At 46.5% G+C, this 65,005-nt stretch overlaps 1 protein-coding gene and 1 pseudogene across 1 annotated transcript; both read left to right on the top strand.

Annotated features, from left to right (window-relative positions):
* Positions 1 to 821: 821 nt before the first annotated feature.
* On the top strand, positions 822 to 18,821 carry NCF4 (neutrophil cytosolic factor 4). The gene is made up of 10 exons (XM_068970811.1): positions 822 to 980; positions 7,133 to 7,217; positions 7,613 to 7,766; positions 9,954 to 10,024; positions 12,963 to 13,090; positions 14,148 to 14,205; positions 14,888 to 14,986; positions 16,863 to 16,993; positions 17,260 to 17,325; positions 18,501 to 18,821. The coding sequence occupies exons 1-10, from the start codon at positions 949 to 951 to the stop codon at positions 18,694 to 18,696; spliced, it is 1,020 nt and encodes a 339-aa protein (XP_068826912.1). The 5' UTR covers positions 822 to 948; the 3' UTR covers positions 18,697 to 18,821.
* Positions 18,822 to 28,833: 10,012 nt separating this feature from the next.
* On the top strand, positions 28,834 to 29,494 carry LOC138078723 (peptidyl-prolyl cis-trans isomerase A pseudogene; annotated as a pseudogene).
* The last annotated feature ends 35,511 nt before the right edge of the window (positions 29,495 to 65,005 follow it).

Consider the following 65,005-nt stretch of genomic DNA (forward strand, 5'->3'; position numbering starts at 1 on the left):
TAGAAATGGACTAGAGGCCAGTGTGAGAAGGAAACAGCCTGGGAGAGGGGGCTGGGGAAGCCAGTAGGTTATTCAGAACTTTGGAGGCAGACAGGACTAGAAGTGTGGACTTTCTCCTAGTGCAGGTGAAGCCGTTAAAGTTTAAGCAGGGAAGAGTGTGCTCAGATTTGGAATGTGACGCTCACTCTGGTTGGCAGCCCTGTAGGGAGAAATGGCTGTGCCAGGCTCAAGTAGGCTTGGGGATCTAGGCACGAGAGAAGTGCAGACCAGAATTCCAGGAAAGGGAGAATAGAGAAGGATAAACCAACCCTCACATTCTAATATGACACAAGTGCCTGTGAGCGCTAACTTTGTTGGGGGTACCAGGAAGGCTTCCTGGAAGAAGTGGCATCTGAGAGAGGACTTTGGGAAGGAAGGTGAGGTGGAGGCCCGCACTCCCAGCCTAGGGAATAGGTTGGGTAAAGTCTCAACAGTGAGGGGGTGCAGGCTGGGTGTGATGAGTCAGTGGATGTGAAGTAACTCCCCAAGGATATAAGTCCCCTGTGGTGGCTGAGTCAACACTGAGGCCCAGTCTCTGATGGAGAGCAGGTCTCTGATACCCAGCCAAGATCTGGCACCAAGAACTGACATCGAGGAAGTCCCCAATGCCCCCCCACCTCAGTCAATGTATCCCACACACCCAGCGTCAGAGAGTGTGTACTTCCCCAGTTGTGGTACATCTGCAAAGTGGGGAAGAGGAAGTATGGGCCACAGGCCAGCCCCAGAGGGCCTGGAGGAGGAGCCTCTTCTAGAGCCGAAAGAGGCTTGGCTGGGGGCCTCCCCAGAGGCAGCTCCTGGGGACTCCTGGGACCACAGCCGAGACAAGGCTAGCTGGAGGGAAGTGAGAGGTGACCTCGGCCTGGGCCCGGTCGTGAGACCCTCCGCCACCCCTGCCCTGGACGGACAGCCATGGCCAGGGCGCAGCAGCTTCGGGCTGAGAGGTGAGTGCAGGGGCGCTGTCCACCCGGGGATCCTCACTGTTCCCGGCAAGCCTTGCAGGGCAGAGGCCCACCCTCCTGCAGCCGCTGATCAATGTCAAAAGTTGAGAGGCTGGAGTTGAGTCAGACCCCAAATACTCAGAAATAGACTCTGAGAACTTCTTAAAGGAAACTCCTAGCAGTGGCTCACTTCCCTCAGGCACGGATGAAGACACTGAGGCTCAGAGAGGGGGAGTGACTTTCCCAGGGTCATGCAGAAGTGGGTGGTGGAATCTGGACGGGAACTCGGTTCTGGGGCCCAGGCTGGGCCTCGCTACTCCACACTATTCAGTAACGGGTTTTCATCTTCTGTTCAGATGGAGGCACAGAATCTGGCTGTTTTCCAGGGCTTGGCTCAAATGTCAACTCCTTCAAGAAACCTTCCTTAACAGCCCCCTCCAAACACTTGCCCTGTTTCCTTCTTCTGTGTAGTCCTTACTTCTCTGGCACAATAGTCTATACGCACTCATCTGTTTTCTTTGTCACTGGCTGTGCAGTTAGAAGGCAGTCCCATAGGGTATTTATCTCTTTCGATCATTGCTATATCCCAGGTCCGTCTAGTCAAAGCTATGGTTTTTTCAGTAGTCATGCACAGATGTAAGAGCTGGACCGTAAAAAGTGCTGAGTTCCGAAGAATTGATGCTTTTTCATTGTGGTGCTCAGAAGACTCTTGGGAGTCCCTTGGACAGCAAGGAGATCAAAACAGTCAATCCTAGAGGAAATCAACCCTGAATATTCACTGGAAGGACTGATGCTGAAGCTGAATCCACTACTTTGGCCATCTAATGCGAAGAGCCGACTGATTGGAAAAGCCCCTGATGCAGGGAAAGATTAAGGGCAGGAGAAGAAAGGAGTGGCAGAGGATGAGATGGTTCGATAGCATCACCGACTCAATGGAATGAACTTGAGCAAACTCTGGGAGATAGTGGAGGACAGGGTAGTCTGGTGTGCTGCAGTCCATGGGGTCACAAAAAGTCGACATGACTTAGCAAGTGAACAGCAAATATCCCAGGATTTGAACAATGCCAGTACTAAGTGCTTAGTAAATGCTGCTGAGTGAGTGAGTGAATGAATGAATAACAGATGGATGGATGGATCTTTGAGCTGGAAAATGTCTTTAGATCATTCTGGACCAATCCTGTCATTGTATGGATGAGAAAACTGAGCCCCAAGGAGAATAAAATATTTACTCAGGGTCACAGGGAGTGAGTGGCAAGGCTGGGGCTCCGAGCATAGCCTTGCCAGGGCCTCGCCTCGTTTCTCAGGAGTCAGTCTCCGAGTTTCCTCGGTAGGTCAGCCTGTGCTCTGAGCTGTGAGGGGACCTGAGGACATAGGGCTTGGTTCCTGCCTTTCTGGATCAGAGCCGCAGATGACATCAGAAAGAGTGTGGTAAAAGCACGGAAGTGGCTCAGAGGGTCACCGGGGATGGGTCAGGCTGGTCTGGCCAAAGTGGGCAGCAGAGGGCCCCTGGTGGACTCTGCAGCTAGAAGTGGGGGCTGGGATGGAATTCATGAATGTCAAATGTCAGAAGGAAGGTATGTGCATGCACACACACACCCCTCTGTTTTGCAGGAGGGGTATCAAATGCAAATGCTTGGAGGGTGATTCAGGAACGCCCTTCCAGGGATTTTCCTAGCAGTTCAGTGCTTAAGACTCTGTACTTCCACTGCAGGGTGTATGGGTTTGATCTCTGCTCAGAGATCTAAGATCCCACAGCCAAAAAAAGAAAAAGGATGGTTTTCAAGAGCCACAGAGGGTGGTGCTGGGGGCTGGGGTGAGGTTCAGGGAGGCAGGAGCCAAGCCCTATGTCCTCAGGTCCCCCCACAGATTCCAGCTCCTCCAGCCCCCAAGTCCTCAGTGGAGACTGGGCCTGGCATGTAAACCTGAACCTTCAGGAAATACCTGCTGTTTGAGGCTGGTGGCACCTCCTGTTTCTCAGGGCACGTAGGTCAGAGAGATGATGCCCAGAGCAGACCCCTCCCTCCTAGTCCTGGCCCCCTGGAAGCTGTGCTTGCCCCTTTATGGAGGAAGGGCGCCCTTCCCCCCTCTTTCAAGGGGCTACGGAGCCACTCCTGGGGTCTCTCAGTCTCCCTCCACCTGGATGCCTATTTAAACGTGAGGTCTGGATACCTGAGGCCGAAGTGGAGGATGTAATGTGAGGGCAGCAGATTTCCGGTAGCAGGACTTTCAAAGGCCTGAGGCACCTGAAGGCGGAAAGGACTGCTGAGGAGGCATTGAGTGTTCTTTCCACAAGCATGTTTTGAGAGCCTACTGTATGTAGGAGGCAGGAACCCTGAACTAGCTGCTTCCCCAGGGTCTTTCCACCAGTCACCCAGCCCCTCCTGTCCAGGCCTCCCAAATGGACTTTTCATGAACAATATCAATCTATGGCCCCTGAGTGGACTTCAGTTCAGAGGGGTTCTGGCTGAGGTCTCCAGGGGGCAACTCTTCTAGGGGGACTTGCTGCCCATTTTTTTTGCACCCCTGCTTTTGCCCGGTGCAACAACTTCTTGGTTCAGCTCCCTGGCCCCGCCCCGCAGGCAGCCAGGCTGTTCCCACGTGGCCCACAGTGGTTGCTTTTGTTGTTGTCTAGTTGCTAAGTCATGTCCGACTCTTTGCAACCCCAAGGACTGTAGTCCGTCAGGCTCCTCTGACCACGGGATGTCAAGCAAGCATGCTGGAGTAGGTTGCCATTTCCTCCTCCAGGGGATCTTCCCAACCCAGGGATCTAACCCACATCTCCCTTGTCTCCTTCAGGTCTTCTATGCTGCAGGTGAATTCTTTACCACTGAGCCACAGTGTCAGCCCACAGTGGGCTTGCTGTAAAACAGACACAGGGAGCGGGCTTGCACCTCCCTGAGCACCTACTATGTGCCAGTGCTATCCTGGGCACTGGGGATATAGCCGTGAGCAGGGTCCCTGCTCCTGTGGGGCTTCTCCAGCTACACTTGTTACAGATGTGACCTCCAAACCCTCCTGGGATATAAATACCTCCTTGGGCCCTGTCTCAGAGTGGTGGAGGTGTCAGAGTTCAGAGAGGAGTCGTCCCAAGTCTGCTGACCTTGGCAATGTCAGAGCAAGAATTCAGGTCTTCATCTTTCACCTGTACCCTCCCTTCTGTGACACACAGGTCTCCCAACATAACGCTTCCTCACCCCACCACCCCAAGGCAGGGCACAAGCGCCCTTCATGAGCAGGCTCTGCTGGTCTCTCTGGCCTCATCCTTTGTAACTTGCCCCTTCTTGCATAGTTGAGGCCTCTGCACCCACTCTTTCTCTTGCCTGTTGTCCTGGGTTGACTCCTCTTTACCTGGTGCCACTTCTTCTGGGAAGCCCTCCCTGATCATCCTCAGTCTGAGCACACCTTGCCCTCCTTGCAGGTACAGCATCCTTGCTTCTCCCTCTGATAACTTCATGCCCGTCTTAGAGTGTCGGCTTGGCGAGCTTTCTTGCCTGCTGCACTACTGATTCTTCGATGGACTATAGTAATGGCTGGGCTCCTGCTGTAGCTTGAAACATTGTGGACTTTTCCTTCACAGCTTCTATGATTACTGAAATCATGTAATTATTTATCCAACTCCTCCAATCAACCATGAAACCCAGGAAGGCAGAGGCCACATCCTAGAGTTCTTAGGACAATGTCTGAGTTACAGTAGCTGCTAACAATATTATTACTGTTGTTATTATTTTAGATGGGAGACTGATGCTGTGAGAGGCTGGGATTTATCTCAGTTTAACACAGCCAGCTGTTGGGAGCTTCAAACCAGGGCCAGTGTAGCAGTGACTGGGAACAAAATTCTGGAGCCAAATCCCAGTTTTTTCGCTTTGGGGGACAAGTTCTTTAACCTCTGTGCCTCAGTCTGGAAAAAGGTGACACTGTCTTAGAAGGGCCCCCGGTGCTCCTTGCGCTTAGGACATCGTCAGCTGTAGTTACCATTACCTGTTTCCCTGCAAAGGGCTGTTGCTGCCCCTCCAGTTCCTTCCTGCTCCACCAGCCTCCTGCTGAAGGTGAAATAGTCAGGAAATTCACTGTCTCAGGGGAGAAAGTGGCTGAGGAAGCTTCTCCCAAGGGTGTTTGTTACCACAAGACCCTGTGTGGAAAGTGAGTGGGGAGGCTGCTAGCCTGGGAGTGGTGGGGATTTCCTGTGCCTGCCCACCGCCAGCCTGAGTCACCTCCTGTGCCAGCCTCCGGAGTCCTGAGTTAGATCCCTGCAGTCCAGGTCACGTGGGGGGCCCAGCAGGGGCTGGGACTGGTCCCTGCTGGCTCTGAGGTTCAGGCAGCCCTGCCCCCCACTCCCACCCTGTTCCCCAACCGCCGCAACAGGAACACGATTGCTGATGGCTTCTTGTTTCCTCATCTGTCTCCAAGCGGCTGGACTGGGTGACCCCTAGTTGCTCCTCCTCCCTTGCCTTGGCGTTCCGTTTTCTCTTTCTCCAGCTGTCCCTCCCAGTCCCCTCCTCTGCTCACGGATTGTTCATCCCTGGGGGTTTTAACCATTAGTCACAGGGCAGAAGGTTCTTACCACTCCCACTCCAGCTGGGACCCCTTTCAACTACACTCCCTGCAGGACTCCAGAGCCACACACCAACTCTTGTAGGACCATGACCTGGGTGCCCCAGGGGCCTCTCAGATTAGCACGTCCTACAATGTGTCCATCAACCCTGCTCCCCTTCCACCCATCCTGGTCACAATATGGGTAATATGTGGGTGTCACTCTTGACACTGCCCTTTCTTTCACCTCTATATCCAAACAGTCCCCAAACCCTGCTGGTCGTAACTCTGGAATGACTCACAAATTAGCAGCGTGTCTGTTGGAAATGCTGAAGGCTGTAGAGAACAGAGGAACTGATAGTGGCTGAAACAAACAGAGGTTTATGCTTTCACATAATGCATAATGAGAAGTTCAGAGGTAGGCCACAACTGGTTCTGCCACTCAGTGACTTCGGGACCAGAGTCCCAGAGATTCCTGTGATCATTCTTACGTTTTTGCCTCATGAATGCAATGTGGCTGCTGCAAGTCCAGATGTCACATCTGCTTTCCAGGCAGGCAGCTGGGGAAAGAGGAGGAGACCCTACTAGCTTTGTCCGTCTCTCTGGGTCTTGAAGCAAACCCTCTCCCAGAGGCTCCTACAGATTTCCTCTTAGGTCTCTTTGGTCAGAACAGGTCACATGGCTGCTCCTCGCTGCAAGTGGGTCTGGGAAACAGCAATGGGATTATTCTGTTTGGCTCAGGCCAACTGTGACCTATCACCTTGGGGCTAGGCTTTATCACCGAGAAAAGAACTGGAGCTTGATTAGTTAGGAAGAAGCAGAGGGCATAAAAACGGTACAGCGTCTGTTATCAGGTCTCCCTCATGTCTGTCTTCTCTTCTCATCCCCACTGTCTGGCTCAGGCCCACCTCATCTCTCAGCTGGACCACGTCAGGGCCTCCCAGTGGTGCTCCGTTCCCCCGTCTCTGCCCTCCTTTTTCTCTCCACGCAGCTGCCCAAGTTGGCCTCCTAAAGCCAGAACCCTGTTGTGTTTTCGCTCTCTTCTGAAGCTGTCCATGGTCCCTGTTGCTTACAAAATTCCTTAGCTCTGCGCTGGAGACCCTCCTCAACCTGCCTCATCTGCCTATTCAGACTCTGATCACACTCACACCAGACTCCAACCACAATAGACTTGGTCCTCAGAGCTTTAGCACCTGCATTCACTCTGCCAGGAAGGAGGGCAGACATTCCCCTGCTCTGGTCCTACCCGGTAGACTTCTATTCATCCTTCTAGACCTGGCTCAAATATCACCTCCTCTGTTAGGATTTTCCCAACCTGGGTATAATGAGCCATCCTCTCTGGGAAGTAGGTAACTCAGGGCCTAGAACAGGGTGTGATAGGCAGGGGTGCTTGATGCTCTGTTCCTGAATGAATAATGCAGCCCCAAAGCGATTTGCTAGATTCTAGTGTGGTTGTTGACATGTGGCTCTGACTCCATATGCCTGGTCTGTGTCATAGCCTGGCATGTGAAGGGTGTTGAACAGAGAATGCTGGGTACATGGGTTCGCTTGGCCTACCAGCACCTACCAGCCCCTCAATACATCAGGATGATAACCAGCATTTCTTCTCCTCCCACCTCCCTCAGCGACTTTGACCAGCTTCCTGACGACATTGCCATCTCAGCCAACATCGCTGACATTGAGGAGAAGAGAGGCTTCACCAGCCACTTTGTAAGAGAGACCCCTGCACCCTCACCCTCTGACCGCTGAGCCTCCAATGCTTTCCTCTCCTAAGTTCTATCCTGGTGGTTCTCACCAGGGCAATTCTACCCTCCAGAGGATGCTTTGCAGTAAATATCTGGAGACAGATTTAATGACCACAACCTGGGGTGGGGCATCTACTGCATGGCACCCAGGGATTCTGGTTCATGTCATGCGGTGCCCACGACAAGGAAATATCTCACCCCCAAAGTGATACAGAGGTCAAGAAATTATTTTCTAACCCTAGGGCCTCTGGACCTCCACCGTCCTCTACCTCTGGCCTGTGAGGCTGCCCCTCCCCCCTCCCCCTGTCTGCAAAGCCCCAATCCCTGGCTTGCTGCTCAGCCCGTGGTTTTTGTCCTTAGGTTTTTGTCATCGAGGTGAAGACGAAAGGGGGGGCCAAGTACCTCATCTACCGCCGCTACCGCCAGTTCTACGCCTTGCAGAGCAAGCTGGAGGAGCGCTTCGGGCGGGAGAGCAAGACCAGCCCCTCCACCTGTATCCTCCCCACACTCCCAGGTAGGCAGCGACTGGCTGCCCCGGCCGGAGCCCGCCAGCTCGCCTCTCCTCCCAGCTCTGAGGGTGCTGTTCGGTGGTTCTGTTTTAGCATAAACTGTTCTATTTTAGTGAAAACTGTTTATTTAATCCATGGCCTCCTCCTGCCAGTCACAGGCTGCCACCTCTAGCTCTTCGGCCTCGGAACCCTTGACCTCTGAGCTCTGGACATCCTGTGCTCTCTATCACCTGCACAGCTGCCCTGCTTTAGCCATCCACCACCAGGTTTGAGTGCATCAGCCCCGGCCTCCCCTCCTGGAGACAGGGATCCCTGTGTTCCCCACGTTAAACACAGACTCATCTTCCAGCCCCTCCAGGGGAACTGCCCTGTAACTCCTCAGTGCCCCGCGGGCACTCCTCCTCTCTTGCCCTTCTGGGACACCGTGGGGGCGCACCCACTGCTGCTTTTGGACGGGCCTCTCACCCTCTGCCTCCTGGCCTTCCATACCTACTCAGTCCTAACACACACCTTGGAAAGGTGCAAACTTCTCGGCTTCTCAAGGCCAGCCTTCATGAGCCCAGCAGGAGAGAACCCTGCCGGAGTGGGGTGTAGGGTTCACGGGGTGGTCTTGGCTGTGCCTGCCCACCCCCACAGGCTGCAAAATACTCCCTGACCTTCCCTTCTTTAAGCTTCAAACCCCGCCTCCAGCTGGGGTTCCTCTCTGCCTCAGCCAGTGCCTGAGGTTCCCAGCAGCCAGCCCCAGGGAGAAAACTCACCCGTCCATCACCCTACCCCTTCCCCATCTCTGGGCGGCAGGGAGGAGGGTCCCTCCTGCTCTCAGCTGACCTCTCCTCCCTGACAGCTTGTCCTCGCGACCCCTGTAGATTCACCTTCTCCTTCATCTACTGACTGTCTGCCAAGCTTCACCACGGGTGGGCTTGGTTCTCTTTCATCTTTAAGCAAAAACGTATCCTAAGTGAGCATTCTGGCCAGAAGCCTCTGTGAGTCCCAAGGGCCTTCAAAGATCTCTCCTTCCTTCCACAATAAATCTTGGCTTGCTGTCTCACCTTCTCATCCTCCATCCTCTGCTCAACCCACCAGCTTGGTTTCAGCTCTTCCTGCTCGGTGAGTTCCTCTGGGGACAGTGGCCCATGACCCATTAACTCTGATCCATGGGTACAACTCAGGCCTCACCTTCCTCATCCCACTTCTTCCTCTGGGATGCTCTCTCCAAACCTCTGTGGTGCCAGCCTCTCCCAATTCCCTTCCTGTCTCCCGTGGCTCCTCCATCTGCTTACAGAGTCGCCTCCTCTGGTGCTCCTGGGAAGCTGGGCACTCATCATCCTCACTTCTGTCTTCTCACTACCCTCCCTTCCTCTTCTCTGCTGCTGCGCACAGGCAATTTGACCTGCATGCCTATGACTTTAGTTGCCCTTTACTTGCCCTCAGATGCTGCCCTCCTGCCACTCCCAGACACCAGTGTGCCTCCTGGGCAGTGGCCAGCAGGAGCCAGACCTATCTCACATTTGCCTTCTGGGCGGCTCTCTGAGTGAGTGATTCAGAGCCCCCTGAAGTTCCCAGAGAGGGCATTTGTCTTTGATCAGCATCATCAGTTTCCCTTTCCCCACAAACACTTTGTCTTGATTTCGAGGAAGGATTCACCCATCCACTCCTCGAATATTTACTGGTTTGGCCCTTATTCTTGGCTCTTTAACCTGGGTGGCATATTGGAAGTACCTTGAGGTTAAAAGATTCTTGATGCCCATGTTCCACCCCCAGGGATTTTGATTTAAATTCTTCTGGGGTGAGTCCTCTGCAATGAGATTTTACACTTGGGTGACATGAATGCACAGCCAGACTTGAGGACCACTGTTCCAGGTGATGAGACTGTAGCTGTGAGCAATGCAAAGATCCTCTTCTCTTGGAGCTAAGAATTGTGTGTGTGTGTGTGTGTGTGTGTGTGTGTGTGTGCGCGCATGTGCAGGAAGAGGCAATAGATAAACAGTTAAAACAAGAGAAGTATCAGCTGATGATAGTACACCAGAGAATGCACATTGGATGGTGGCCCCAGAGCGCCGTGGGCCGATGAGCGGGAGGAGCACTGAGCTAGCGGGAAGGGTTCCTGCCTCTGGCGGGCAGCTCCGGGCCCGGAGACAACGCTTTTGGGCCAGATTCTCAGGACAGCTCTACAGCTCTTTGTGTTTCCTCAGCCAAAGTCTACGTGGGTGTGAAACAGGAGATAGCCGAGATGCGAATACCTGCCCTCAACGCCTACATGAAGGTAAGGCAGGGCTAGGCCACGTGGCTCCTGGGGGAGGGGACAGGGTGCTGAGCCCAGGGAGGGGCCCAGGTGCCATCCCTGAGAGTGGCTTTGGGAACTGGGGCTGGTTCTCCTGCTCTGATGGCCCTTATCTTCAATTCTGAAAGGCCAGGCCTGGAGAGAGAAACAGGACATGTTCTCAGGGTTCCGGGGGATGGGGCAGGACCAGTGGAGAAGATTCAGGAAGCCACACCTTTAACTGACTAATGGCTGTGCTGAGCCTCCTGGTACAGAGGAGAAGAATAAGATCCAATGCCTGCCCCGAGGTCCCCACTGTCTCATGGGAATACAGACAGATGAAGAACGGCCTGTATAACAGGGGCATGGCAAACCAGGGCCCCAGCTTTCTCACATAGCACTTATATATGAACAGGACACAGGCTGGATTTTAGTGGCATCCGTGGGCCTTGGACAGATGCCCTTATGTATTCCCCAACCTGTAAACTGTCTGCGTCCTCAGGAGATGGGCGCACAGAGGAAGGAGCATCTTACAGACAGACCCAAGGCTAGTTAGGAAAGCCTTACACAAATTAAAGCTGTGCAAGAAATGGATAGCGTTCCTAGGGTACTGAGCACCCCATCACTAGAGGTATACAAGACATGGCTTGATGGCAACCTTAGGAAACTGGAGAAGGCAGCCCTCTTCAGAGCCGAGAGGCATCCTCAGAGACAGTGAGGTCACCCCTTCCTCTCCTACTCTTACGGGGAAAGAGCGCTGACCTAGGAGTCTCTTTGGTCTTTGCTCTGTCATTCCCTGGGTGATTTAGGGTTAATTGCTCATCCTGTGTAGGTCTCAGTTTTCTTGCCTATGAAATGAGGTGGTGCTCCCAACTTTCTGGTTTCACGGGAGGGGACTGATGTTGAGAAAAGGACAGAAAAGTGCTTTGTAAACTGTGAACCTGCCTCCAGAATGTGAGACAGCATGACTCCTAATGGAGTGAGGGGGCAGAAGTGCGGAGGGGGAAGCGGAAGGGAGCAAGTGGCTGGTTTGCCCTCCCCAGCGGCTGCAGGAATCCTGGGCTCTGGGTGAAGAACAGGTAGGGTAGGAAGGCACCTGGGCTCCAGCACTGGTGGCATCTCCCCTCCAGGGGGCGCTGTGACATCTGCTCCTTCAGGGTGGCTGGCTCCTCCAGTCTCCAGCAGGGCTGGAAGGAGCCAGAGCCAGGGCGGGTGTGGAGCTGGAGCTCTTCACTCTTCACCTGGTCTTGGCAAACAGCAGCCTGGAGAATCTCATCTCTAACTGTCTGTGTCTGAGTGGGTCCCTTGAAGCCAAAAGGTCAGTCAGTGCTATGGTAACCCCACCCTGGGCTTGGAACATTCAGAGATTGGGGAGGGGGGGAGCTCATTACCACTCTCTCTGACCCAGGCTGCTCATCCATTGTTGGACAGCTATTAGAAAAGCCTGGCTTCCTGTGACTTCTACTCACTGGTCTCACCTCTGTCCTCATTAAGAATAGGGTTCATGTGATAATGACAATTGCCTGGATCCAGGTGGAGTACAACTAGGAGGCTCTTGATATATCCATGAATTTGCTGGATAAATGGCTTATTTAATTCTCTCAATAACCTGTGAGTTCAGTACTCTTATTCCTATTTTAAAGTGGGGAAATGGAGGCACAGAGACGTACAGTCACTCCCTTGGTGTCACAGAGCATTTAGTAAGTAGGATGGGGTTTGAACACACATTTCTGTGACTCCAGGATTTTGCTCTTATCCACTGTACTGTGTTGGAATAAAAGTAATAGAAACAATGATAACATTCAGCTTGGATGGGGCCTTTGCTAGATGCCTGTTCTAAGTGTTTTGCACGAATTCACTTTTTTAGTCCTTCCACAGTCCTACAAGGGAGGTACCCTAACCCCCATTGTATTAATGAACACACAGAGGCATCCTTGACCAAGGTCTCCTCAGGAGACCTTGAGTGGCAGATTCTGTCCCAGGCACAGCCTGGCTCTATCTGTGCCCTTGCGCTCATCTCTGGGCTGCCCTCTCCCATCCTCCCCATAGAGCAACTGTGCCTTTTCTAGGCTCTGAGTTTGCAGTCCCTCTGGGATGGAGTTCCCGGCCTCCCTCCACCCTGCCATCCCCAGAGGGTTTTCTGGGGGGGGCTCTGGGTGCCTCTGGAGCTGTAGCACCCAAAGCCAACTGCAGTGCTCCTGGGGACCTGCACAGTGGACAGCTTGGAAGGATGACCCTGCCAGGTTCTGGGTGCTCTGCATCTTCACAGCTTGAGGGTCATTGCATCGTGGGTGTTGCAATCAGCATCAGATAATCAGTCTCAACCCTACCACTTCCTAGCTCTGCCCACTGACCTGGGCACTTTCCCGCTCTGATCCTATAATACGACATACAGTATCAGGAAGCATCATTTAGGTGGCAGTATCACCAAGTGTTGTTAATGTGGTTTATCTGGGAGGTACTTCCCCCACCATTGTCTCATTCTGACCTAAGGGATGAGCTCTGGTGACAGATGGCTCTGGGTGGCCAGCTCTGTCGCTCACTAGGCTGTGCGACCCTGGGCAGGTCCCTTCACCTCTCTGACCCTCACTCCCAGGTTATTGTGAGAGGGAGCGAGGTCACATGGTGTGGCGCTCAGGGCAGCGCCTGAACAGTCAGCACCGCATCATGTCATCTGTTGTGTCTGGAGGCCTGTGGGTCTTTTCCAAACGAGCTCTTCTCAAGTTAGGTGGTCCCTCCTGACCTTGAACCTGGGGGTAGATCTTGTGACATGTTTCATTCACCCTGTTGAAATTTCAAAATATATCTTGTTTCTTTATCACGCAGAGAATGCATTAATGGCCAGGGAATAGTATGTTTGGGGGGAGTGGGGATGGAGCTACGGGGCTGGGATGCCAAGACTGCTGACCCCCGATCTGTCCTGCCTTCTCCGCAAACGCAGCACCTCCTCAGCCTGCCCATCTGGGTGCTGATGGACGAGGACGTTCGCATCTTCTTCTACCAGTCGTCCTACGACGCCGAGCAGGTGCCTCAGGCGCTCCGGCGGCTCCGCCCGCGCACCCGGAGAGTGTAAGTGGTGGGCCCCGTGCTCCAAACGGCCCTGGGCCACCTGCTGCTGACCGGGTGGGCTGTCCTGGAGGCCCCTGCCGCGAAGGCACTTTATCCCCTGAAAGAAGGAAAGGCATAGAAACTGGTTCTCTTGTCTGAGCCCTCCAGGGTGGTTTGGGTTGTTAGATAAGCTTGGAAAATCAAGCTTAGGCCTGGACGGACAGAAAGTGGGTGCGTTTTGATGTGTGACACGTCGGGCCAGAGGACAGGGGCTGTGACGGGAAGAGCTTGTTGCCATGGTAACCACTGGCGATGGCCCGAGGGCTTTGGGTGCTTGGGGTGGGGAGAGTGGGGAAGGGAGGAGGAATGGTCCTGTCTGCAAACATTCTTCCCATCATCGCCTGGGACGCCTTGTCCCTGGTTAGTTTTAGTTCCATGGGGCCGGCGGTGGCTCCTGGTGTATCACACTGGCCACCAGGGGACGCTGCTGCTCACTCCCCTATTCTAAAGGGCCCACAGCTCCTTCTGGCCCCTTCTAAGCAGGGGGGGTGTGTGTGGGGGGGTGGGGGGGGGAATCACTGAAAATTCAAGCTGATGAAATAGAGCTGCTGCTGCTAAGAATCCCAGGACAAGGCTCCTGAGCCCCACCTGCCCATCCAGCTCCTCCCTCTGTTCCGGCCAGTGTCTCCGAGTGTCCTCTCCAAGTCGTGCCTGGCCATTTCCCACAGGCACCCAGGCAGGTGTGGCCTGCATTCCAGCTGTGCCCCACAGCAGCCCTGGGTCTTGGAGTGGAGTTCAGCACTTTCTGCAGCCATTTTCCTCAGCCGGAAGATTAGGGGTTGAGTGTGGGGAGTAACGGGAAAGAGTTGGCAAGCTACGGCCCTAAGCAAATGTTTATCTGAGCCTCTGCTTCCTGGTCCACAGAGCGGGGTGCAGTCCCTCCTCCAGGGCGATGAGAGCTGGGGGTAGCGTGCTGGCACAGAGGAGCAATTGTAGCTGCATCTTTAACTCCTCTGCTGAGGCCCTCCTCTGGGCACCGAAGCAGGAGGGATGACAAGCCCCTCTTCTCTCTCCACAGAAAAAGCGAGTCCCCACAAGCTGCTGGCATTGACCGCATGGCAGCTCCACGAGCAGAGGTACCCTTCCACCTCACCACTGGGCAGCAGCCTGGCTCCACCTCCAGCCCCTGAGCCTGTCCTGAGGGTGCCCTCTATGTGCCTAGGATGGGGGTTGGGTACAGGGCAGGTGGGGAGGGGAGGGAAAGGCCCACAGCCTCAGCCTCAGACACCTCAGAACCCCCAGCCAGAAGAGGGGAGGGCCTGTGATGAGCACACAGAGGCAGAGGGTACCAGCCAGCCAGCATTCATTCAGCAAGCTCAGCCCCGCCTTGGATACCAAAGCTTCAGAGGTGACTTAGACCAGGCCCTGTCCTCGAGGAGTTCACTGCTCCCCAGGGACACACTCTTAAACATGGGCATTTCAAAACCAATGTGGTCAATGCCCTGGGGACTATGGGGGTACAGGAGTCCCCAGTGAGGCCTGGGAGATGAGGAAGTTACCAAGTCCGGGGAGTTTGAACCCTTCCCTCTCTTGCTCATGCCCCCAGGCTTGGAAAGAGCACCTGCTCTGGAGTCAGGGAGACCTGGGTTCTAAACCTGGCTTCTCCCTAACAAATAGAGTGGAGCATCAGAAAGTCACTCATCCTCCCTGAGCCTCAGGTTCCTCATCTGTTAAATGCGACACTGAAGAATGTGAAGCACTGTAGTAGGAACTTGGGGAATGTCTCCTCCCTCCTTCCTTACCATTTTCTTCTCCCAGGCCCTGTTTGATTTCACTGGCAACAGCAAACATGAGCTGAATTTCAAAGTTGGAGATGTGATCTTCCTTCTCAGTCGGATCAATAAAGACTGGCTGGAGGTAAGTTTGGAGGAGAGCATGGAGGTGAGACTGAAGATGAGGAGGAAGTGAGGTTGCAGGTAAGTTGGAGGTGAAGTCGTTTTGATTCTGTGAGGGATCAGAGAAAGAGGAAGGATCTGAGATGGCCCCAGGGAAAAAACGCAGTCCAAAGGTGTAGATCGGGGAAGCCTGAGGAAATATTGTGTATGTGACTGAAGCAGAAGATTCTGGCACCTACACTTGCCTCTGACCCCATCAGTGGTCACATTAGAAAGTCAGTTAACCCTCTGAGTTTCATTTCTTGTTCTGTAACAGGGTCTCTCAGCCTGTTCACTCTGACACGTGGGAGCAGGCAGTTCTCTGTTGGGGTGCACCCCTGTGCACTGTGGGGTTTTAATGGTGACCTTGGCATCCATCTGTTAGATGCCAGTAGCACCCCTCCAGCTGCAGCAGTCAAGTGTGTCCCCAGACCTCTGGCCCCAGAAGGCAGAATCACGCTCAGTGGAGACGTGCTGTTTGTAATCGGGTAAAGTTACTCACCACTCAGGGAGTGAGTGAAAGTGAGGTGGGAGACTCACTTGAACTCCAGCGTCTGACGTCACATCCTAGCTGTTTTTAGCTAGCTTTGTGACTTTGGGAAACTTACTCAACCGCGTGATTTCCTCTCCCGTAAATGGAGATAACCCTGGCTGTTTCTTCATAGGTTTCTGGGAAGGGTTGAAGGAGACGCAGATGTTCTGGGCTCGGTCCATATAGGGCCTGGGTGTGTGGCATCTTGGCCACGCTTTGTCCCTGCCAGCAGCAAGCATGGTCCTTACAGAGGCTCAGAGCAGAACTGAAGATGGAGCCTTTTGGATTAAGTCCTCTTGTTATGAAAGATTCTCTTTTCTCAGGGCTCCTGAAGCGGTGTGTGAAGGAGCTTATGAAACAGGTCCCGAGGCAGGGCCAGCCGCCAGGGGTCCGGGAACCATTGAGGGAAGGGGATGGTCCCTGGCACCCAGGGGCTGGAGAGGAGTATGGGCCAACTGTTCATCTCACAACTTGGTTTGATTTTTACCCCAGTCCCGCAGCTCTGTCTCAGGTACTCACGAGCTCTGACAGCTGAAGGGTATTGCTGGGTCATTCTCCAGAAACAGGAAATGTTTGTTGACTTCTTGTTTTCTAGAAGGTTCTGTGGGTCAGTATGCTAACTGACTTCTGGCTTCCGATGGATAGGAGGGTTAGGGGAAGAGCAAGGGTACTACCTCAGCCTCAGTTTATATGTCTGTAAAAGAGGCTGGAACAGTATGTCTTCCATAAGGTTATGAAGATTAAGAGAACAGGGGACAAAGCACAGCAATGGCTAGCTCTTGGCTGGATTTAGCAGAGAGGCCTGGCTGGAGGGAGGATTCTGGTTGTTTGGTCTAGAGCAGGTGGTGTCCATGGATGGATGGATGAATGGATGAATGAATGAATGGGCCCCGACTCTAACCCCTCTGCCTCCCCTATCCCGTTTTCCTCCTGGACACCTACCACCATATGACTGCTCGTAAATTTCACCTGTTTACCTGTGCCTTGTCTGGAGCACAGTGGAGAGCAGGGATTTCCATCCCTTCTGAGTACCCAGAGCCTACCCCTTAGCTGACACTCAAGAAATAGCCAGATGAATGACTGAGTGAGGGAATAAATGAATGAGATGAAAGCAGGTATCCAGATAAATTCAGGTCTTGGCTTGTTCAAAAACGGATGTCTTGGGGTGAATAGCTTAGTGACTTTGCCCACTTTTTCTCTTTCTTCTGCATAAGGGGGCCCAGACCTTGTCTGCCTTTCCCCATCATTATAAATGGGCAGGACCCCGAGACATGGCCCTGCTGCCTCTCCCAGCACCCACAGGGCAGTGTCTTCTTTCTTCCCTCAGGGCACTGTCCGGGGAACCACAGGCATCTTCCCAGTGTCCTTTGTGAAGATCCTCAAGGACTTCCCAGAGGAGGAAGACCCCACCAACTGGCTACGCTGCTACTACTACGAGGACACCATCAGCACCATCAAGTTGGTGGCCCGCTGGGAGGGAGGGATCTGTCCAGCTTCCCTGGCCCTCCCCAACCCCATCCCACCCCTGGGCTCCAAGACCCAAACCAGATCACATGTCCCCCGACCAAACACACACACCTGAAAACCCGCAGTGGCTCCCACCATCCTCCAGATAAGTCACACCCCGTCACAAGACTTCAAGGTCCAGTGTGACCCGGCCAGCCTCGTTCCCTTGCCCCACTCCTGGCCGGCTGCCTCCTTACTCCTGCCCACTCTCTCCTTAGGGACATTGCAGTGGAGGAGGACCTCAGCAGCACCCCTCTCTTCAAGGACTTGCTGGAGCTCATGAGGTGAGGGGCTAGGGTGGGAGTTTTGAGGGGCATCAGACACCCTGCAGCAGAGAACAGAGGGAGGAACACGGCACATTCAAGGACTGGGCGTTTTGTGTCTATTTCGCCTTTTTGTTTTATCCACAGCCCAGCCCTGCAGGCTGGTTATCAGCTCACCACATTAGAGATGAGGGGGGAGGGGTGCTGCAGAGAGGTAAAGCGGGTTGCGGTTTGTGGGCCTAGATTTGCTGAAGTTTTTCCAAGTCAAAACTTTGGACTTGAACCCTCCTCCATCAGGGAACCACCACCTCCCAAGACCCAGTTATGAACAGTTGCGTTACAGAATGGAAATGGCATTGTTATATTCCCGACTGTAAAAGTAATAGCTATTCATTAGTTTTTAAAAAGAATGTCAGAAGTCATGGAAAAGTATAAAGAAGTGAAATCACCTCATTTTTACTCCTCTCATTATCTGATGTGCATTCATATTTCTTCAGCTCACACCCCACCTGCACCCCACTCTCCATAATTTTATTATTTAGTTGGCTTCAGAGCATTGTTCCGTGGCTGCACCATAACTAAAGCAGCTATCCCCTTTTGTTGGCATTTAAGTTATCTTCCACTTTTTTACTATACTACTGTGAATAGTGCTGTGATTCGTCTATTTGATGTCTTGCCTGATTATTTCCTTAGGATGATTTTCTAGAAGTGAGGTTTGGGGATCAAGGTGTTTGCAAGTCAAATAGAGCTTCTGACCCATTTTGTCAGATTTACCAGTGGAAAGTTTGAATGGCTGTTCACCCGTCTGCCTGTACCCAGATCAGACACTTCCAGTCCTTCATGAGTTCTTTGTGGCCACACACAGGGCTGTCTCAGGGGCTTTATCCTCCTCTACTCTGTGCTCATAAAACCCACTTCTCTTCCCTATGACAGTTCTTAAGTCTTCAGCACACTATAAGACATTTCAAGCTGTTCCACGAATTTATTGTGAAAGTCCCAGTTTCCCCTGGAGGTCTCAGTTTCCCCATCTGTACAATGGGAGACTGGATCACTCGGATGATAGAACCAGTCTCCGTCTCTGACCTCTTCCAATTCTTAGATCCCGGCCCTAAATCTCCCTCCATCCCCTCTCCCTGCTCCCACACCTAGGCCTAAAGGCTGCTGGACCTTTCCGAACCCTGATCTCTCCCATCCAGGAGGGAGTTCCAGAGAGAGGACATCGCCCTCAACTACCGGGATGCTGAGGGGGACCTGGTTCGGCTGCTGTCGGATGAGGATGTGAGGCTCATGGTGAAGCGGGCCCGAGGTCTCCCCTCCCAGAGGCGTCTCTTCCCCTGGAAGCTGCACATCACCCAGGAGGACAACTACAAGGTCTACAATACGGTCCCCTGAGCCAGTGGTGTCCCTGGGGCAGTGAGGGGACTCCTGGCAAAGAGCCCTCCGAGGGGATTAGGACCAAGAAAGGCTGGGCGTGTGGGACAGACTTCCTGGTTCTGAGTTGGACAGACCTGCTGACCTTGGCTTGTACATTTGGTCTCTGAATTAAATAAACTATTTCATCTCAAAGGAGCAGGCTGAGGAAGAGAATGTCTTTGGAAGAAAGAGGAGAGGAAGTAAAAACCCATTCATTAGTATCACTGAGGGATCATTTATATACAGAAGTGGGCCCTGGCTTTGAGCCTCTAATTCAGCCACCTGTTTCCTCACCTTGTCCCCTTGTGTGGGGAAACCCAGTGACACACCTGTCCCTTCTGGTCACTCCTTTTTAAACCCTTTCCTAGGAGTAACCACTTGCCTCATGGAAGTCATCTTTCCCTGGGTACCCTCTGGGTCAGGCCAACACCAAGCCCCCTGTGTGACCAAGGTCAGGGGCTTCCTCTGCCCTCTTATTCCTGCTACTCTGCAGAAGGGCAGAGACCTGAGTTGTGGTGTTGGTGGTCTTCACTGTAAGTAAGGGGTGAAGGGAGGGTGGACTCTGGCCCCTCTGGGGAGGAAGAAGCAGCAGAATGGCAGGGTCTCCCTCTGTGAGCTGAAGCCTTTTCTCTCCTAAGCAGACAAAATGTCAGTAGGTATCACCTTCAGTAAGACTGCAGGAGGAGCTTGGCAGACCCCTTTTCTCAGTGAAACAAACATTTAACTGATTAAAAAGTACTAAAAACCAACCAATGATAGTTGAGAGGCCCTACTGCTGCAGCATAATGAGACCCTAGATAGCACACACTCTTTGAAGAATCATGAGCCTAAGAAGAAGCAGTGGGTTCTCCAATGATCCTCCCATACCACTACCCACCCCTGCTGAAAAAAAAAAAAAAATCCCATGATAAGACCTGGGGTCAGAACCCACAGACTCTGGGAGGTTGTTTTGGAATGCAGAAGCAGTGCTACTGTTAGAATGCTGAGGCCCAGGGAGGCCATGGCATAAAGAGCATGGACCAGGGGCTCTTGTGCTAGATCAAGGCCTAGGGGTAAAGGATGAGGTGATTCCGAGAGAGTGGTATCCCTGCCTCTAAGCAGAAAAAAGTCCCCTCTGGAGTGAAGTGTTCCCAGTTAGGCTGACTGGAGCCACTTGAATTAAAATGCAATAAAATCTCCTAGTCAAAGATCACTGAATCTCTGTGAGTGACAATAGGCAGTGAGAATAAATGATAGCTTTAGACTCCCAGGGTCTGCAGATTATTGAACTCCATGGCTAAAGTGTTCAAAGAAATAAAGGATGAAATCATAAAAATGAACAACCTAAAGTGAATGACCAGGCAGATTTGCAAAAGAAAAATGGTGTATGTATGGGTGTATGTGTGTGTACATCTGTTGAGGCAGAAAAGACAGTGGATGAGTTAAACAGTAACAAAACATTACACACAGGTGATGAGAAAATTAGTGAATTGAAAGATAAAACCAGAAATTACTCAGAATATAACAGAGAGACAAGTAGTTGGAGAGTATAAAGATGGAATTAAGAGATGTAAACAATAGAATAAGATTAAAAAAAATCAGGATCTCAGTATGAGAAAATAAAGAGAATGGCAAAGAGGTTATGTTTAAATAGATGTCAGATATAGTATTTCAATACTGATGAAAAATGTAAATCTACAGATATAAGAAACATGTATGGATAGGCAGGATGAATAAAAAATGGTCATAACTGGCTACAATAGATCAAAACTACAGAACATGGAAGCCCAGGAGAATATGTTAAAAGCAGTCAGAGAAAGTGGAGATCACTACCAAATAACAATTAGAATGAGAAGCAGACTTTTCAATTGCACCAATGGAAGACAAAACCATTATAATTGTACCTTCAGATTTTTAGAGAACATAACTTTCCATCTAGAACTTTATGGTCAGTAAAATCATCTTTCAGGAATGAAGGTGAGAGGACTTCCCTGGTGGGCCAGTGGTTAAGAATCAGCTGGCAATGCAGGAGACATAGGTTCAATCCTGGTCTGGGAACTAAGATCCTACATGCAACAGGGGTAACTAAGCCTGTGAGCCACAACTACTGAAGTCCAGGCGCTCTGGAGACTGTGCTTCACAACAAGAGAAGCCACCATTCGCCACAACTAGACAAAAGTCCACACAGCAACGAAGTGCTCACGTGCTGAAACAAAGACCCACTGCAGCCAAAAATAAATAAAAATAATGAAAGTGTGTGTGTTAGTTGCTCAGTCGTGTCTGACTCTTTGTGACCCCATGGACTATAGCCTGCCAAGCTCCTCTGTCCATGGAATTCTCCAGGCAAGAATACTAGAGTGGATTGCCATTCCCTCCTCCAGGGGATCTTTCTGACCTAGGAATCGAACCCAGGTCTCCTGCATGGCAGGCAGGTTTTTTACTGTCTGAGTCACCAGGGAGGCAATGAATGTGAAATGAAATCAAGTATGGATAAATATGGAAAATCTGTCATCAAAATACCTGAACTATGCCGTATATCAGAAATTAGCCCAACATTGTAAATCAACTATACTTCAACGAAGAAAAAAGATACCTGAACTAAAAATATCTTTAAAGTACATGCTTCAAGAATAAGGAAAATGGCCCTTGAGGGATAATCTGAGATGCAAGAACAAATGATAAAAAGGTCAACATAATTTTTGGACTTGTATTGACTTAGCTAAACTGCAACTGTATTTCCTAGAATTTTCTCCACTGCGTAAATCCAGGTTAGCATGAGCCAAAAGAGACATTTTGCAAGAGACATTTAGAAAGCGATTGTGAAGCAGCAGCCAAACTCTTTAGTTTAGATAAGAAGTGTTGTCCACTATTGTGCAAACCAGACAGCATGAGTAACCAGAGAAATATCATCTGACTGATTAGCAACCACTTTGCGCCCGTGGTGTATACTCAGTGCAGGCATTCTGGACGAGAAAAAAAGAACAACAAACCAGACTGGTGAGATGTTATCATCCTTCCTGGAAAACTGTTATGCACACCCGCTTCCTGAACTTCTAATGAAAAGCAGTGTTTCAGTTTTAATTTCTCCCTAGTGGGATTTATACATTACAGTCCATGAACAAAGAATTTTCGAGCAAGGGTAAACACATTTTTTTCCTGACTGTGCTTGCTGCAATCACAAAGCCTAAGACTCTGACACTCTTGAAAGAGTTCAGTCTTAAGAAAGTCATTTACAGAACTTCCAACGTTTAAGATGATGCTGATAAATCAGCACTGACAAATGCTGATGCAGACTCTGTCCATGCCGATGTCAGTTCTTCCCCCTGATCCACAGGGATCCATGGGTTTAATGGAATTAGAAAATACACTCCAATAATATTTTTGTTGTTTAGAGTTTCACAAACCTATTCTAGATATGAGAAGAGTAAAGGACTTGGAATAGTCAGTACTCCTGAAGAAAATAGTGATGAGGCATGCCCTCCAGATAGCAAGACTTATTTTAAAGCAACGGAAAAGAGAATGGTGTGGTATTTGGACAGGAATTGACAGTCTGGCAATGGAGCAGAACAGAGAGCTCAGGAACATCAGACATAAATGTATTTGATTTATGATAGAAGTAACTTTGTAGATCTGTGGGCTTCCCAGGTGGCTCAGTGGTAAAGAATCTGCCTGCCAATGCAGGAGATGCAGGTTCAATCCCTGGGTCAGGAAGATCCCCTGGAGAAGGAAATGGTCACCCACTCCAGTATTCTTGCCTGGGAAATCCCATGGACAGAGGAGCCTGGAGGGCTACAGACCATGGGGTTGCAAAGAGTTGGGCATGGCTTAGCGACTAAGCAGCAACAAAGTTTTGCAGATTTGGTCTTCCCAGATATGCAGATGACACCACCCTTATGGCAGAAAGCGAAGAGGAGCTAAAAAGCCTCTTGATGAAAGTGAAAGTGGAGACCGAAAAAGTTGGCTTAAAGCTCAACTTTCAGAAAACGAAGATCATGGCATCTGGTCCCATCACTTCATGGGAAATAGATGGGGAGACAGTAGAGACAGTGTCAGACTTTATTTTTTTGGGCTCCAAAATCACTGCAGATGGTGACTGCAGCCATGAAATTAAAAGACGCTTACTCCTTGGAAGAAAAGCTATGACCAACCTAGATAGCACATTCAAAAGCAGAGACATTACTTTGCCGACTAAGGTCCGTCTAGTCAAAGCTATGGTTTTTCCTGTGGTCATGTATGGATGTGAGAGTTGGACTATGAAGAAGGCTGAGTGCCGAAGAATTGATGCGTTTGAACTGTGGTGTTGGAGAAGACTCTTGAGAGTCCCTGGGACTGTAAGGAGATCCAACCAGTCCATTCTGAAGGAGATCAACCCTGGGATTTCTTTGGAAGGAATGATGCTAAAGCTGAAGCTCCAGTACTTTGGCCACCTCATGCGAAGAGTTGACTCATTGGAAAAGACTCTGATGCTGGGAGGGATTGGGGGCAGGAGAAGAAGGGGACGACCCAGGATGAGATAGCTGTATGGCATCACGGACTCGATGGACGTGAGTCTGCGTGAACTCCAGGAGATGGTGATGGACAGGGAGGCCTGGTGTGCTGCGATTCATGGGGTCGCAAAGAGTCAGACACGACTGAGCGACTGAACTGAAATGAACTGAACTGATAGCTCAGTTGGTAAAGGATCCACCTGCAATGCAGGAGACCCCAGTTTAATTCCTGGGTTGGGAAGATCCCCTGGAGAAGGGATAGGCTACCCATGCCAGTATTCTTGGGCTTCTCTTGTGGCTCAGGTGGTAAAGAATCTGCCTGCAATGCAGGAGACCTGGCTTTGATCCCTGGGTTGGGAAGATCCCCTGTAGAAGGGAAAGGCTACCCACTCCAGTATTCTGGCCTAGAGAATTTCATGGACTATGTAGTCCATGGGGTCACAAAGAGTCAGACACGACTGAGGGACTTTCACTTTCACATGGGAAAGGAGGAAGAAAATCAAAGAATGGTACCTGGGCAAACTGTTCAACCATATGGAACTCAAAACGAATGAGACTGAATCTCTGTCAAACAATTCCCAAAGGCAGTTTTAGATGTATTAGGTTGTAGGAAGGAAAAACAATACTTAGAGAAGATATACCTAATATTCCCTATCTAATCTTGGAGTGGGGAAGAAATTCTTAAACAAAACAAAAATAAATACCAATACATTTGACTATGTTAAAAATACAAAGTTCTGTTTACCAAAAGATGTAAGAGAACAAATAAGCCAAAAGCTAAAAGATATATTTGCAAGATATATAACTGACAAAAGATTAGTCTAGAATATATAAAGAATTCCCACATATAGAAAAGAAAAATACAAGCAATTCTATTTAAAATGAACAACAAACATGAATATGCTTTCCACCAAGGAGGAGCAAATAAATGGCCAATGAATAATGAAAAGATGCCCAGTAATAATAAGAGGGATGTAAATTAATTCACCCTCTTTGGAAAACCATTTTCCATTATTTTGTATAGTTGAACGGTCACATAGCTTATGATGCAACAGTGAACTCTTGCAGGGGACCTGGATACAGTAGCTCTCTTTCTAATAACCCCCAACAAGATTATCCAGCTGAGCTCTTGTCCAGAGAATTGTAGATTCATTCATTGATTTGATCACAATGGTGAAACACACATGGCAACATGAAAGTTTTAGAGACATAACCGATGGGAAAAAATTAAGTCTCAGAAGATAGGCTTCTATTTTTATGAAGCTCAAAAACTATGAAGAAAAAAATAGCGAACACAAAAATTTGGATAGGAGTTGCTTCCAGGAGGAAAGGAGGGAATACATAGGGGAGAAAGACAGTTGGGTAAAAATTATGGGTAATGTGTTGCCGGACTCAGGTGTGAGTGGTGGGTTCACAACTGTTTGTTATACTTTGTAGCTTACATACAGTTCAGTCGCTCAGTCGTGTCCGACTCTTTGTGACCCCATGTATCAAAGCACGCCAGGCCTCACACATGTTACACATATTCTTTTCTAAGTATCACTAAGACATTAAAGGTATCCTAGAGATTAAAAAGTTAGGATGGGGAGGGATAAATTAGGAGGTTGGGATTAATGTATACACACTAATATATATAAAATAGATAACCAGCAAGGACCTACTGTATAGCATGGGGAACAATACTCAATATTTTGTAATAACATCTAAGGGAAAAGAAACTGAAAAAGAATATACATATGGACTTTCCTGGTGGCTCAGATGATAAAGAATCCTCCTGCAATGTGGGAGATCTAAGTTTGACCCATTGGTTGGGAAGACCCCTTGGAGAAGGAAATGGCAACCCACTCCAGTAGTCTTGCCTGGAGAATCCCATGCACAGAGGAGCCTGGTGGGCTACAGTCCATGGGGTCACAGAGAGTCAGACACAATGGAGTGACTAAGCACAGCACAGCACAGCATAGAAAGCACAGACTCAGTAGATACCTCACTCAAAAGCATTTCTCATCAGTTCCCCAAATTAGACATCGTTACACATTTTGAAGTTCTTCAAAAGTTTAAGATCTACACAATATCAGGTGTCATATTCTTCCATGTGAATATGAGCTCTTCTAAGTCAAGAAGCTGGCCTAACTGTTTAAAACATTATGATGCTTTTACTAACGTTCACTGTAACTTTTCCTGATTATAGAGATGATATTTAGTCCCTTTGGACTTTCCTGGTATCTCAGTAGTAAAGAATCCATCTGCCAATGCAGGAGACACAAGTTCGATCCCTGGGTCAGGAAGATCCCCTAGTGAAGCAAATGGCAACCCACTCCAGTATTCTTACCTGGGAAAGCCCATGGACAGAGGAGCCCGGTTGGCTATGGTCCATGGGGTCACAAAAGAGTCAGACATGACTTAGTACCTAAACAACAACAGCAATATATTCCTCTTAGAAAATGCAGAAAAACAAGACAGTGATACTGAAAATCACCTATAACCTCACACTCTACATGTCTTCATTCCTGTCATTTGAAAATATTCCCTCCTAGTCCTTGAACCTTTGACAGATGATTATTTTAAGATCTAGTAACATTTTCCCCCACCCTACCTATATGACAGAATCACTTGCTGTACATCTGAAACTCACATGACATTTTAAATCAGCTTCAGTTTATAAACAGTTTAACAGTTAGTTTCCATGGGAGGTTCATGCTCTCTGGTTTTCACAACTTCAGGTTCATTTTGTGTGAACTAATTATTCTCTCTATGATGTTATGAGAGCATTGGCTCCTTCCCTTGGGTCACTTTGGACATGCGTGGACATGAAGTGACACTGATCAAGTCTTTCTCTCCTGGCTCCAGAAGGGGCGTGGCAGGATTGAGAGCTGACATTTCCCATCTCTCTGATAAACGGAGGATGCCGCTTTTCTGGGAGGGAGTGACTTCTATTCTTTGCAGTGCTCAAGGCTGAGATCCGTGAACGTGACCTGATATGTTTCCTTGACTCTTCTGGCTGATGGATGTGACAGAAGAGGGGTTTTCCTGAAAGATAGGGCCAGATGAGGTTGTGGATTGATGAGCCTGGCTTTGGAGAAGAGAGGCCAGGGCAGGGATCCAAGTAAACACTGTTGTGGTGAGAGACTTCGAGCCATCTTCCCAGGCTGTAAACTTTGGGACTTTCCTCCTTTGAAATTCTGGCTCCTGGTCCATTTCCCCAGAAGCTGGTGCAGTAAACCCTCACAATAGCCTTGGTTTGGAGATTTATTTTTAGGGGCACTGAGGGATGGACGAAAGGAAGGAAGTGTGGGGCCAACTTTTGGAAGGCATGGGGAGGAAAGGGAAAAACAATTGCCAGCTGGAGGGAGGCTATGAATAGCATGAAAACAGGCTAGGCATCTGGTTCCATGGGTGAAAATATGGGTCCTGTCTTCATCACTTCTTAGTTGGGCAACTTGGGTTAGAGATTAAGTTTCCGCGTGTGTAAAATGGGCTCGTGATAGTAGCGCCTTCCTTTGTCACTGAGTTTGTGAAAATAAGGATGTCTAACTTGTACATTCCTTGGCATATAACACTCACCTCCAAAACACTGACTTAACAAAGAGAAGACCACCTGGAAAGAAGTCTAAGCTTTAACAGAAACTCTGAGCATTTGAGCTGGGGCCTCTGGTCCCACGGGGAACTGGGGCGCAGTGCAGACTGGCTGGAGTCTGGAGGGAATTGTAGACACTTTGGTCATACTTTCCTACCCTACCCCCCCCCACACACACCCCCATCTGGTACTGTAAATACAAAACCATCAAGGGACTGTGCTGGTGATGTGGTTATTATTGTTAAGTGGACTTTTATAAGCCATGTCCTTTTCTTCTCATGCTTGGCGAGAATTCACCAGGAGATTTCCTATAAGGCTGGTTTGATTTTTTCACCCTTTTGATATAAACAGCATTTGGACCCATTGGGATGTTTTATGATTTTGGACCGGGGCTTGCGTCCTTCCTGTTCAGAAACTGGGACCTTTGACAAAGAGTTCTTGTGGATGCTAAAGTCTTATAACCTCAGAAACCTGAGCAATTGGAATCCTGGAACCCCCAATGTCTGAGTCACAGAATCTCTGAAGATCAGGGTGCGTGTTTGGGAGAGTGAGCAGGGCAGAGACCTCCCAAAAAACAAACTAATGTGGACTAGATGAGATCAAAGTTGTACAAAAAGGACAAAGTGTTTCTGCCACCTGAAGTTGAAAGACTCCTGGTGACAGCCCAACAGTGGTGCTATCTGTCCCCTTGTCCAAGGGAAAGAAAGTGAAACTGTTACTCACTCAGTCTTGTCTGACTCTTTGTGACTTTATGGACTGTAGCCCACTAGGCTTCTCTGTCCATGGAATTCTCCAGGCAAGAATACTGGAGTGGGTTACCATTCTCTTTTCCAAGGAGATCTTCACTACCCAGTGATCAAACACATGTCTCTTGCATTGATGGCAGTTTCTTTACCACCTGAGCCACTAGGGAAGCCCTGGTCCCAGGGAAAGTGGAGGTCATCCAGCAGGAGCCATTGCTGCCAGCCTTCTGCCGAGGGGTGGCTGGAGCAGATGCCTGCCTGCCCCCGCCCCTAGCCCCCACTTTCCTCTGAATATCTTGTCGAGGCTGTTGGCACCCAATAAGTGGCTCAGACCTGTATTGGCAGGCAGGTCCTTTACCATTATTGCTACCTGGGAAGCCCCAGATACATACTTTCGTTGTTGTTGTTCAGTTGCTAAGTTGTGTCCGACTCTGACTGCGCGGACTGCAGCACGCCAAGCTTCCTTGTCCTTCACTATCTCCCAGAGTTTGCTCAAACTCATATTCATTGAGTTGGTGATGCTCTCCATCCATCTCGTCCTCTGTTGTCCCCTTCTCCTCTTGCCCTCAATAGTTCCCAGCATCAGGGTCTTTTCTAATGAGTCGGCTCTTTGCATCAGGTGGCCAAAGTATTAGAGCTTCAGCTTCAGTATCAGTCCTACTAATGAATATTTAGGATTGATATCCTGTAGGCTTGACTGGTTTGATCTCCTTGCAGTCCAAGGGACTCTCAAGAATCTTCTCCAACACAAGTCGAAGGCATCAATTCTTCGGTGCTCAGCCTTTTTTATAGTCCAACTCTCACATCCATCCATGACTACTGGAAAAACCACAGCTTTGACTAGACAGACCTTTGTCGGCAAAGTAACGTTTCTGCTTTTTAATGCTCTGTTTAGATTTGTCATAGGTTTTCTTCCAAGAAGCAAGCGTCTTTTCATTTCATGGCTGAAGTCATTATCTGCAGTGATTTTGGAAAGTGAAGTTGCTCAGTCGTGTCCGACTCTTTGCGACCCCATGGACAGTAGACTACCAGGCGCCTTCGTCCATGGGGTTTTCCAGGCAAGAATACTGGAGTGGGTTGAGCCCTCCAAAATAAAGTCTGTAACTGTTTCCATTGTTTCCCCATCTATTTCCCATGAAGTGATGGGACCAGATGCCATGATCTTAGTTGTGAATGTTGAGTTTTAAGCCAACTTTTTCACTCTTATCAAGAGGCTTTCACGTTCGTCAACAAACTCTTTAGTTCCTCTTCACACTCCTGTACATAAAATAAACAATAAAGTCCTACTGTATATGGCCAGGGAACTATACTCAACGCGCTGTAATAAACCACGATGGAGACCTTGGTAGAGGCTGCCGCCCTGGAGCCTCTCGTGCTGTCGGCCACGGCCAGCTGCACTGTATTCTTCCGCAGAGGCCACGGCCAGCCGCATTGTATTCTTCCGCAGCCACGGCCAGCCGCATTGTATTCTTCCGCAGCCACGGCCAGCTGCACTGTATTCTTCCGCAGCGCCGTTGACGGTGAGCTCTTCGGCCGCATCTCCTTTGAGGGAACGGACCTGGAAACCGAGAGGCGACAGCTCATCTAGTAAAACTGTTAACACATTGGAGCTGCTTGCAGACAAAGTTCCAAAACGGCAGAAAACTTGCATATTCTGAGCACTGGGAGAATGATTCCGGGATTTGTGTGCCAGGGTAGTGGCTTCACATGTCCTAAAGGCACTGGTGGCAAGTCCATGTATGGTGCGAAGTCTGATGATGAGAATTTCATCCTGAAGCATATGAGTCCTGACATCTTGTCCGTGGCAAATGCTGGTCCCAACAGAAATGGTTCTCGGTTTTTTATCTGCAGTGCCAAGACTGTTGGAAGGCAAGCGTGTGATCTTTGGCAAGGTGAGAGAGGGCAGGAGTATTGTGGAAGCCATGACATGCTCTGGGTGCAGGAATGGCAAGACCAGCAAGAAGGCCACCGTAGCTGACTGTGGACAGGTTTAATAAGTACATTTGATTTTTGTTTGTTTGTTTATTTATTTTTAGCTGTGCTGGGTCTTTATTGCCACGAGGGCTTTTCTCTAGTGGTGGTGTGCCAGCTTCTCACTGTGGCGGCTTTTCTTGTTGTGGAACACAGGCTCTAGGTGAGCGGGCTTCAGTAGCTGTGGCATGCGGGCTCAGTAGTTGCGGTTCCCAGGCTCTAGAGCACAGAGTCAATAGTTGCAGCCCCTGGGCTCAACTGCTCCATGGCATGTGGGATCTTCCCGGACCAGGGATCAGACCTGTGTCTCTTCCATTGGCAGGCAGATTCTTTACCACTGAGCCACCAGGGAAGCCTTTGATTTGTGTTTTATCTTAACCACCAGTCCGTTCTTTTGTAGCTCAGGAGACCACCCCTACACCCCCATCTGCTCAGAATACCCTCTAATCTTTGTGCTCTCACTGCAGTTCTTTGGGTTCCACATTTTCCTAATCTCCCTCCAAGTATAGCTGGATGGCAAAGTTAAGTTTATGATTATGAAATAAAATCTAAACAAAAAACCACAAAGGAACAGAATATTAAAAAATGTGTAAGTATATGCATGCTTTCTCAGTTGTGTCCATCTCTTTGTGACCCCACGAACGTAGCCCACTAGGCTCCTCTATCCATGGGATTTCCTAGGCAAGAATACTGGAGTGGGTTGCCATATCCTACTCCAGGGGATCTTCTTGACCCAGGGATCGAACTCGTGTTTCTTGCAACTCCTGCATTGGCAGGAGGATTCTTTACCACTGCACCACTTGAGAAGCCCATGTGTGTATACACACATTTATATATACAACTGAATCATTTTGCTGTACATCAGAAACTAATACAACCTTGTAAATCAACTATACTCAATTTTAAAAATGATGTACTAAGATACACATTCAAAACAGCATAGGCAAATCAAAATTAATTAGGGAAAATTCTAGAATGTGACCTATAGAAAGGAAGGGAAAAAAAGAGAAGCAAAAAATAAGTTAAAACAAAAACCTACAGGATAATGAAGCAGAAGCATATACTGAATACATACTTTGCCGGGGCAAGCTGTAAGCCCATTCCATGGATCATCCCACTGAACCTTCATAGCATCCCCAGTTTGGAAGTAAGGAAACAGAGGTATGGAAAGACTGAGTAACTTGTTTGAAGTCCTGCTGACAGTAGGATTTGAACCTAGGCAGTTCTGTCTCAGCCTTTTCAATACTTCTTATCTTACCATGAGATAAGAAGTATTTGCCTTTATTTTTGAAATCCAATTATTTGAATGCTTCAGTTCCTTCCAACATTTTTTCTTAATTTTTGAGATGACATATTTTCTCCTGTGGAACTCAAGGGACTGCACCATTCCTGGGTTTCTTGACATCAAGATGTGGTTAGACAGAGGTTCGCTCTAATTCCTCTGTTCTTGAATTGTAGATGTTTGCCGTGTTTGGAACAAGTTTGAGATTTTATTTTTACTTCTGCTCTAGTGTCAGAATCTCCTTGGTTAGGCAGATGAGGCTACCGGCTTCCAATCCACACCAACCATCACCCTTGTCCATCTGCCCTTCCAAGGGCTCCTCATGTCCTTCCTGATGATATAGCTGTCTTTAAGTATACTAGCAGTTTCAGTGACTAGTGAGTTTTTGCTTCTCTTTTCTTGCCCTGTTCATAAACAATACATGTTGAAAAATTAGAAACTACAACTAAGCAAAGAAGTAACCAAAAATCACCTAGCCAGAGAAAGAACTTTTGACATTTTTTAGCATAGGCTTTTTCAGTCTTTTCCTTTTATATTTTTATATTTAAATTTCCCTTTATAGTTGCATAATTTATAATTTGGGGACAAAAAATAGATCAAATATAATTTTTCAACCAGCATTTTTACTTAACAATACATTGAGAACATCTTTTAATGGTTGTGTTTGTTTCATAACTTATTTAACTGACATCCTCATTTAATGTTTAGGTGGTTTCTCTTTTTTGCTATAAAAAGCACTTCAAAGAACTTCCTGGGATTTCTCTGGTGATTTGGTGGTTAAAACGCCATGCTTTTCATGCAGAGGGCTCAAGTTTGATCTCTGATTGGGGAACTAAGATTTCATATGCCACGTACCATGGGCAAAAATAAAAACAAAAAAACTTCCTGGTACAAACCCATGTACTTCTGTTTAAGTATCTCTTTCAAATAAATTCCCAGATGTGAAATATCTGGGTGAAAGGCTATACATAGTTTTACTTAAAGCGATTGATACTTATTAACAAGTAGCCCCACTGAAAGTTTGCAATACTCTTACCAATAGTGTGCAAGAATTTGAGTTCCTCTTCTTTTACTAACTTTTGGCAACACTGAATATTAGTATTTTTTTTTCAATCTATTATTCTTACTGAGAAAATAGTATGGCATTGCATTTTCTTGGTTAAACTTTTTTTCACATTTATGGGGCATTTACATTTCTTCCTTTATGAATTGTTACTTGGTATGTTCATGTTTTTAAGTATTTGTAATACTGCTCTTCCTATAGAGATCAGCTCTGTGTCTGGCATGTTTAGAAAAATTTTGCCCTCAGCCTGTCACTTTCTTGATATCTTAGAAGGTCGCTTACCACATCTTAGTCCTGTGCAATTACAGTTTAGCTCTGGGAGGTGTGATCTGCTTTTTAAATTCTGGAAGAATGTCACTCAGTGGCTCTCAGAAAAGAAACAAAGGCATAGATAACTACTGTATTGTACAGGGAACTCTGCTCAGCAATCTGTAATAACCTAGATGGGAAAAGAATTTGAAAAAGAATAAATACACGTATATGTATAACTGAATCACTTTGCTGTACACTTGAAACTAACACAATACTGTTAATGAACTCTGTTGTTGCTGTTTAGTCACTCAGTATTGTAGACCTCTTTTGCAACCAAGTGGACTGTAGCCCACCAGGCTTCTCTGTCCATGGAATTCTCCAGGCAAGAACACTGGAGTGGGTTGCCATTTCCTTTGCCAGGAGATTTTTCCGACCCAGAGATCGAACCCATGTCTCCTGCACTGGCAGGTGGATTTTTTTTTAACCGCTGAGCCATCTGGGAAGCCTACTCCAATATAAAATAAATATTTAAAATCATAAATAAAGCAAAACAAGGGATTCCCTGATCAGCTTAGTCATAGGAATCCAGCAGGGTATTTTTTTGGGTGTGTGTGGGGGTGGTTATGGAAGATTTTTCTAAATTGTATCTCCTTCAAATGCATAATAAATATATAGGACAAAAATTGCCATTATAAGTACACATGTATTGGCATTAATTATGAAGTTTATCTTTTATTGGATAACCCAGCCCCTTCCCACCCCACCCCACCCCATTTCCTTATTTTTCTCCCATATCTATAACCCACCTGTACTGATTATTAAGCTATTGTCTCTTAGCTCCTTCTGTTCTCTGCTTTGTTGCCACATGAGTCCTGAGACTTCCCAACCACATTTCTGCTCTTTCAGTTGGTTCCCTCTTAGTGTCTGTTGGTGGGGATGCAAGAGAGGTGCTGTGAGGCTGGAGGAGGCAGAAAGGACTTGCTCCTTCCTGCCTCCTCGCTGTTCTAATGAGCCTCACTTTGGGAACTCCACCTCACCCCACCAGTGGCAATTCTTTCCTATCTATTTGCCATTTTTTCCAGCCCTGGCAGTACCAGTTTCATTAGGCAATTCTGCCCCCCACCAGCACGTGCTGAACAATGTTATCTCTTCAGAGGTCTGAACTTAGCCTTAATGGGGTCCCTTCTCCCAATTTCTAAGTTTTTATAATGCCAGACTCTCCCCTTTGTTCTTCCAGACTTCAGGCTGGTAACTACATCCTACAGTTTCTACCTCCATGACATCTTAAATTCTCTATCTCTCTTTTTAAACTTTCAGTTACCAACTTCATATTAAATAATTATTTATGTCAAATTCTCTTTGGTTAAATAAATCATGTAATTTTAAAAATTTCTTTTATTGAAATAGAGTTGATTTACAACATTGTGTTAATTTGTGCTGTATATATAGCAAAGTCAAATCACATAATCTCTGTCTATGGATTGGACCTTGACTTATACACTGAGGTAATTCTGTTTATTGCATTGTCACTGTCTGAGTCTTAGAAAGTCTCTATTACATACCTGTTTCTACCATCAATATATAAAGTAACCAGTATATAAAGAATATAATATATAATTAAGTAAAAATTTCTTGGCTTGTTCCTCTCATTCTGCTACCGTCCTCTTGGGTTACAAAGTTCTGCCTGCTAGACTGCTTTTATTTCCAGGATATATTAATACTAACACTAATACACAAGCTGGAATCAAGATTGCCGGGAGAAATATCAATAACCTCAGATATGCAGATGACACCACCCTTATGGCAGAAAGCGAAGAGGAGCTAAAAAGCCTCTTGATGAAAGTGAAAGTGGAGACCGAAAAAGTTGGCTTAAAGCTCAACTTTCAGAAAACAAAGATCATGGCATCTGGTCCCATCACTTCATGGGAAATAGATGGGGAGACAGTAGAAAGTGTCAGACTTTATTTTTTTGGGCTCCAAAATCACTGCAGATGGTGACCGCAGCCATGAAATTAAAAGACGCTTACTCCTTGGAAGAAAAGCTATGACCAACCTAGATAGCATATTCAAAAGCAGAGACATTACTTTGCCGACTAAGGTCCGTCTAGTCAAGGCTATGGTTTTTCCTGTGGTCATGTGTGGATGTGAGAGTTGGACTATGAAGAAGGCTGAGTGCCGAAGAATTGATGCGTTTGAACTGTGGTGTTGGAGAAGACTCTTGAGGGTCCCTTGGACTGCAGGGAGATCCAACCAGTCCATTCTGAAGGAGATCAACCCTGGGATTTCTTTGGAAGGAATGATGCTAAAGCTGAAGCTCCAGTACTTTGAACACGTCATGTGAAGACTTGACTCATTGGAAAAGACTCTGATGCTGGGAGAGATTGGGGGCAGGAGGAGAAGGGGATGACCCAGGATGAGATAGCTGGATGGCATCACGGACTCGATGGACGTGAGTCTGAGTGAACTCCGGGAGATGATGATGGACAGGGAGGCCTGGCGTGCTGCGATTCATGGGGTCGCAAAGAGTTGGACACGACTGAGCGACTGAACTGAACTGAACTGAATACTAATACCAGCAATTTTAGGGGGCTGCATGATACAGCATGTGATACCACTAAGATCCCATGGTACAAGGATCTTAGTTCCCTGACCAGGGATTGAACCCGTGGCCCCAACATTGGAAGCGTAGAGTCTTAATCACTAGACTACCAGTGAAGTCCCAATATTAGCATTTATTATGAGTTTATTATGTAGCATATAGTTTCCTATTTGTCTTTTCTCATTTAGTCCTCAAAACAACTTCATAAAGTAGATGCTAGTCTTATTCTCACTTTATAAGCAAAGACATTGATACACAGAGAGGTTAGATGTGCCTGAGGACTCAGTTCTAGGTGGCAGTGACAGAAATCAACCCCAGGTAGATTAACTCCAGAATCCAGATGCTTCACCTGTCGGCTGTGGGATTGTAGAAGGAAACAAAGACTCTGAACCCCAGCCCTGCCACTCATCTGATGTGTGGTCAAGGGGCCGAGGTGCTGGATGGATCAATCTTGGAAATGACGTGAAGGGAAGACGACAGCAAGCCAGGTCCTCGAGCCATCAGTGATTGACAGGGGTCAACTGGAATGTTGGCAGATGCCAGGAACATGGAAGGGAGCCAGGTAGAGTCTGATGCTGTGAACTTCAGATGAGTAGGGGATGGATTGGGAGAAAACAACCCTCTGCCAGAGAGAGCTGCAGAGGAAGCAGTTGTCCTCCAGGGAGGGCAAGTTTGAGTCAGAGCTAGACGGGAATCACAGTTTTCTGGGGCTACCTTAACACCGTAGCATAGACTGCGTAGCTCAACCAACAAAAATCTGCCTTACCTCTGGAGGCCAAAGGCTAAAGCCAAGCTGTTGGCAGGGCTGTTTCCTTCAAGGGCCAAGAAGGAAGGGGCTGTTCCTGGCCTCTCTCCTTGGCTTGTAGATGGTGTTTATACTCACAGAGTGTTCTCTCTGTATGTATGTTTATCTCCAGGTTTCCTCTTTTCATAAGGATGTGCCTGCCTCCAGGTTTCCTCTTTTCATAAGGATGTGCCTGCCTCCAAATTTCCTCTTTTAATAAGGATGTGCCTGCTTCCAAACTTCCTCTTTTTATAAGGATACCAGTTATATTGCTTGAGGGGTTGATTTTGACCTCATTTGACCCATAGTGACCTCATTTTAAATTGATTACCTCTAAAAAGCCTCTGTCTTCAAATAAGGACACATTCTGAGGTCCTGGGGGCTAGAACTCCAGCATATGGATTGAGGGTAGGTCAGTTCAGTTCAGTCACTCCGTCGTGTCCGACCATGGACTGGAGCATGGTCTTTGCGACCCCATGGATTGCAGCACACCAGGCCTCCCTGTCCATCACCAACTCCTGGAGTTTACTCAAACTCATGTCCATTGAGTTGGTGATGCCATCCAACCATCTCATCCTCTGTCGTCCCCTTCCCTTCCTGCTTTCAATCTTTCCCAGCATTAGAATCTTTTCAAATGAATCAGTTCTTTGCATCAGGTTGCCCAAGTATTGGAGTTTCAGCTTCAGCATCAGTTGTTCCAATGAATATTCAGGACTGATTTCCTTTAGAATGGACTGGTTGGATCTCTTTGCTGTTCATGGGACTCTCAAGTCTTCTCCAGCCCGACAGTTCAAAAGTATCAAATTCTTTGGTGCTCAGCTTTCTTTATAGCCCAACTCTCATATCCACACAGGACTACTGGAAAAACCATAGACAGACCTTTGACTAGACAGACCTTTGTTGGAAAAGCAATGTCTTTGCTTTTAAACACGCTGTCTAGGTTGGTCATAACTTTTCTTCCAAGGAGCAAGTGTCTTTTAATTTCATGGGTGTAGTCACCATCTGTGGTGATTTGGAGCCCCAGAAAATAAAGTCTGTCACTGTATCCACTGTTTCCCCATCTATTTGCCATGAAGTGATGAGACCAGATGCCATGATCTTAGTTTTCTGAATGTTGAACTTTAAGCCAACTTTTTCACCCTCCTCTTTCACTTGTATCAGGAGGCTCTTTAGTTCTTTGCTTTCTGCCATAAGGGTGGTGTTATCTGCATATCTGAGGTTATTGGTATTTCTCCTGGCAATCTTGATTCCAGCTTGTGTTTCAACCAGTCCAGCATTTCTCATGATGTACTCTGCATATAAGTTAAATAAGCTGGGTGACAATATACAGCCTTGACGTACTCCTTTTCCTATTTGGGACCAGTGTGTTGCATATCCAGTTCTGACTGTTGCTTCTTGATCTGCATACAGATTTCTCAGGAGGCAGGTCAGGTGGTCTGGGAGTCCCATCTCTCGAAGAATTTTCCGCAGTTTGTTGTGATCCACACAGTCAAAGGCTTTGGTGGAGTCAATTAAGCAGACTTAAATGTTTTTTCTGGAACTCTCTTGCTTTTCAAATGATCCAGTGGATGTTGGCAACTTGATCTCTGGTTCCTCTGCCTTTTCTAAATCCAGCTTGAACATCTGGAATTTCATGGTTCATGTGCTGTTGAAGCCTTGCCTGGAGAATTTTGAGCATTACTTTGCTGGGGTGTGAAATGAGTGCAATTGTGCAGTAGTTTGAGCATTCTTTGGCATCGATTTTCTTTGGGATTGGAATGAAAACTGACCTTTCCCAGTCCTGTGGCCACTGCTGAGTTTTCTAAATTTGTTGGCATATTGAATGCAGCACTTTTACAGCATCATCTTTCAGGATTTGAAATAGCTCAACTGGAATTCCATCACCTCCACTTGCTTTATTCGTAGTGATGCTTCCTAAGGCCCGCTTGACTTCGCATTCCAGGATGTCTGGCTCCAGTTGAGTGATCACACCATCGTGATTATCTGGGTCAGGAAGATCTTTTTTGTACAGTTCTTATGTGTATTCTTGCCACGTCTTAATATCTTCTGCTTCTGTTAGGTCCATACCACTTCTGTCCTTTATTGTGCCCATCTTTGCATGAAAATTTCCCTTGGTATTGCTAATTTTCTTGAAGAGATCTCTAGTCTTTCCTCTTCTATTGTTTTCCTTTATTTCTTTGTATTGATCACTGAGAAAGGCTTCTTATCTCTCCTTACTATTCTTTGGAACTCTGCATTCAGATGCTTATATCTTTCCTTTTCTCCTTTGCCTTTCACTTCTCTTCTTTTCATAGCTGTTTGTAAGTGAAAGTTAAGTAGCTCAGTCGTGTCTGACTCTTTGCGACCCCATGGACTGTAGCCTACTAGGCTTCTTCCTCCATGGGATTCTCCAGGCAAGAATACTGGAGTGGGTTGCCATTTCCTCCTCCAGGGGATCTTCCCGACCCACGGATCGAACTGGGGTCTCCCACATTGCGGGCAGATGCTTTAACCTCTGAGCCAAGCTGTTTGTAAGGCCTCCTCAGACAACCATTTTGCCTTTTGCATTTCGTTTTCTTGGGGATGATCTTGATCCCTGTCTCCTGTACAGTGTCACGAACCTCTGTCCACAGTTCTTCAGGCACTCTGTCTATCAGATCTAATCCCTTGAATATATTTCTCACTTCCACTGTATAATCATAAGGTATTTGATTTAGGACATACCTGAATGGTCTAGTGGTTTTCCCTACTTTCTTCAATTTAAGTCTGAGTTTGGCAATAAGGAGTTCATGATCTGAGCCACAGTCAGCTCCTGGTCTTGTTTTTGCTGACTGTATAGAGCTTTTCCATCTTTGGCTGCAAAGAATATAATCAATATGATTTCAGTATTGACCATCTGGTGATGTCGATGTGTAGAGTCTTCTCTTGTGTTGTTGGAAGAGGGTGTTTGCTATGGCTGGTGTGTTCTCTTGGCAAAACTCTATTAGCCTTTGCCCTGCTTCTTTCCATATTCCAAGGCCAAATTTGCCTGTTACTCCAAGTATATCTTGACTTCCTAGTTCTGCATTCTGGTCCCTTACAATGAAAAGGACATCTTTTTTGGGTGTTTGTTCTTGAAGAATTTGTAGGTGTTCAGAGAACCGTTCAACTTCAGCTTCTTTAGCATTACTGGTCGGGGCATAGTCTTGGATTACTGTGATATTGAATGGTTTGCCTTGGAAACGAACAGAGATCATTCTGTCGTTTTGGACATTGCGTCTAAGTACTGCATTTCAGACTCTTGTTGACTATGATGGCTACTCCATTTCTTCTAAGGGATTTTTGCCCACAGTAGTAGATATAATGGTCATCTGAATTAAATCCACCCATTCCAGTCCATTTTAGTTCGCTGATCCCTAGAATGTTAACGTTCACTCTTGCTATCTTCTATTTGACCACTTCCAATTTACCTTATTCATGGACCTAACATTCCAGGTTCCTATGCAGTATTGCTCTTTACAGGATTGGACTTTACTTCCATCACCAGTCACATCCACAACTGGGTGTTGTTTTTGCTTTGGCTCAGTCTCTTCATTCTTTCTGGAGTTAGTTCTCCACTGATCTCCAGTAGCATATTGGGTACCTAACTGATCTGGTGAGTTCATCTTTCAGTGTCCTATCTTTTTACCTTTTCATACTGAGGGCAGGTAGGTGTGTGCTTAGTCGTTCAGTTGTGTCTGACTTTTTGCAATCCTATGAACTGCAGCCCATCAGTCTTCTCTCTCCTTGGGATTTTCCAGGCAAGAATACTGGAGTGGGTTGTCATTTCCTCCTCCAGGGGATCTTTAGGACCCAGGGATCAAACTCAAGTTTCCTGTGTCTCTTGCATTGGCAGGCAGATTCTTTACCACTGAGCCATCTGAGAAGCCCATGAACTGTGTTGAGGGAAGATGCAATTCAACCCTTAATAGGAATGATGGGAAGAGTCAGAATAGGAAACATGACCTGTTGTTAGACTAGGAGTTCCCAAGAGTGCAGGAAAGGGTTTGGAAAGGCTGAAGGACCAGACAAGGGTCCAATTAGAAAGCATACAGAGAATTCAGGAATGAAGTTCTAGGTCATGGGGGAAGCCCTCGGCATCTGGAATTCTGGCAGTGGCTGGGGTTAATAAGGAAGAAGTCAATGTGCTGGGCTTGGCCTGATGGCCCTTTGGGGAAGAAGATAACCAGTTCCAGCTGGCCTGGGGCCACTGGACAGCTGACCCAGCTTCCATTCTTGATAATTCAGGGCCAAGGCATGAATGAATGCTTCCTCTCCCTCAGGCATCATTGAGGATGAGTGCGGTTCCTCCTTCTAGAAAAAAAAGGACAGGTGATCTTCCCCAAGGTCATTGAAGCCGAGATAACATCACTGAGCACCATTGACCCATTCTGTACAGAGGAAGGTCCATGGAAGTTCCAGAACCTTTGTTGTTGTTCAGTTGCTCAGTCATATCCTACTCTTCGTGAGCCCATGGCCTGCTGCACACCAGGCCTCCCTGTCCCTCACTATCTCCTAGAGTTTGCCCAAGTTCATGTCCATTGCATTGGTGATGCCATCCAGCCATCTCATCCTCTGACATCCTCTTCTCCTTCTGTCCTCAATCTTTCCCAGCATAGGGGACTTTTCCAATGAGTTGGCTGTTTGTGTCTGTTGCCCATAATCAGCTTCAGTTTCAGTATCAGTCCTTCCAATGAATATTCAGGGTTGATTTCCCTTATATTGACTGGTTTGATCTCCTTGCTGTCCGAGGGACTCTCAGGAGTCTTTTCCAGCACCACAGTTCAAAGGCATCAATTCTTTGGCATTCTGCCTTCTTTATGGTCCAGCTCTTACAACAATATGTGACCACTAGGAAGACCTTGGCTGTGACTATACAGACCTTTGTTGGCAGAGTGATGTCTCTGATTTTCAATACACTGCCTAGGTTTGTCATAGCTTTCCTGCCAAGAAGCAATCGTCTTCTGATTTGATGGCTGCAGTGATTCGTGAAGGGGAGAACCTCTGTGACTTCCCACAATTAACCAGATTTATTACCTCTGTCAAGTTTTATCTTGTAATCATCAGGGAAACAAAGTCCCACTAATGTGGAATGCCCTATGGCACTTCTGAGGCCTCTTGCCTTAGTGGGTATTGAGCCTACAGAGGGAGTGGTCCCTTGAAGAGAGAGAGAGTGAAAAAGAGAATTTCTGAAGCCCACAGGAGAACTAGCTGCATGAAAAGCCACCCCATCAACCAGGCTGGGAGGAGAGAGCAGTGCTGGGGCTCAGGTCCTGGGGCAGTACTCGAGGCCCTGATGGCCTTGGACCCTAGCCAGGGCTGATGACCCCATGCATCTGAATCTACTTTGCTCTCCTCATCTGCCTTCCCACCAAATTCCAACCCCTACCTGGCCTCATTGCCTGACCATCTCATGTGAGAAACACTATCTGTCCTGCTCCCATGCTAATCACCCTAAGACACATGCTAAACACTTCCTCTGTTGTACTCAAGAAATTATCGATTCAAAAGAATCAAATTATGTAACAGAGAGCTCAGTCTAGAGATAGCACCAAAACCACAGTTTAGAGAGAAGCAGGATCTTATGCAGTACCCCTGAAAAAATGCATCTAAACTTAGGAACAGAGGCTGAGCACTCCCTAAGTCTTGGGCAGGTCCCTGCCAATGGTGAGGTGAGGTGGTGATCCTTTGGATGGGAAAGGGGGCCAGGAGGGGCTTAGGTTCCCTACCATCCCTATGTCAGCCTCCCCAACCAGAGCTAGTGATTCTGGTTCCCAAAGACTGTGCAGGATCCCAGACTAGGCTGCTCTTTCTGAGCCCAGCACTCCAGTCAGCCCTTCTCCTGACTATTCCATTAGACATCTGCCTTCAAATTCCTCTGATCAGAGTCACAATCACAGGATCTGTTTATCCAGGCCTCTCCCCAACATGCCTTCCAGGGGTCTCTGAATTCTTACCTGGAGCACAGTCTTCAGTCTCACAGGAGAGCATTCTCAGTGATGTTCCTAGGTCCTCATTTCCTCATGGCTAGCCACTGTCTCCTCATTTCCCAGCTGGAGGCTCAGATCCATCCTGATCTACAACAGGAAGAATAAACAGAATTGTAGATGTTTCCCAGACCTCCTTAAGACTCTGTTCTTGCCTCCGGGTCCAGCCTTGTTTCTGAGAGCCAGAGGTACTTATGCCTAACAACTGAATCCCTACATTTCTCTTCATGACACACTCTCTATCTAAAACTCAAGATGATCCTTAAATTCATAAAGAATATCTACGAAAAGACCTACCACTAACTTCATAGTAATGGTGAGAAACTTGAAACTTCCCCCCTAAGATCAGGAACAAAATAAGGATATCCCCTCCCAGTACTCCTTTCCAACATTATACTGAAAGGTCTAGCTTATGCAATAAGACAAAAAAAAGGAAATAAAAGGTGCACAGATTGGGAAGAAAGAAATAAAACAGTCTTTGTTAGTAGCTGACATGATGATCTGTGTAGAAAATCAAAAGAACTGGCCCAAAATATTGTTCTGAAAATAATAAGCAATTACAGCATTTGTAAGATATAAGATTAATATTCAAAAGTAAATCACTTTCTTGTGTACTAGCAATTACTAAGTGGAATTTGAAATTAAAATGAAATATCATTTATGTTAGCACCCCCAAATGAAATACTTAGGTATAAAGCTAACAAAATATGTACAAGATCGACATGGGAAAAACTCTGATGAACAAAATTAAAAAAAAAACTAAATATATGGAGAGATATTCCATATTCATGGGCAGACATACTCAATCTTGTAAAGATGTCAGCTCTTCCCAAATTGATCTATAGAGTCAATCCCACCCCAATCAAAATCCCAATAAGTTATTCTGTGGATATCACCAAAATGATTCTGAAGTTAATATGGAGAAGCAAAAGACCTAGAATAGTCAACACAATATTGAAGAAAAACAAGTTGGAGGACCAACACCACCTAATTTTGACTCACTGTAAAAACTACAATAATCAAGACAGTACAGTATTGGTGAAAGAACAGACAAACAGATCAATGGCCTAGAATACAGAGCTTAATAGACCCACAGAGATATAGTCAATTGATCTTTGACAAACGAGCAAATGCAATACAGTGGAGCAAAGATAGTTTTTTCACAAATGGTGCTGCACAAATTGAATCTAGACAAAGACTTTATATCCTTCACAAAAACTGACTCAAAGTGGATCCTTCTGTAGATCTTGGTATAAAATGCAAAACTATCAAATGCCTGGAAGGTAACACAGGAGAAAGTCTAGATGACTTAGGTGTGGTGATGGCTTTTTAGGTGCATGCCACCAAAGGTACAATCCATGGAAGAAAAAACTGATAGGTTGGACTCCATTAAAATTAAAAAATATCTGCTCTGTGAAAGACAATGTTAATGGAATGAAAGGACAAGCCACAGAGTGGGAGAAAATATTTGCAAAAGATGCATTTGATAAAAGATTATTGTACAAAATACTCAAAGAAACTCTTCAAACTCAACAATAAGAAAATGAACAACCTGATTAAAAAATAAATCAAAGACTTTAACAGATGCCTCACCAAAGAAGATATGTCATCAGGGAAATGCAAATTCAAACAACAATTTTACACACCTATCAGAATGGCCAAAACATCGTTACACACCTATTACAATGGCCAAAATCCAGAACATTGACAACACCAAGTGCTGATGAAGTGTGGAACAGTAGGAAAGCTTATTCACTGCTGATAGGACTGCAAAATGGTACAGCCACTTAAGAAGACAGTTTGGTGGTTTCTTCCAAAGGAGGTGAAAACTTATGTTCACACAAAAACCTGCATATAGATGTTTATAGCAGCTTCATTTACAGTTGCCCAAACTTGGAAGTGATCAAGATGCTCTTCAGGAAAATGAATATGAAAGTGAAAGTTACTCAGTTGTGTCCAACTCTTTGTGACCCCATGGACTATACAGTCCATGGAATTCTCCAGGCCAGAATATTGGAGTGGATTGCCTTCCCCATCTCCAGGGAATCTTCCCAACCCAGGGATCGAACCCAGGTCTCCTGCATTTCAGGCAGATTCTTTACCAGCTGAGCCACCAAGGAAGCCCGCTCTTCAGCAAGTGAATGGATAAATAAGCTGGGATACATTCAGACAGTGGAGTATCACTCACTACTAAAAAAAAAAAAAAAAAAGATTAGTTATCAAGATGTGAAAAGACAGAGAAGAAACTTAAATGCATATTACTAATGAAAGAAGCCCATCTGAAAACGCTACATACTGTGTGATTTCAACCATATGACATTCTGGAAAAGGAAAAACCATGGAGACAGTAAAAGGATCAGTGGTGGCCAAATGTTAGGAGAGAAATGAATAAGTGGGGCACAGAGGATTTTGGCAGCTGCTGTGATACTATAATGATGGATACATATCATTAAACATTTGTCCAAACCCAGAATGTACAACACCAAGCGTGAACCCTAATTTAAACTATGGACTTTGGGAGACAGTGGAAGAAGCACAAGCTGGAATCAAGATTGCTGGGAGAAATATCAATAACCTCAGATATGCAGATGACACCACCCTTATGGCAGAAAGTGAAGAGGAACTAAAAAGCCTCTTGATGAAAGTGAAAGAGGAGAGAGAAAAAGTTGGCTTAAATCTCAGCATTCAGAAAAGTAAAATCATGGCATCTGGTCCCATCACTTCATGGGAAATAGAAGGGGAAACAGTGGAAACAGTGTCAGACTTTATTTTGGGGAGGGCTCCAAAATCACTGCAGATGGTGATTGCAGCCATGAAATTAAAAGACGCTTACTCCTTGGAAGGAAAGTTATGACCAACCTAGACAGCATATTCAAAAGCAGAGACATTACATTGCTAACAAAGGTCCATCTAGTCAAGACTACGGTTTTTCCTGTAGTCATGTATGGATGTGAGAGTTGGACTGTGAAGAAAGCTGAGTGCCATAGAATTGTTGCTTTTGAATTGTGGTGTTGGAGAAGACTCTTGAGAGTCCCTTGGACTGCAAGGAGATCCAACAAGTCCATTCTAAAGGAGATCAGTCCTGGGTGTTCATTGGAAGGACTGATGCTGAAGCTGAAACTCCAGTATTTTGGCCATCTCATACAAAGTGTTGACTCACTGGAAAAGATTCTGATGCTGGGAGGGATTGGGGACAGGAGAAGAAGGGGATGACAGAGGATGAGATGGCTGCATGGCATCACTGACTCGATGGACATGAGTTTGAATGAACTTTAGGAGTTGGTGATGGACAGGGAGGCCTGGCATGCTGCGATTCATGGGGTCACAAAGAGTCGGACACGACTGAGCAACTGAACTGAACTGAACTGAACCTCTAAGTCTCTTTTCCAGTGCTGGAGCTGTGGCTGCACATGCTGGAGTGACATGAGGAGATACCCCATGTCCAAGGGCAAAGAAGAAGCCCCAGCAAGATGGTAGAAGGGTCGAAACCATGTTTAGAATCAAACCCCATATCTGCAAGAGAAGCTCAGAGGGCTCAAACCTTGTGTGTGCCAGGACCAAGAGACCCCACAGAGACAGAGACAGAACTGTGTTTGAGTGTCTCCTGAGGACATACAGGTCAGCAGTGGACTGCTGCAACGACAGGGGCTCTGGGTGCAGCAGACCTGGGTATGGCAAAAGCCCTCTTGGAGGAGGTTGCCATTAACCCCACCATTGAGCCACCAGAACTTACACGGGACTGGCGAAACAGACTCTTGGAGGGCACAAACAGAAACTTGTGCACACCAGGACATAGGAGAAGGGAGTAGTGACCCCACAAGAGACTGACCCAGATTTGCCCATGAATGTCCAGGAGTCTCTGCCAGAGGCATGGGTTGGCGGTGGCTGGCTGCAGGGTTGGGGGCACTGAGTTTAGCAGTATGTGCATGAGACCTTTTGAAGAAGGTCACCATTATCTTAAATTACCTCAACCGTAGTTTGGCCTCAGGTCAAATAACAGGGAGGGAACACAGTCCAGCCATTCAACAGAAAACTGGATTAAAGATTTACTGAGCAGGGCTCTGAGCCATGCCGAGTGGGGCCACCCAAGACGGTTGGGTCATGGTGGAGAGGTCTGACAGAATGTGGTCTACTGGAGAAGGGAATGGCAAACCACTTCAGTATTCTTGCCTTGAGAACCCCATGAACAGTATGAAAAGGCAAAATGATAGGATACTGAAAGAGGAACTCCCCAGGTCGGTAGGTGCCCAAATGCTACAGGAGATCAGTGGAGAAATAACTCCAGAAAGAATGAAGGGATGGAGCCAAGCAAAAACAATACCCAGTTGTGGATGTGACTGGTGATAGAAGCAAGGTCCAATGCTATAAAGAGCAATATTGCATAGGAATCTGGAATGTCAGGTCCATGAATCAAGGCAAACTGGAAGTGGTCAAACCGGAGATGGCAAGAATGAACGTCGACATTCTAGGAATCAGCGAACTAAGATAGAATAAAATGGGTGAATTTAACTCAGATGACCATTATATCTACTACTGTGGGCAGGAATCCCTTAGAAGAAATGGAGTAGACATCATGTTCAACAAAAGAGTCCGAATGCAGTACTTGGATGCAATGTCAAAAACGACAGAATGATCTCTGTTTGTTTCCAAGGCAAACCATTCACTATCACAGTAATCCAAGTCTATGCCCCAACCATAACGCTGAAGAAGCTGAAGTTGAACAGTTCTATGAAGACCTAGAAGACCTTTTAGAACTAACACCCAAAAGAGACGTTCTTTTCTTTATAGGGGACTGGAATGCAGAAGTAGGAAGTAAAGAAACACCTGGAGTAACAGGCAAATTTGGCCTTAGAGTACAAAATGAAGCAGGGCAAAAGCTAATAGAGTTTTGCCAAGAAAATGCACTGGTCATAGCAAACACCCTCTTCCAACAACACAAGAGAAGACTCTACACATGGACATCACCAGATGGTCAACACCAAAATCAGATTGACTATATTCTTCACAGCCAAAGATGGAGAAAATCTATACAGTCAGCAAAAACAAGACCAGGAGCTGACTGTCGCTCAGATCATGAACTCCTTATTGCCAAACTCAGACTTAAATTGAAGAAAGTGGGGAAAACCACTAGACCATTTAGGAATGACCTAAATCAAATGCCTTATGATTGTACAGTGGAAGTCAGAAATAGATTTAAGGGACTAGATCTGATAGAGTACATGATAAACTATGGATGGAGGTTCGTGACATTGTACAGGAGACAGGGATCAAGACCATCCCTATGGAAAAGAAATGCAAAAAAGCAAAATGGCTGTCTGAGGAGGACTTACAAATGGCTGTGAAAAGAAGAGAAGTGAAAAGCAAAGGAGAAAAGGAAAGATACAAGCATCTGAATGCAAAGTTCCAAAGAATAGTAAGAAGAGATTTAAAATAAAAGCCTTCCTCAGTGATCAGTTCAAAGAAATAGAGGAAAACAACAGAATGGGAAAGACTAGAGATCTCTTCAAGAAAATTAGAGATACCAAGGGAACATTTCATGCAAAGATGGGCTCGATAAAGGACAGAAATGGTATGGACCTAACAGAAGCAGAAGATATTAAGAAGAGGTGGCAAGAATACACAGAAGAACTGTACAAAAAAGATCTTCACGACCAAGATAATCACGATGGTGTGGTCACTCACCTGGAGCCAGACATCCTGGAATGTGAAGTCAAGTGGGCCTTAGAAAGCATCACTACGAACAAAGCTAGTGGAGGTGATGGAATTCTAGGTGAGCTGTTTCAAATCCTGAAAGATGGTGCTGTGAAAGTGCTGCACTCAATATGCCAGCAAATTTGGAAAATTCAGCAGTGGCCACAGGACTGGAAAAGATCAATTTTCATTCCAATCCCAAAGAAAGACAATGCCGAAGAATGCTCAAACTACTGTACAATTGCACTCATCTCACACACCAGCAAATTAATGCTCAAAATTCTCCAAGCAAGGCTTCAACAGTACATGAACCATGAACTCCCAGATGTTCAAGCTGGATTTAGAAAAAGCAGAGAAACCATAGATTAAGTTGCCAACATCCACTGGATCATTGAAAAAGCAAGAGAGTTCCAGAAAAATATCTAATTCTGCCTTATTGACTATGCCAAAGCCTTTGACTGTGTGGATCACAACAAACTGTAGAAAATTCTTCGAGAGATGGGACTCCCAGACCACCTGACCTGCCTCCTGAGAAATCTGTATGCAGGTCAAGAAGCAACAGTTAGAACTGGACATGGAGCAACACACTGGTTCCAAATCGGGAAAGGAGTACATCAAGGCTGTATATTGTCACCCTGTTTATTTAACTTATATGCAGAGTACTTCATGAGAAATGCTGGACTGGATGAAACACAAGCAGGAATCAAGATTGCTGGGAGAAATATCAATAACCTCAGATATGCAGATGATACCAACTTTATGGAAGAAAGCGAGGAAGACCTAATGAGCCTCTTGATGAAAGTGAGAGAGAAGAGTGAAAAAATTGGCTTAGAACTCAACATTCAGAAAACTAAGATCATGGCATCTGGTCCCATCACTTCATGGCAAATAAATGGGGAAACAGTGGATACAGTGACAAACTTCATTTTCTTGGGCTCCACTGCAGATGGTGACTGCAGCCATGAAATTAAAAGGTGCTTTCTTCTTCGAAGAATAGTTATGACCAACCTAGGCTGCATATTAAAAAGCAAAGACATTACTCTGCTGACGAAGGTCTGTCTAGTCAAAGCTGTGCTTTTTCCAAAGTCATGTATGGTTGTGAGAGTTGGACTATAAGGAAAGCTGAGCACAGAATTGATGCTTTTGAACTGTGGTGTTGGAGGAGACTCTTAAGAGTCCCTTGGACAGCAAAGAGATCCAATGAGTCCATTCTAAAGGAAATTAGTTCTGAATATTCATTGGAAGTACTGATGCTGAACCTGAAACTCCAATACTTTTGCCAACTGATGCAAAGAACTGACTCATTTAAAAAGACCCTGATGCTGGGAAAGATTGAGGCAGGAAGAGAAGGTGATGACAGAGGATGAGATGGTTAGATGGCATCACCAACTCAATGGACATGAGTTTGAGTAAACTCCAGAAGTTGGTGATGGACAGGGAGGCCTGGAGTGCTGCAGTCCATGGGGTCACAAAGAGTCTGACATGACTGAGCGACTGAACTGAACTGGACTGATGTGTCAGTGCGCGTTTATCATTAGTGACTAATGTATAGGTCTGGTTCATTGGGGAAGCTGCCCAGATGTAAGACAGATATACGGGAAATCTCTATACTTTCCTCTCAAGGTTGCTGTGAGCCTAAAATTGCTCTAAAGAAAAGTTTTAAAAAATCTTTAAAGCTCAAGTTGGAGGCCTGCCTATTCTGTCTACACCCCAACCTCTGCCCCATCCCAGCTGGCTTCCCTAATCTTGCACCTGGTACCCTGGGTCCCAGCCCCGGGGCATGGACCCCAGCTCCCCATTGATAGCAGTGCTTCAGATCAAACCAGTTTTCACTGTCACTGTAATCAGGGGTGGGGACACCCCTCTCCTTGGGCAACAGTTGTCTGTCACTAGTGATCGCCCGGAGCCTCTTAGCTTCGAACTCCACTGGGCCCAGAGACCCTGTGAAACACCCTAGCATTTGAGAAGGGAGCCTGGTTCGTCATGCAGGGATTTTCCTGGACTTCATCACATGAACGCAGTTGTTTTATCTGTCTCTGCAGTGATGAAACCCTGACAGGCTCTTATCTTCCTCATGACTCCAAACCACACAGCTGGGTTCCTGGTATCTCTACCACCACCTTGACCCACCCTCGAAAAACAGAGATGGTTTCCTGCGTGGTTATCTGGCCTCATTTGCAGTTCCTTATTTTTGGCACAGGTGCCCCGCCAGTGCGGAGATATGTGGGAGGAGCTTCTCTGGCCCTGGAAGAGCTAGTAGTCCAGGGCAAAGCCATTGAGGTGGTCCAGGGAGAGGAATGGGAGGAGGGAGAGGAGTGGTGATAGCCACTTACCTAGAGGTCTCGTCTGCTCCGAGGCCTGCTCCTGCACTCCATCCATCTACTCAGCTAAGCAAAGAAATGCCTGGGGCCACCCCTCCTAGCTCTGCAGGGTTCTGTGTTGACATCATCCAGTGCTCTGTGATTCAGTTCAGTTCAGTTTAGTCGCTCAGTCATCTCTGACTCTTCGCAACCCCATGAAATGCAGCACTCCAGGCCTCCCTATCCATCACCAACTCAAGGAGTTTACTGAAACTCATGTCCGTTGAGTCGGCAATGACATCAAACCATCTCATCCTCTGTCGTCCCCTTCTCCTCCTGCCTTCAATCTTTCCAAACATCAGGGTCTTTTCAAATGAGTCAGCTCTTCACATCATGTGGCCAAAATATTGGAGTTTCAGCTGCAGCATCAGTCCTTCCAATGAACACCCCGGACTCTTTTCCCTTAGGATGGACTTATTGGATCTCCTTGCAGTCCAAGAGACTCTCAAGAGTCTTCTCCAACACCACAGTTCAAAAGCATCAATTCTTCGGCGCTCAGCTTTCTTTATAGCCCAACTCTCACATCCATACATGACTACTGGAAAAACCATAGCCTTGAGTAGACGAACCTTTGTCGGCAAAGTAATGTCTCTGTTTTTCAATATGCTATCTAGGTTGGTCATAAGTTTCCTTCCAAGGAGTATGCATCTTTTAATTTCATGGCTGCAATCACCATCTGCAGTGATTTTGGAGCCAAGAAAAATAAAGTCAGCCACTGTTTCCACTGTTTCCCCTTCTATTTCCCATGAAGTGATGGGACCAGATGCCATGATCTTTGTTTTCTGAATGTTGAGCTTCAAGCCAACTTTTTCCTCTCTCCTCTTTCACTTTCATCAAGAGGCTCTTTAGTTCTTCTTTGCTTTCTGCCATAAGAGTGGTGTCATCTGCATATCAAAATTTAGTGGTATTTCTCCTGGCAATCTTGATTCCAGCTTGTGCTTCCTCCAGCTCAGCATTTCTCATGGTGTACTCTGCATATAAGTTAAATAAGCAGGGTGACAATATACAGCCTTTACATACTCCTTTTCCTATTTGGAACCAATCTGTTGTTCCATGTCCAGTTCTAACTGTTGCTTCTTGACCTGCATACAGATTTCTCAGGAGGCAGGTCAGGTGGTCTGGGAGTCCCATCTCTCGAAGAATTTTCCACAGTTTGTTGTGACCCACACAAAGGCTTTGGCATAGTCAATAAAGCAGAAGTAGATGCTTTTCTTCACATGAGTCTTTTCCGATGAGTCAACTCTTTGCATGATTGGCCAGAGTACTGGAGTTTCAGCTTCAGCATCATTCGCTCTAAAGAAATCCCAGGGCTGATCTCCTTTAGAATGGACTGGTTGGATCTCCTTGCAAGTCCAAGGGAGATCTCCAAGGGGATCTCCAAGCTGAGTCCAAGGGACTCTCTAGAGTCTTCTCCAACACCACAGTTTAAAAGCATCAATTCTTCGGCGCTCAGCTTTCTTCACAGTCCAACTCTCACATCCATACATGACCACTGGAAAACCCATAGCCTTGACTAGATGGACCTTTGTTGGCAAAGTAATGTCTCTGCTTTTCAATATGCTATCTAGCTTGGTCATAACTTTGGGGGCAGGAGGAGAAGGGGACGACAGAGGATGAGATGGATGGATGGCATCACTGACTCGATGGATGTGAGTCTGAGTGAACTCCGGGAATTGGTGATAGACAGGGAGGCCTGACATGCTGCGATTCATGGCGTTGCAGAGTCGGACACGACTGAGCGACTGAACTAAACTGAACTGAACTGAACTGAGATGTTTTTCTGGAACTCTCTTGCTGTTTTGATGATCCAGCAGATGTTGGCAATTTGATCTCTGGTTCCTCTGCCTTTTCTAAAACCAGCTTGAACATCTGGAAGTTCATGGTTCACATACTGCTGAGGCCTGACTTGGAGAATTTTGAGCATTACTTTACTAGCGTGTGAGATGAGTGCAATTGTGCGATAGTTTGAGCACTCTTTGGCATTGCCTTTCTTTGGGATTGGAGTGAAAACTGACCTTTCCCAGTCCTGTGGCCACTGCTGAGTTTTCCAAATTTGCTGACATATTGAGTGCAGCACTTTCACAGCATCATCTTTTAGGATTTGAAATAGTTGGAATTCCAGCACCTCCACTTGCTTTATTTGTAGTGATACTTCCTAAGGCCCACTTGACAGGATGTCTGGCTCTAGGTGAGTGATCACACCATCGTGACTATCTGGGTCATGAAGATCTTTTTTGTACAGTTCTTCTGTGTATTCTTGCCATCTCTTCTTAATATTTTTTGCTTCTGTTAGGTCCAGACCATTTCTGCCTTTATTGAGCCCATCTTTGCATGAAACGTTCTCTAATTTTCTTGAAGAGACCTCTAGTCTTTCCTCTTCTATTATTTTCTTCTATTTCTTTGCATTGATCACTGAGGAAGCCTTTCTATCTCTCCTTGCTATTCTTTGGAACTCTGCATTCAAATGGGTATATCTTTCCTTTTCTCCTTTGCTTTTCACTTCTCTTCTTTTCACAGCCATTTGTAAGGCCTCCCCAGACAGCTATTTTGCCTTTTTGCTTTTCTTTTCCACAGGGATGGTCTTGATCCCTGTCTCCTGTACAATGTCACAAACCTCCATCCATAGTTTATCAGACACTCTGTCTATCAGATCTAGTCCCTTAAATCTATTTCTCACTTCTACTGTATAATCACGAGGGATTTGATTTAGGTCATACCTAAATGGTCTAGTGGTTTTCCCTACTTTCTTCAATTTAAGTCTGAGTTTGGCAATGAGGAGTTCATGATCTGAGCCACAGTCAGCTCCCAGTCTTGTTTTTGCTGACTTGAGCTTCTTCAGTACTATTGGTTGGGGCATAGACTTGGATTACTGTGATATTGAATGATTTGCCTTGGAAACGAACAGAGATCATCCTGTCGTTTTTGAGATTGCACCCAAGTACTGCATTTTGGACTCTTTTGTTGCACGTGATGTCTTCTCCATTTCTTCTAAGGGATTCTTGCCCACAGTTGTAGATATAATGGTCATCTGAGTTAAATTCACCCATTTTATTCCATCTTAGTTCGCTGATTCCTAGAATGTTGACGTTCACTCTTGCCATCTCCTGTTTGACCACTTCCAATTTGCCTTGATTCATGGACCTAACATTCCAGGTTCCTATGCAATATTGCTCTTTACAACATCGGACCTTGCTTCTATCACCAGTCACATCCACAACAGTGTGTTGTTTTTGCTTTGGCTCTGTCTCTGCATTCTTTCTGGAGTTCTCTCTCCACTGATCTCCAGTAGCATATTGGGCACCTACCGATCTACTGAATTCATCTTTCAGTGTCCTATCTTTTTGCCTTTTAATGATGTTCATGGGGTTCTCAAGGCAGGAATACTGAAGTAGTTTGCCATTTCCTTCTTCAGTGGACCACATTTTGTAGGACCTCTCCACCATGACCTGTCCATCTTGGGTGGATTAGTTTCATTAAATTAGACAAGCTGTGGTCCGTGTGATCAGATTGGCTAGTTGTCTGCGATTGTGGTTTCAGTCTGTCTGCCCTCTGATGCACTCTCTCAGCGCTTACCATCCTGCTTGGGTTAGCTGCAGGAGCCGGCAGCTGCGCAACCGCACAGGAGCGGCAGAGAGGAGCTACCCCACGTCCAAGATCAGGGGCGGCAGCTGCACTTTGCTGGGGCAGCCGTGAAGAGATACCTCACTTCCAGGGTAAGAGAAACCCAAGTAAGACGGTAGGCTCTGTGATTGTATCCTTTAAACATGTCTGGAATGTACTCACTTTTCTCACCCCATTGTCACCACCATAGTCCCCTCCAGTATCATCTTCATCCAAATGACTTCCTACTTTGTGATAACCCTGTCTCCAGCCTTCTTAGTGTGGCAGCCTGAGCCGTCTGGTCAAAAATCAAATCTTGGGCCTCCTTGGTGGTTCAGTGGTCAACAGTCCACCTGCCAGTGCAGACTGGTATAAGGTCACGGATTCAATCCCTGGTCTGGGAGGGCCAACTAAGCCTGTGCGCCACAACTACTGAAGCCCATATGCCCTAGAGTCTATGCTCCCCAGCAAGAGACGCCAAGGCAATGAGAAGCCCACACACCAACTAGAGTGTAGCCCCTACTTGCCCCACCTAGAGAAAGCCTTCGTGCAGCAACGAAGACCCAGAACAGCCAAAAATTTTTTAAAAAGAAAAATTATAAACAAACGAAAAAGCAAACCTTATTCTATCCCTGCTCTGTTGGAAATTCCTATAACTTCTTAGTGCTCTTAGGCTAAAGTCCTAAATTCTTACAGTGGCCCAAAAATCCCCCTAGAACGTGAGCTGTCACCAAATATCCATCTCCTCATGTCCCCCACTATTCCTGTTTCCCCAAATAGCTCATATTCTCTTATCTCTGGGACGCTTATCGGACAGTCTTCCCTCCCCAGCCAACTCCCACCCACCCTTCTGGTCTCCCCTTAAAAGACGCTTGTGGTGGGATCTGCCCCAAAGTTTAGGCCTGATCAGGTAACCCTGTGGTTTGCCTCCCATAGCAGCTTTACTTTTCCTTTTACAACGTTTTGAAAGGCCCATTAGATTTTTGATTGTTATCTCTGTCCTGAAGAGAAGGAAATGGCATGTCACTTCAGTATTCTTGCCTTGAGAACCCCATGAACCGTAGGAAAAGGCAAAATGATAGGATACTGAAAGAGGAACTCCCCAGGTCAGTAGGTGCCCAATATGCTACAGGAGATGAGTGGAGAAATAACTCCAGAAAGAATGAAGGGATGGAGCCAAAGCAAAAACAATACCCAGTTGTGGATGTGAGTGGTGATAGAAGCAAGGTCCGATGCTGTAAAGAGCAATATTGCATAGGAACCTGGAATGTTAGCCCATGAATCAAGGCAAATTGGAGGTGGTCAAACAGGAGATGGCAAGAATGAACTGAAGAAGTTGAAGTAGAATGGTTCTATGAAGAACTACAAAACCTTTTAGAACTAACACCCAAAAAAGATGTTCTTTTCATTATAGGGGACTTGAATGCAAAAGTAGGAAGTCAAGAAATATCTGGAGTAACAGGCAAATTTGGCCTTAGAGTACAAAATGAAGCAGGGAAAAGGCTAATAGAGTTTTGCCAAGAGAATGCACAAGCCATAGCAAACACCCTCTTCCAACAACACAAGAGAAGACTCTACACATTGACATCACCAGATGGTCAACACCAAAATCAGATTGATTATATTCTTTGCAGCCAAAGATGGAGAAGCTCTATACAGTCAGCAAAAACAAGACCAAGATCTGACTGTGGCTCAGATCATGAACTCCTTATTGCCAAATTCAGACTGAAATTGAAGAAAGTGGGGAAAACCACTAGACCATTCAGGTATGACCTAAATCAAATCCCTTATGATTACACAGTGGAAGTCAGAAATAGATTTAAGGGACTAGATCAGGCAGACAGAGTGCCTGATGAACTATGGATGGAGGTTCGTGACATTGTACAGGAGACAGGGATCAAGACCATCCCCATGGAAAAGAAAGGCAAAAGGGCAAAGTGGCTGTCTGAGGAGGCCTTACAAATGACTGTGAAAAGAAGAGAAGTGAAAAGCAAAGGAGGAAAGGAAATATACAAGCATCTGAATGCAGAGTTTCAAAGAATAGTAAGAAGAGATAAGAAAGCCTTCCTCAGCTATCAATGCAAAGAAATAGAGGAAAACAACAGAATGGGAAAGACTAGAGATCTCTTCAAGAAAATTAGAGATACCGAGGGAATATTTCATGCAAAGATGGGCTCGATAAAGGACAGAAATGGTCTGGACCTAACAGAAGCAGAAGACATTAAGAAGAGATGGCAAAAATGCACAAAAGAACTGTACAAAAGAGATCTTCACGACCCAGATAATCACGATGGTGTGATCACTCACCTAGAGCCAGACATCCTGGAATGTGAAGTCAAGTGGGCGTTAGAAAGCATCACTACGAGCAAAGCTAGTGGAGGTGATGGAATTCTAGGTGAGCTATTTCAAATCCTGAAAGATGGTGCTGTGAAAGTGCTGCACTCAATATGCCAGCAAATTTGGAAAACTCAGCAGTGGCCACAGGACTGGAAACCGTCAGTTTTCATTCCAATCCCAAAGAAAAGGCACTGCCAAAGAATGCTGAAACTACCACACAATTGCACTCATCTCACACGCTAGTAAAGTAATGCTCAAAATTCTCCAAGCCAGGCTTCAGCAATATGTGAACCATAAACTCCCTGATGTTCAAGCTGGTTTTAGAAAAGGCAGAGGAACCAGAGATCAAATTGCCAACATCCACTGGACCACTGAAAAAGCAAGAGAGTTCCAGAAAAACATCTATTTCTGCTTTATTGACTATGCCAAAGCCTTTGACTGTGTGGATCACAATAAACTGTGGAAAATTTTTCGAGAGATGGGACTCCCATACCACCTGACCTGCCTCTTGAGAAACCTGTATGCAGGTCAGGAAGCAACAGTTAGAACTGGACATGGAACAACAGACTGGTTCCAAATAGGAAAAGGAGTACGTCAAGGCTGTATATTGTCACCCTGCTTCTTTAACTTCTATGCAGAGTACATCATGAGAAATGCTGGGCTGGAAGCACAAGCTGGAATCAAGATTGCCAGGAGAAATATCAATAACCTCAGATATGCAAATGACACCACCCTTATGGCAGAAAGTGAAGAGGAACTAAAAAGCCTCTTGATGAAAGTGAAAGAGGAGACCGAAAAAGTTTGCTTAACACTCAACACTCAGAAAACAAAGATCATGGCATCTGGTCCCATCACTTCATGGGAAATAGATGGGGAAACAGTGGAAACAGTGTCAGACTTTATGTTTTTGGGTTCCAAAATCACTGCAGATGGTGACTGAAGCCATGAAATTAAAAGACGCTTACTCCTTGGAAGGAAACTTATGACCAACCTAGATAGCATATTGAAAAGCAGAGACATTACTTTGCCAACAAAGCTCTGTCTAGTCAAGGCTATTGTTTTTCCAGTGGTCACGTATAGATGCGAGAGTTGGACTGTGAAGAAAGCTGAGCACCAAAGAATTGATGCTTTTGAACTGTGGTGTTCAAAAAGACTCTTGAGAGTCCCTTGGACTGCAAGGAGATCCAACAAGTCCATTCTAAAGGAGATCAGTCCTGGGTGTTCTTTGAAAGGAATGATGCTAAAGCTGAAACTCCAGTACTTTGGCCACCTCATGCGAAGAGTTGACTCATTGGAAAAGACTGATGCTGGGAGGGATTGGGGACAGGAGGAGAAGGGGACGACAGAGGATGAGATGGCTGGATGGCATCACAGACTCGATGGACGTGCGTTTGAGTGAACTCCGGGAGTTGGTGATGGACAGGGAGGCCTGGTGTGCTGCAATTCATGGGGTAGCAGAGTCGGACAGGACTGAGAGACTGAACTGAACTGAACTCTGTCCTGAGCAAAGTTTTAAACTTCACAAAGCCAGGACTGTGGCTATTTGGTTCCCTGCTCTGTTCCCAATGTCCTACACTGTGCTCCAAAAATAGCAGGAGCTTAGATCATTCAATTAGGATTGTATTCATTTGCAATTGTTTAATTTCTTTTCACAGAATAAATCTGGAAGTAAGGGATCCCAGTGTTGGTCCATTGCCCCAATGATGTCAGAGCCAGTGTGTGAATGATTCTTGACTTCTCCCTCATCCCTGTTGTATCATGGATCGAACAGAGTTGTGCTCAAGGCTTTAAGTTTCTGTTCAGGGACAGAGGAGGGTGAAGACAAGAGGGCAAAGGCCATCTCTTCACAAACGTATATTTTTTTATTTGTGAAGTGGGGCTCTCTCCTACCATCCTTGTTTTGGTCAAAATAGGTCAGATACTCATAGTGTAGGCCAGTCACTGCTCAAGCAGAAGGAAGCTTCCAAAACTGCTTTATTAAATTATGACTCTTTGTTTTTTTTTTTTAAAAAAAGTCATGATTCTGATTATGGATTGCAATAAAGAACCATCTTCCCTGAGCATAAGGGTCTCCTCAGACACCTGGAAAATCACGGTTCTGTAATAAGTGGGGAGCAGTTGCGAGGAGTACATAAATTGTTGCTGGATATTGAGTTACTCCAAAATCAACAATTTAAAATAAAAAATATTGTCTCATATAGTCTCATATCAGGGTCAGAAATCTGGGAGCAGTTTAGCAAGGTGGTTTTGGCTCAGGATCTCTCATGAGGTTTTAGTCCAGCTGTTGGTTGGGCTGTAGTCAGTTGAAGGCTGGACCAGATCTAGAGGATCTGCTTTCAAGATCACTTCTGTGTTTGTTGGCAAAAGACTTCAGTTCCTTGTCATGTGGGTTTCTCCATAAGGCTGTTCATGACGTGGCAGCTGGCCTCTCCAGAGTGAGTGAGCTGGGCAAGAGGGTTGGGAAGGAAGGAGGGAGGAGAGAGATGGGTGGGGGGGGGGCGGGCAAGATGGAAGCTGCAGTGTTTTTTATAACCTAATATCAAAAGTAACATGCTATCTTCTGCTCTATTCTACTGGTCACACTGACCAGCGTGGCCCAGTGTGGGGTTGGACTACGTCAATGTGAATCTGGAGATGGGACTCGTTGGGGTGACCTGGGAGACAGTTAAGGCATGCCTGTAGAGTAGACAGCAGACCCTGGCTGCCATGGTGTACCTTTGTTGAGTTGAACTGATTGAAATGAAGGAAATGAGTTGGAATGAATTGTTCTCGATCTCAGGGTGAAGAGAGGAATGGTATAAGAAAGCTTACATTAGTTTCATGCCTACTGTACGCTAGCCATGCAGCATAGGTAACTGCATTGACTTTCCCCAGCAGTGTTGTGACAAACAGGTGGTGACATCTCCATCGTACAGATAAGAGCACTAGGAGGCCAAAGCTCAGCCTGCTTCCTTTGCATGTGACTCCTTCGAAAGTCATCCCAACCCACAGCTGGCTGTCAATCCATGATACTTGGATTAGTTGAATCTGATTCTCTTCTGTGAACTTGAATGAAGAAGACTTGGTGAAAGAGTGAGGATATGGTCACGGGAGCAGAAGCTGCAAGCCACACTGTGTTTGACACAAATACACACTGAGACCCCAACTGAGAAGGGCCTGAGAAGGGGCTGGCGTTCTGCTGACCCCACTGAAAGCCCATTAAGGGAATTCCACCTTGCCCAAGTCATGAACTTTCCCGAGGGACAAAGGAGAAGATACATAATAATTAACACAAGGGCCTGGACATCTTGGCCTGACACAACTCTGAAGGAACGTTTTAGCTCCTGTGGGACTGGCCAGGACACTTGTGGGTCTGAATCACAGCTCAGCTTCTCCCTCTACTTAGTCCTGTTTCCATCCCTTCCCTTCCATGGTCTTTGTTTCTAAGGGTGTTCTTTAGTAAACACCCTGCACGCTGAACAGTCTCCAAGTCTAATTCCTGAGAAACCTGACCTGCAACAATCAGTAGCTGGAATGGTTCAAGAAAGCTGGCACAAAGATAAGGTTTTGTATCTGCCCAGCCAGGAATGGGACCCCATTACTGGTGGCAGGTTGAGCATCAACAGCCCCCAGCACAAAGTGGCAGGTCAAATGTTAACATTTGTACCAGTGGCAAATGACAGAGGCACATGTTAGTGTCACTCTTAAAGATCCAATGGATGCAGAGAAAAATAAATCAATAATTGAAGGATGTAGTGGTGGTGATCTCCATCATGACCCCACTGTGTTCATCAGTTAACGTCCACTGAAAAAAACACTGAGATCACAGAGAATGGCGGAGGTGTCAAAATGGCAGACAAACTCAACCAAGTAGCAGCAGCTCCAATTGTAGCTAACATGGCAGAGTGGTCCTTGAAAGAGTGGATAAACACGGCCTTATGTCCACGGTATGTAGCCATGGATTTGGTGAACGTGTTATTTTCCACCCAGTCAGAAAGGAGGATCAGAAACCATTTGCCCTGGCGTGAGATGGACGTAGTCTACAGTTAGAGGTTTTCTGCAGAGCTCTGTTAAATCTCCTACTCCAGGTCACAATAGAAGACAAATAGAAAGGCATCTGGACCATCTGGACACCCTGAAGAATATCAGGTTGACCCACTGAGTCAATGATACCATACTTGTTAAACCAGATAAGCAAAAAATGCCCAACACACTCAAGGCCTGGATAGTTCACACGTATGCCAGTGGGTAGGAAACAAAACTTATGAAAATTCAGGGCTTTCCATTTCAGTACAAATTTCAAGGGTCTAGTGGTCAAGAGAGTACTGGGACAGTCCATCCAAAGTCAGGGACAAAACACTGTGCCTTTGCATATTTCACCACAAAGGAGAAAGTCCAGTACTTGCTGGGCTTCTGCAAAGCTTTTTTTCAACCTGGAAATACTTCTCTGACTCACATACTAGACCACGTTAAAGCTGCCAGATTTTTCCAAGTTTATTTTTTAAAATATCATTTATTTATTTACTGGGGTGCACTGGGTCTTCATTGCTGTGCTCAGGTTTTCTGTAGTTGCAGCAAGTGGGGGCTACTCTGCACTGAGGTACACAGGCTTCTCACTGCGGTGGCTTCTCTTACTGCGGAGCACACACTCTAGTCACATGGGCTTTAGTTGTTGTACCACGTAGGTTCAGTCGTTGGAGCGCACAGGCTTAGTTGCCCTGAGGTATGTGGAATCTTCCTGGACTGAGGATCGAACCTGAGTCCCCTGCATTGGCAGGTGGATTCTTAACTGCTGTACCACCAGGGAGGTCCAAGGCTTCCAGATTAGAGAAGGACTCAGAGAAGAGAAGGACTGTGCAGCAGGGTTGAGATACAGAGCAAGCAACCCTACCACTTGGGTCCTAAGGCTCAGCAGAATCTATGATAGTGGAGGTATCAGCAGCGGGAAGAGATGCCATGTGATAAGCCCTGGTGGGAGAACCGTAACAGAGACCCGTGAGGGACAGAGGCAAGGCCACATCTTCTGCAGTGGAGAACTGTGCACCTTTAGGAAAATAATCCTGTGCCATCGCTTTGCAGGGCCCTAGTAGAGACACAATGCTTGCCTATGGGATACCCCGGGACCACGTGGCCACAACTGGGCATCAGGGCTTCACTTCGTGAACCACCCAAGCCTTAATGTGGGGAAGGCTCAGAGCATTATGTCATCAGATGGAAGTGGTCCACCTGGGATTAAGCGTGAATAGGACTGAGGGGTGGGGAATGAAATCAACAAACCGCATCTCCCAGCGCCTCTCTCTTAGCTCATGCTTAGGCTATATAGGATGGGAGGTTGCTTAGGACAAGCTGATAGAGAGAGAAAAAGCTTGGTCCATTTATGGGTCAGCTAGTATGTGGGTACCCACAGAAAGGGTATGGCGGTTGTGTGGCAGCCCCAGTAATGAGTGGTCTTGAAAAATCAATGAAAAATCCCTCAGTGGGCCATTTAGAGTAGAGCATTTGGCTATACGTATAGAAGGAGAAGTGGCCCAGGGTTGGAATAAACATAGACTTAAGTGCTGACTGTGGTGGGGCCTGCATCACAACTCAGCTTCTGCTGCTAGTCCTGCTTCTTCTCCTCTTCTCTTACAGGTTTTGATCCCAGGACACATCTTAATAAAACTCCTGCCACACACTAAACATCATCTCAGAGCCTGCCTAACAGGGTGCCCAGCCTGGGACATAGGGAGAGAAAGCAGATGGCAGGGAGCCTGCAATGGAAGAGCCCATGGGAGCCATGATCAATATGGGGATTCCGGCTGAGGATGCTGACAGCAGGGAGGGGCTGGAGGCAGGGGGTGGAAAGAGAGGGGAGTGGTCACCGTGGTGGCAGGTGCTGCTGCTGAGTGGTTGACAGTGTAACCAGTCCCTATCACTGTCTCAAATCTCAGCCACCTGCAAGTTCCCAATTACTTTCCCAGTTCTGCAAAGCTTGGCTCTGTGGGTGTCCAGGGATGTCCATTATCCTGCATGGGGCAGAGACGGCCCATTGTCCTCAGTGTCTGCACTTCCCTTTTCCTAATAAAAGGATCTGTGGTGGATACAGAGTGCGGTGGGTTCTCCAAAACATGTCGGTACAGCAACCCCCAAAACATGTAAATATGACCTTATTTGAAAAAGGAGTCTTTGCAAATGAAATTAAGTTAAGGATCTCGAGATGAGACCATCCTGGGATATCCAAGTGGCCCCTAAATCTGGTGACAGGTGTCTTTAGAAGAAGAAAGCATAATATAGACAGAGAGAGGAGGGAGGACCATATGAAGACAGAGGCAGAGATTGAAGTTTTTCAGCCACAAGTCATGGAACGCCTGGAGCTATGAGGATCTGGAAGATGCAAGAATGGATCCTCCCCAGAGCCTCCAGAGAGAATATAGCTTTAAGACACAACAATTTTGCACTTTTGTTTTCTGAAACTGCAAGAGAAGAGATTTCTGTGGTTGTGAGCCACCAAGTTTGTGCTCATTTGTCACCATAAGCTGACATAAACAGTCACCATGAATAAAGACTGAGTTTCCCAGTTTCCCGTGCAGCTGAGTGTGGCCATGAGACAAAGCCCCATCTGTGGAAATAAGAGGAAGTGATGTGTGCCTCTCCTAAGCTCTGTTTCTACCAAATGAGGCAGCTTTGAGAAACTTAGAATCCAGGGGAAGAACAAAACTTACCTGCAGAGGTACCTACCTCTGAGGAAGAACAATAAACTAACTGTTCCCAAATTTGTGGCCAAGATCAAGCTTTCACCAGTCTGAAATGTAATGGAGAAAGTTAAAGCAATTGTATTCAGGACTCCCATGGTGATACGGTGTAAAAGAATATGCCCGCTAATGCGGGAGACACAAGTTCAATCCCTGGTGCAGGAAGATTCTACATGCTGTGGAGCAAAGAAATCCATGAGCCAAGACTACTGAGCCTGCGAGCTGCAACTACTGAAGCGATGCACCCCAAGCCTGTGCTCTGCAACAAGAGCTGCCGCAAAGAGAAGCCTGTGCACTGCAAAGCAGTGCTGGTCCCACTTGCCTCCACTAGAGAAAGCCCAAGCACAGCAATGAAGACCCAGTGCAACCAAAAACCCTAAATAAATGATTTTAAAAACAGCTGTCTTCAATTTATGACTGTTTATTCTGGGATTGTATCCTTAAAAAAAAAAAAGGCCAAAACAAAAAAGCATCTTTCTCTAGTGAAATTAACAATGATAGACAATGCGATGTCTGGTTTTGAATTTTTCATCCCATAGTTCCTTTTATTTACCTGATATTCCAGGAAGGGAACTAGAAGTAAGCGGAACATCCCCAGTGTAAGAATCAGGAATTGGTGGCAAGTTACAAGAGCAGCCTTGAACAATAAGGAAACCGACTGATCTGTGGTTGCTTTTAAAAATGTCCTTAACTGCTCCTCCACCCAAACGCTGGTGGTTGCTGTAATACTTTGGGGAAAACTGGGGTGGGAAATGTTATCAGTGTATCACTTTGCAAAATCTGAGGCTTCTAGGTTAGAGCATCATGCAGGGCAGATACCAAGAGCCTGACAACATCTTATTTAAAGAATCCATGTCCTTAGAGAACAGACTTGTCGTTGCCACGAGGAAGGGATGGATTGGGACTTCAAGGGTAGCAGATGTAATCCATTATATACAGAATGACTAAACAGCAAGGTCCTACTGTTTAGCACAGGGAAGTATATTTAATATCATCTAATAAACCATAATGGAAAAGAATTTTTAAAAGAACACGTGCATACCTGTGGTGGATTCATGTTGATGTATGGCAAAACCAATACAATATTGTAAAGTAATTAACCTCCAATTAAAATTTAAAAAAAAAAGAAAAAAAAAGAATGTGTAGGACTTTGCTGGCAGTCCAGAGGTTAGGACTTCATGCTCCACTCAACTCTGTAGGGGGCACAGGCTCGACTCCAGGTCAGGGAACTAAGATCCCACATGCAGAGTGCCATGTGTCATGGCTGAAAAATTAAAAAGAATGTTTATATACATATACATATATAACTGAATCACTTTGCTGTACAACAGAAATTAACACAATATTGTAAATCAGCTATAATTCAATTTTTAAAAATCCATGTTTTAAATGTTTCTGTAAGGAAATTCTCCCCCATTTTTATTTTTTCAATTTTTCTGTATGTGTTGGCTGCACTGGGTCTTCACTGCAGTGACAGGCTTTCTCTACTTGTGGCACGTGTATCTCATTGCCCTGAAGCATGTGGGATCTCGGTTCCTCGACCAGGGATCAAACTCACGTCCCATGCATTGGAAGGCAGATTTTTAACCACTGGACCACCAGGGATGTCCCTTCCATTGTCTTTAGATTTTAAGGAAATTCTGACCACAGCTGCCATTTCATTGCAATACTTCTGACTCATCAGATCAGAAATCATGTGAAAGAGCTGAATGCAGGAAAACCAGAATCTCTTCAGGATGATCAGAGTGAAGTAAAGTGGCTCAGTTATGTACGACTTTTTGTGATCCCACTGACGGTAGCCTACCAGGCTTCTCTGTCCATGGCATTTTCCAGGCAAGAATACTGAAGTGGGTTGTCATGTCCTTCTCCAGGGGGATCTTCCCGACCTGGGATCAAACCCAGTTCTCCTGAATTGCAGGCAGACACTTTACCCTCTGAGCCACCAGGGATACCAGAATCTCTTCAGAATGATCAGAGTAATACACAGAATTTCAGGGACAAAATTTCAAAAAGTGGGAGTTAAAAAAAAAAGGTGTCGCCTGGGTCAATAGTGGCCTGCAGTCATGCTCTATGGCTCTTTGCACAGTGTTGTATGGGACACTGAGTTGCTGGAGGTCTGAGGCCCACAGAGGGGCTTGTGCCTAAGCACCAGACAACAAAATGTGAAATACCAAAATGTCGGGGGGAGGTGTGGGGTACTGATCAAAGGGAGCCACATACGATGAAAAGGAGGGTAAAGCATTGAGTTAAATAGGTAAATTCAGCAGTGTAAGTCAAGCAGGTTTCGGTTAAGGACCTTAAGTCATGCCATTGCTCTGTAGTCAGATATTGAGTGGGAAATAAAAGACAAAATAGGCCAGAAAACAAGCAATCACTGAGGATCAGCTTCTACCCTCAGGAGTGAGGGTCCCTGGAGCAGAGCTCTAGGCAGGTGATGTTGCTGGTGGTGGTTCAGGGATCACATTCTGAGTCATAAGGAACTGGCTGGCATCACTTTGGGGGAAGATCTGGGAGGGTTTGTGGAGCAAAAAAGGATGTCATGAAGGGGGCAAAGAATATATTGTATGTAAAAGGGCACAGTCATGAGGGCCTTCTCGGCTGCAAGCAACCAGAAAACCACTGAAAGTAGCCAAGCAGTAAGACATGGTGCCTGGAGGTGGGACAGTACCGTATGAGTCAGTGCAAGGTCTCGACCTTGTCATGAACCCGTGTGCTTTCCCTCCTTTTGCCCTGACAGCGTGGAATGTGGGTGATGATGGCTGGGGTGGCTCCAGATTCACAGGCAGAGGACAATGTCAAGAGGTAGGAACGATGTCCTTCCTTGAAAGGCAAGGTTTCCCTTTGTGAGTCATTGGCCATATTGAGTGCACCT

Source organism: Capricornis sumatraensis, chromosome 4, assembly GCF_032405125.1.
Source record: "Capricornis sumatraensis isolate serow.1 chromosome 4, serow.2, whole genome shotgun sequence".
NCBI lineage: Eukaryota > Metazoa > Chordata > Mammalia > Artiodactyla > Bovidae > Capricornis > Capricornis sumatraensis.

What these genes read in the sequence shown, in the direction of transcription:
- NCF4 (XM_068970811.1), top strand. Translation starts at nt 949, where the DNA reads ATGGCCAGGGCGCAGCAGCTTCGGGCTGAGAG. An exon ending in TGGCAGCTCCACGAGCAGAG is followed by an intron (nt 14,206 to 14,887) that starts GTACCCTTCCAC and finishes TTCTTCTCCCAG; the next exon opens with GCCCTGTTTGATTTCACTGG. An exon ending in GACACCATCAGCACCATCAA is followed by an intron (nt 16,994 to 17,259) that starts GTTGGTGGCCCG and finishes CTCTCTCCTTAG; the next exon opens with GGACATTGCAGTGGAGGAGG.